Source organism: Nicotiana tabacum, chromosome 5, assembly GCF_000715075.1.
Source record: "Nicotiana tabacum cultivar K326 chromosome 5, ASM71507v2, whole genome shotgun sequence".
NCBI classification, from domain to species: Eukaryota; Viridiplantae; Streptophyta; class Magnoliopsida; order Solanales; family Solanaceae; genus Nicotiana; species Nicotiana tabacum.
The window spans coordinates 23847549-23919637 of NC_134084.1; the positions used below are offsets into that span (position 1 = coordinate 23847549).

Sequence of the window (72089 nt, forward strand, 5' to 3'; positions counted from 1 at the left end):
AATACACCCTTCGGGTTAACTACCGTATCACTTGATAGAGCCCCCTTAGGGCGAGTATTCAAGGATTGTGAGATTTGGCCTAATTGAACCTCCAAGTTTCTGATTGAAGTATTGTGGGAAGCCAACTGAGCATCAGAGCCCACATTCTTTTTCATCATATGTTCAAACATCATTTCAATTCTCCCCATTTCATTATTGGAAGAACTAGGGCCTTAGGATGGAAATGGGGATGGATTGTTCGGTTTTTGATACATTGGGGTACTTTGAAAGCCTTGCCCCCGATTCCCTTGATTGCCATTGTTCAAACCACCCTAATTGTCGTTACCACCCCAGTTGTTGTTGTTGTTACCATTCCAATTACCCTGATTGTTCTTATTATTGTTCTGATTGCCCCAATTGGAATTTTGGTTGTTGTTCCCCCAATTACTATTACCTTGTTGTTGTTGATTGCCCCAATTGACTTGGGGTCTCCATTGTTGTTGGTTGGAAGAATTGCCCTGTTGGCCTTGATAGTTGTTCACGTATTGCACCTCTTCATTCTGCCCATTATAACCATCATCTTGGAATCCACCACAATCATTGTCATATTGATCCGAACTACCTTAGTTCTGTTGACCTCTTTGTCTTTTTTTGTTCACTAGCATGTTGACACCCTCCATAGCATTTACTTGGTGCGGATTTTGAACCTGCTGTAACTGTGCCTTTGATAGCTGGTTCATTATTGTTGTGAGCTCTGCTATTGCCTGCCCATGATTATGTAGCTCTTTGTGCAAGTGAGTGTTCGTGGGGTCACCCTATGGAACATTGGCTCTACTTTTCCAAGCGGAGGATGTGTCAGCCATCTCATCAAGAATGTCACAAGCCACATCATAAGACAGCTTCATGAAATTACCCCCGACAAGTTGGTTCACTATGCACTGATTTGTTGTGTTAATGCCCCGGTAGAATGTCTGTTGTATTATTGCCTCAGTCATATCATTGTTGGGACATTCCTTTACCATGGTTCTATATCTCTCCCATATCTGATATGGTTCGGTGGGTTCCTGCTTGAAATCTAAGATCTTATCCCTCAATGTTGCCATGTGCCCCGGCGAGAAAAAATTTGCAATGAATTTATCCGCCAACTCATCCCAGTAGTGATGGAATGGTTGGAAAGTCGCTCAAGCCAATCCAATGCCTTCCCTCTAAGTGAGAAAGGGAATAATCTCAACCGAAGTGCATCCTCTGACACATTAGTTTGCTTGCTCCCCCAACAGGTATCCACGAAACTCTTGAGATGTTTGTAAGCATTCTGATGGGGAGCACCCGTGAAATACCCTCGCTACTCCATCAACGTCAGCATCACATTTGTAATTTGAAAATTCCCCGCCCGAATTCGGCGTGGGACAATTGCACTAGCATATCCTTGGTTGGGAAGCACTCAAGGAGCCACTCTTGGAGGTGGCGGGGGAGGCTCTGGAACATTATCATTGGCCTGGCGGCCTCTTTTTGTCCTTGAGGTACAATAGGAACCTCATCATCAATATTGTCATCTACCTCCTCCCCCGACGGAAGATCTCCAAGAGGTGCGTAGTTTGCTGCCATTTTGTACCTGAAGTTGCGACACACACAAATTAGTAATGCGGAAGGAAAGAAGAACAAAACACAAAACTATTTAAATAGATAGCTAAAACTGTTAGCTCCCCGGGAATGGTGCCAAAAAGTGATCAAAGCCAACCCTATACCATTACAAAGTGGCGAGAGCGGTTGAAAGCTTTTACCTGAGATGGTCGGGATCGAATCCACAGGGAGCTAGAAGTGAGAATTGGATTCCTATCTAAACAAGTAGTGCGTAGTACGCTTAATTACTCTTCCAATCATCTTTTGGTTGGTTATTACTTCTAATATTTATGCTAATGATAAGCTAAATTAAACTAAGAATGATTGTTTGTAAGGTTTTCTAAATAGTTAAAGAGGCACTAGGGAAGTGACTTTCTCCTAGGTGAATACTTGATGGGATCTAAAGCCTAAGGCAAAGACGTTATGTTGGAGATTGTGATATAGTCAATGCACAAAATTACTCACTCTATACCTCTCGGTAGCTTGAGTGACTTTGCCCTAATTGACTTTCTCAAGACCAATTGGGTGTCAAAATTATGCAAGCAATGTAGGCTCAAGTCGGGTATTACTATCTCTAGATTTAACCCTTTAATTAGGGCTATCAATCTCTTGATTACACCTCAATTCCTTGTTTGACTGATTTTTCTAGAATCAAGCTCTCTTTCTCAAGAAGAACCCAAGTCAAATAGGCACAAATTAGTGTTTGCAACCACTAATTCAACATGGAAAACACAAATCAGTCCAAATATCAACTACCCATAAATATCTAAGCCTTAAATCAAAAGACCCATCAAATACCCACACTAGGGTTGAGCCACAACCCTAGCTAATGGGTCTAGCTACTAATAATAATGAAAGAAAACTGATAAATAGATGAAGAATAACCCATATGATTTAATTACAAGCTAATAATTGAAGATTCAATGATAAACCCGCTATAAAATTACTCAAAATAGTCAATAACCATTGTTCACGTGCTCAGCTGAAAGTTAGATTACAAAAGATACCCTAAAAATGTGAAAAGAAAGTATTTATACTAGGACGAATTTTCTGGACAAAAATACCCTTGACGAGGTACTGCGGACCGCATAAAATGCACTGCGGACCGCAATGAGGCTTATTGGCTTGATTAATCATTCTCTAAATCTGGCCACCACCGGCCGCATAAAATGCACGGCGGCTGCGATGGCTTCAATTGCGGTCCGCACAAAAAGGACCGCGGACCGCATTGGACTTGATCTCCAAACTCCCAACTCTCTGAACCCCTATCTTTGCGGACCGCACAAAATGGGTTGTGGCCGCAAAGAGGCCACTGCGACCGCACAAACTCCTTCGCGGTCTGCATTACCTTAGACTCTAAAAGTGCACCTCTCTGAATCTCCTCACTACGGACCGCATTAAATGGCTTGCGGCCGCGGTGGGCCTGTTGCAGCAGTGCTTTGACTTGTTCTTGGTACTTATGCATGTTTCACTCCTTTTTGAGCTGGTTTTGACTAATTGTCACCTTTTTGACCAAACCCTGCAAACAAATACAACATGTAAGCCTTTGGGACTATTTTGTATACATTTTTAATCAAAACTCAAGTAAAAAGGAGTGTAAAATGAACTAGAATCCCTAGTTATCAGGAAGGACCTTCGATTTCTAAGAGAAAGAGAGATAATAAAAGAAAAAGGTCCTCGGAGGACGAGGATCCCCACAACAAAGCAGGATCCACCCGGAGGCGCGAGGAGGATGTTGCCGCTGACGAAGGCTTCATTTTTATTGGTCACTCTGTGGATATCAATGCACCCAGAGAGGATGACTCTATATTGAAGGCCCAAACTAGGAGGCCTCTCGAAACTGTTGAGCCAGTTGGGCTCGAGGCCCCTAGTCTCGAGGGAGAGATTCCACAAGCGAAGAAGGGTGGAGGTCCTTCATTACCTGATTTGCCAACTGGTTCTCAGACATCGGGAAGTACTTCGAGAGGAATGGGCTTTGGCGTGTATCTGCCTAGTCAGAGCACCTCGGGTTACTCTATCGGGGCCTATGAGACCGAGCCGGTAGTGCGAAGTCGATCTTTGAGGAAGTTTAGCGGCTCTGCTCTATGGTGAGTTTTGAAGTTATTATAACTTTTTCAATCTTCATATTTTATCCTCTTTAACTAAACTTTTCTTTCTCATAGGCCTTCGATAAGCTCAATTCTAAGCTTCTTCGCTGTGAGACTAAGTTGCGTAAAGCCTTGAATGGGGAGAGATCTCTCAGGCTTCTTTGTGAAAAGAAAATAAGAGAGCTGATACATCTTTGATCGGAGTTGGACCGAAGCCGAGATTATGAAAGCAACCTCGAGAAATAGGTAGCTTCTATTTTGAGGGAATATAGGCTTCTTCTCCCATTTTCGGAAACTAATATTTCGGTATCCCAGTTGTAGAAAAGACGGAGACGATAGAATGCCTTCGAGGCGAAGTCAACCATGTCAATTTTGAATGCAATGATTTGAAGGCACATGTAGATGTTCATGTTACGACCAAAAAGAACGCTTTAGATAAGGCCTCCACCCTCGAGATACAACTTCGTAATGATCGAGAAGGTGACTCAGTCCAAACGAGCAAAATTGCTAAGCTTGAAATAGATCTTTTGAAGATGAAAGTTAAAGTCATTGACGCTCGAGCCGAAGCCGAGGAGGTCCAAGCAAAGGCTGATAAGAAGGTGGCCATCTACCTGAAAGATACTGCTGAAACTCGTATGAAGTTGAGGAGGGATTCCGATCGAGAGAGGAGAAGCAATAAATATGCTCGATGCAAATCTTGGAGGGAAACTCTCAAGGAGATTCATGGCAAGGGCTTCGATCTCTCGAAGGAGATAGAGCAGGCCAAGGCAGATGAGTTCGATGCCCAGTTCCTCATTTCCGATGCTGAAGACAATGAGGAGGGGCCGGTGAGGGAGCTGGTCCCGATGGAGCCGATGGTGACATAGTCCCCGAGGGGGAAAAGCTAAGTTCCCGAGGGTAGACTAGGTTTTTCTTTCTTGTTCTTTGTATAGCGCTCCCTGCGGGGTTGTTTGTAAATGTATCTTTGTATCATTATTCATAATAATAATAAAGGAAACCTTTGGTTTTCCCTTCATATGAATTTCCACTAGCTTGTGCCTTTGTTTATGCTTCGAGCGTTGATGCTTGTCGGTAATTAGTCCGATATGTTGGACTTTTAAGATAGGAACCCTTAGGTTATGCTTGATGAGTAATTGATAATAGTTGACCGTTTAGGGCTCGGTCCTCCAATCAAGTTTTGACTCAAGCTTATTGACCCTTAGGTTTTCAAAATATTGGCCCTTAGGCTCTTACGTATTGGCCCTTAGGCTCTTTTAGGCTGGCCCTTAGGCTCTTACGTATTGGACCTTAGGCTCTTTAGGCTAGCCCTTAGGCACTTTTTAGATTGGGTCGATGCGACCTTTAATATGGTTGTAGTTTTTCCTATTTCGGCTGAAAACTTTGAAGTTTTGATTATGCCTTAATATGTTTTGTGTTCGTCCGACTCTTCGACGGCTCCAATAAGAACCTCAATTATGAGTCAATATGTGACGATAATTGAGTACCTCATGAGGTTCTCTTGAAGGTTGATTCTTTGAAGCCTTTTGTTGAAGGCTGATTGTCTCGAAGCCTTGTCATTGTTTGGAGCTGATATGATCGAAGCTCCTTTGCTTATGCCGGGGGTAGCCTGATTAACCGGTTCTGTTCGAAGTGTTTTCGAAGTATTTGGAGGCCTTTAGTTTTATGGTGGTAGTCGGACATCTCCAAGCTACATTAATTTGGCCAGAGCCTTTTGATATGACCGTAGTCGATAGTACCGTGAGATGACCTCGGCGTCTATATCGAGGGTATGCCTTTTTAGTGGTCTTACAATTTCGATATATAGCCTTGGTCTTAATATTGGGGTTATGCCTTTTTAAGGTCTTATAATTTTGGCATGCCTTGTTGAGGTCTTACAGATTTGGTGTTTCCTCACTAAGGGCTTACGAGCTCAAAGTTGCATGATCGAGGTCTTACAAATTCGAGTTTTCGATGGCTCGATGAGCTGACTGTGGATGACAGTCCTCGAGTGTTCCAGAGTTCTCTTTTGGCCCTCGAGCCGTCTTATGAGAAAGTAGTGGGCTTCTTCGAGGCACAAAGTGTTTTGGTAAGCAAAAGGGCTTCCTCAATTACTTGATATATACGTGCATATTTTTCGCTTTTGGAGATTCGATTATTATACATAGACACGGTTCATTTGACCATTTGGCCCAATACAACATTCTCCTATCGAGGTTCTCCTAGGCATAGTTCGATTTCTATGAAGAGGTGACCCCTCGGGGTGATGCCCCCCCAGTATTTGAGGTTGATCGAAGAAAAGCTTCGAATATTTGATAAGTTCTCCTTAGGTAGCATATGGATGTTACCTCGTTAAAAAACCTCACTGGAAAAACCTGTTTGGGATAAAACCCGATCTGAGGGAAAAAGAGCGCAACGCATGCTTTAAAACCCAAGGTCTTTGACCTGGAGGGTGCTTTGATTCCTCGTAATCGGACACCTGCAATAAGTTAGTACAAAACATAAATGAAAAGGGAGAAGGTTGTACCTTAACATTGATAGTGTTAGATCCTCTATTCGTTTTAATTATTTGCCCCGAGGACGTGGTACGGTCCTTTATTCACTCATTCGGGTGGAGCCAAGAATGTAGGTTGTGGTTGCTATTTGGCTGTTTTCTTATCTTTTGGCTTCTTCGATGTAGAGGGCATAGATGGCGGCATTACGTTATGCACCGCGAACATCTCTCTTGCTGCGTGCTGCTCCCCGTATACTGCTTTTACTCCATCCTTGGTTGGAAACTTTATCATTTGATAAAGGGTTGATGGCACTGCCCTCATACTGTGTATCCACGGCCTTCCAAGTAAGGCATTGTATCTCATGTCACCTTTGATGACATGAAACTTGGTATCTTGGATTGCACCGGCCACGTTAACCTGGAGGATGACCTCTCCTTTTGTTGTCTCGCTTGCCATGTTGAATCCATTGAGGACTCGAGAGGTGGGTACGACCTGGTCGAGCAATCCGAGCTGCTCCACCACTCTTGACCTGACTATGTTGGTCGAGCTACCTGGATTTATGAGCACACGTTTAATTTGAGACTTATTCAAAAGAAAAGAAATTACCAGTGCATCATTATGAGGCAGAGACAAGATCTCGATATCCTCTTCGCTGAATGTGAGAGTGTCCTCTGGTACGTGAATGTGAGTTCGCTTTTCCCTGGTGATTTATATTTTCGTTCGCTTGACAACTGATCCCTGTAGGGCGTCGGCCCCCAACGATCATGTGGATGACATGTTGTGGTTCTTCCGGTTCGCTCTTCATGTTAGCCTCTCTTTCCCGAAATTGATTTTTAGCTCGGTCGCTGAGGAACTCTCGAAGGTGCCCTTTGCTGATCAGTCGGTCTACCTCTTCTCGAAGCTATCTGCAATCCTCGGTTCTATGATCGTGAGTGCCATGATATTTTCATACCAAGTTAGGGTTTCTCTTTGAAGGGTCTGGCAATATAGGTTTTGACCACCTAGTATCTTTGATTTTACCTATGGCTGATACGATGTCCGAGGCATCGACGTTGAAGTTATACTCGGACAGCCGGGGTGCCTCTACAGGCCTAGTGTGCCTATCAAACCCGAATTTACTCATGATTCCTCGGGAGCTTTGACCTCAATCTGTCCTTCGATCACCTCGAGGTATATTACGCCTTGGGGCGTTTTTTCGATCTTCCATATATGGCTTGTATCTTTCCTTGCTTAGCCTCGACTCCCTTTCTGTAGGCCTTTGTTCCTTCGTTAAGAGCCTGCTAGGATATACTAAGCCCTAGGGGGCGCCTAATTGATCGTCTTCGACCCTGATCTTTGATTGATACTTGTTGTGCACACCCGCCCAGGTTGCTGCAGGATATTCGATCAAATTTTGCTTTAGTTGTTTCAAGGCAACCGAGCTTCGTTCATTCAAGCCTTAAGTGAAGTCCTGGACTGCCCAGTCATCAGAGACCGGTGGTAATTCCATTCGCTCCCTTCGAAAGTGAGATACAAATTCCCTTAGCATCTCATTTTCTCTTTGTTTGATTTTGAAGACATCGGACTTCCTGGTGGAGACCTTGATGGCACCAGCGTGCGCCCTCACAAAAGAGTCTGCCAACATGACGAATAAATCAATTGAATTTGGGGTTAGGTTATGATACCACATCATAGCCCCCTTTGACAGTGTTTTCCCAAATTTCTTCAACAAGACGGACTCAATTTCGTCGTCCTTCAAGTCGTTCCCTTTTACAACACAAGTATAAGCGGTAAAGTGATCATTAGGGTCTGTGGTCCCATTATACTTCAGGACATCGGGCATTCTGGATTTCTTCGGGATGAGCTTCAGAGCCGCACTTGATGGGAGTGGCCTCTGCACGAACTTCTTTGAATCTATACCCTTCAAAATCGGGGGTGCTGTTGATACCCAATTTTTCCCTATATATTTTATATGCAAATTACCTTTCAAATAGCATATGTATGCATATATAAGTATGTCCAACGGTTTTCTTATTTTTTAAAGATATTTTAGATCAATTTATTGCTCTATTTTATCAAGAAAAAACCAATAATTATTCCCAAAATTGTTATATTGGAAATTCACTTATTAGATTCTCATATTTATACTAATATATAGCTAACACAATTTTTGCATAATTTTACAAATTTATTTCGTATTTTTAAAAGCTAAATTGCATATAATTGCAATATTAGCCTATTTTAAGATTTAATTGTGTTTATAATTATAAAATTGATTCCAGTATTTTTATTTTTATAATTATATATTATTAATCATTTTATTACCTTTAAATTATTTTCAAAAATTATTTTACTATTTTTTATAAAATAAATAAGGGAAAATGTCTATTTAAATGTTAGCCCATTTGTATTTCAATTTTGGCCAGATTGGGCACCCCTAATTGAACCCAATTTTAGATCCCATTACCCGGCCCAAATCTTAAATTTACCCGACCCACAACCCTCTTAATAACCCGCCGGATCCCCCTTTCAATCCCATCCATTGATCATTTAGATCAATGGCTCATACTCACCCTTTCCTTTTTAATTTTCCAATACCCCCCAAAACCTAATCATTTATCACCGGTAGCCGCCCCCGGATTCACCCTCTCCCAAATTCTCTCTCAGAAACCCTAGCTGCCTCCCTCCACTTCCACCCTAAAACCACCGGAATCCATGGCTTCCAAGGCCATAGAAGTCCTATATCGGCCTCTTATTACTCCTACACGTTTGGTTACCGAAGTCTCATGACCTGACCATAAAGAAGTTGGGTCCAGACCTTGCTTGATTCAAGTTCCATGGCCATCTCCAGCCTTGCTCTGGCAAGCCATGTTTGTTCGAGCCTGGCCTCGACTCCTCCTACTTAGATCAACGACTATCCAAGCCTTTCTCACCATTTAGGTTCCTCTGAAAACCTAGCTTTTGAGGTTCTTCTGATTTCTTTAGATCTGTTCTAGATCCATGTTTTCCCTAAACTTTTAAACGATTTCTTGATATTTCTTTCAAAACTATGCCTTCAAAACCTTTATCTTTCCGATTTAGGGTTTTTGTTAAGTTATTTAGATGCTTCTCTGATTTTCTTTTTCTCTTGTGGGTTTATTCTACTATGTTTCTTATTAGTTTCTTCTACTGTGATTTATGTGTCTCTCCTAGTGTGTTCTTACGAGTTCTTCTAATGTGTCTTCCTATGTGTTTCTTCTACTATGTTCTTATGAGTTCTTCTACTATGTCTCGCATATTGTTCTTTTACTATGTTTCTCATGAGTTTCTTCTACTAAAAGATGCATGTTAAAGGTCTCAGTTCCTTTCTGAGACCTCTGAACCCGTCTCGATTAGTATCTTTTTCTTGATTACTTGTCCTCTCATCTCTGCACTCGATTGATGGCAAAAACCCTAGAATTTGGGGTTCATCCGAGTTTTGAGACCATTGGCTATATGATTTGCTTGAACTTGTTTGATTCCAGAAACCCTAACTCTTTTAGACCTATTTCGAGTCTCTGAACTGAGTCTTGAAATCTCTGTTTTTTTAAGCGATTCTGATTTTCTACTAAACTCTTCTAAGGTCCTTATACTGGACCCTTTGTATGTTATTTGATATTATCTCTTCTACATTGCTGACCTATATGACTACCATGATCTTACAGTCTATTACATACTGATTTTGCAATGGCGTGACATTTTTTTTTCTTTGCCCTAAATTCAGCCTAGCATATTTGTGTGCTCTTTATATGTGCTGAACTTCCCTCTAAAAATGGCTTTCAATTTTGATTGATTTCAGACTTCCTTTGTATAAGTTTGATTGATTTCTTTCCTTGTCTGCTGACTTCCCTATTACTCGATTTGAGTCAAAAACTTTCCTTAGCTTTTCTGACTTGGTTCATTCATGGACCAATGATTACAAAAATCTCTGACCCATTGATTTACTGTATGCTGATTGATCCTTACCTTATTTATTTTAACCGTGTATTTCAAAATTCTTCCCTTAATTAAACCCTTATGTATTTACCCTTAATTGCCTACTTTGCACAAGATGCTTATTTGATTTCTTTCCTTAAATAACTTTTACCGTTTAAGTCTGAATTCCTTAATTAAAGGAAGCCTTGTATTGATTGATTTTTAATTGATATCCAGTTCCTTAATTGTTTTCTTACCCTATTTCTGCCTATTTTTTCACACTATAAATACACGACTCTTTCATTAGCAAAAACATCCATCACTCGTAGTCTTTCTGAACTTACACTTACACTCAAAAGTATTCTCTCTTGTTGTTTGTATTGTGGCCTGTTCACAAGACCTACTGCCTGCCTTTCTTTATTTGCTTCTTTGAAACTGCAAAAACATCCATCACTCGTAGTCTTTTTGAACTTACACTTGCAATCAAAAGTATTCTCTCTTGTTGCTTGTACTGTGGCCTGTTCACAAGACCTACTGCCTGCCTTTCTTTATTTGCTTCTTTCAAACTGCAAAAACATCCATCACTCGTAGTCTTTCTGAACTTACACTTACACTCAAAAGTATTCTCTCTTGTTGCTTGTACTATGGCATGTTCACAAGACCTACTGCCTGCCTTTCTTTATTTGCTTCTTTAAAACCGGTATGTCCTGATTTAAGCTTTTTTAGCACCATAACAATGTATTTATTTACTGCTTCTGTATCCCTGTCTGCTTACTGCTTCTGTATGGTTCAACACTACTGATTTCTTTATGTCTGTCTGTTATGAATCCCAAACCCCTACCCCTATGTGTTCATGTTATGGTTTGAGGCACGGCAATACTGCAAATTATTGTCCATGAATCAAACTTGATCCCCTGGGATCCTAGCCTCTAATAATGTGTGTTCTAGCAGGCTTATAGGTATGTTAGCATTCTCCATTGCTGGGCATGCCTAAAGCCTGCCCTTGCTTAAGCAATAGGCTCTTCACAATTTCCCGTTCCCATGAACCCCCCTATGTGTGTTTATTAGTAATTGCCTCCCTCTCCTTTTCCCCTTTAGCACTCTATTCTGCATTTGCACACTTTCTTAGTCTTTAAGATCTGCCCCCCTCTTGTGAGCCTTGCCTTGGGACCCTTTGAGTTCCCTCTGAACTTGGACACTTGAGGTTTGGCCCTTCCACACTACACTTGTCCTAATCTGATTATACATTTGGGTGTGAGCATTGCTCGGAGTCCTTTGAGGCTCTTAGGAAACTTTGACACACTCAAATGGGAGAAAGGCTTTGGATCATGATCTCATGGAGTTGGTTTACCTCATATTTCAGACATGAAGTCTGAATCAGGCTCTCCTTTGGTTGTACTTTTATTTATATTTTCTGATGTATTTTCTTACTTTATTCTGGGCTGTAATAATTTGTAATAAACTCTTGGAAATGGTTAGTGAAAAAGGTGCAGGCAACTATGTATGCAAAAGGGTAGATACCATGTCTATAGGAATTTTGAATCTACATAAAGAAATCATGCCTATAGGTGTTTGGAAATCTGCATATGTGAATAGAAATCATGCCTACAGGATTGTCTAAATTTGCACGATCAATTGTACCTAGATATCATGTCTATAGGTCTTAAACAAATTTCTGCACCTAGATATCATGTTCATAGGACTTAAACATCCAATTGCACATGGATATCATGTTCATTCAGCATCTAGATATCATGTTCATAGGTTTAAAAACGAGTCTTCTGCATTTTTATACCATGTCTACAAGGTTCAAAAATCAACTACGCGAGAAAGCATGTCTATAGGAATTCATAATCGAATCTGAATCACTTCATTCACGTATAGAGCTAAAACCAGTAATAACAGGTACCATCAGTTGCAGAACTTATAACCTTCGTTAAAACATGCCTTTCTTTTGATAATCTGACTACCACTTTTAACCAGTACGTATTCAGTTTATTTTGCTTTCTGAATTCAGTAGATACCATGCCTATAGGATCTTTGTCCAACACTTAGGCAAGTCTTAGGGTAAAGTTATAAACTGAATCTGTTCTATTAACTACAACCAACAGATCTGATTCGGGTTTCTTATCTGAACTATGTAATAAATCAGTCTGCCTCAACCTTTAAAGTTCTTTCAAGTCTAGTATTTAATCAGACCCTAAACAGTATATGTAAGTCATGCTAATTACATGCTTCTTTGTGTAAGGAGGTATATCTGAGTCTCTGCTTGTTATGTGCTTTCCTTAACTTGCAATACGTGTTTTGTATGTTGCCTTAGAATTTTTGCCTTTGAAACTACAAATAAGCCTAATATCCCTCCCCTTTAGGATTAGTAGTCCTAAATGCCTCCGGAACTGATTGGATTGAGATGGGTAATAGCATGCAATAAGTAATCGAGATCATCTCGCGCTTTAAATACCTTAATAGGGTGGGAATGGTAGATATGGATATGATGACCACGCGATAATGTCACGTGTAGCCCCTCATTGAAGAGTGATTACCGGATGTTGCATGGGGTGATCCATATTTTTAGTAAACCTAGGATCCCCCCCCCCCCCTTTCCTTTACTCTTATTTCTTTAACATTTTCCTAGAATCCGCTTCCTCAAATTGCTCTTTTAAACTTTGTCTATTTTCAAACCTTTATATGTGAATCCCCTCCTATTTGAGCTTTATTTATCCACATGTTAATTGTACCCTAAACTCACAATAATTGTCTGGCCGGGAACCACACTAGTGGATTCTGAGGGGTGCCTAACACCTTCCCCTTGGAATAATTTCAAGCCCTTACCTAATCTCTGGTTACCCAAATCAAACCCCTTTGGTGTCCTAATGCACCCTAATCATTAGGTGGCGACTCTTCAAATCAAACCCAATTACCAAAAGGAATGAGTTGTCCCTCCAAATGTCATAAACCCGTTTCTACGAGGAAAAAGGGGACGTGATAGGTGCTCCGGGGATCTGATCGACCCTCGAGTTATAAGTCTCTACTCTTTTATCGTTATCTTCTATATTTTTTCTCATGATTCAATTCTTTTGGTGAGATCCTCGAGTATCTTCATAATAGCGGGGTCTATTGCTGACTCGTTGTTGCTCGATCTCTTTGGTACCTGCTCGACTTGAGGAGCTGTTTCCGGTGCTACTTTGCTTGGGGTTTTTTGTTGACTTTGTAGCTGAGCAATAGCCACTTGTTGTGCTTGCAACATTTTAAAAATGACTTGGAGGCTGACTCCTCTTTGTTCCATTCCTCATGCTTCTTGGCCTCCAGCCTGGTCTTCCCTGCATCCGTTCCTTACGGGGTCTGTGCTTGCTTCTGTGTTTAGAACGTTGCTCAACTGGCTCCATATTTGGCACTCCCTCAGGGTTTACGGGTGGTACACCCAGCCCTATGCCGCTATTTTCTCCAAGTTCTTCACTGTTGTGAAGAGGTGCATTTTGTGTGCTAGACATGATTAAGCCTGAAATCAAAGAATCTTTGACAAGTATGAAGAGTAACATGTATTATTAGAAAACTAGCACCAAAACAATCACTATTATTTTTAACCCCATGGTGGGCGCCAAATTGTTTACCTTGAAAATGGTAACTACAATTATATTTGATTTTATGGTTCTAAAAATACGTGATTTATTTCAATGATAGCCGTTAGGCAGTAGATTCTAAGTGTAAGTAAAGAAAATGAGAAATACAAATCAATAGGGTCACATGGCTGAGCCTCGAGCTGGCTGGAGCAGAGCCTCGAGGTCTAGATGGGGCTAATAGCAATGAACAATTGATAAAGAATCAATGACAATGAGGGCCTCAAAGATGGCCTTTTGCGGTTAATAATGAGCAATAAATGAAGAACAATAAATGAATAATGAATGAGTAATCAATAAATGTGTAGAGCAATTGTTTAAGCAAAGAGCAGAGAATGTTGTCTTGTATTCAATATGTTATGTAATAATCTGAATCCCTTACAAAATGACAAAGGTCTCCTTTATATAGGAGGGGGAATCCCAACATAGTACATGTCTAATAATAACGAGGAAATGCTATTGGTACAGCTGTATAATGACTTGGTACAGATTCGTATTATTCTTGCAGACCTGGTCAGCTCTAAATACGTATATTTGGGAGTTTTCCCGCCTTCCCATGACGAACATCGATTGTACTGCCTCGAGATCGACCATAGTGGGCCCTCGATGTGCTCCCTCGAGGGACACATCTCGGGGCCATACCTCACGTTCTGCTTCGGGCTTCTCGAGGTTGGGCGTGGGGCGGCATAATAGCCCCAAAGTCGAACTCCCCAATTTTAACCGTATACAAATATCTTTTTCTTAAAGGTTGTTTTTAAGAAGCTTCCAATTTTTGTTCTAAAAACTGATTTGAGAAAAATGATTTTTCTAAACAAAAAAAAATGAAGAAGAAGGGAAAAAAAAAAAAAAGGAGATTATGTGGTCGTAAAAGTTGTCCCTTTCAGACGGGCGTGCATTAGCGGCATAAAGCTTCTGGAAAAGTTCTCCAACCCCATCCACAACCAGTTTTTGCAATTTACACCCCCAATATATGTGTTATTTGACATTTTGCCCGTTCTTTAATTTTTTTCCAATTAACCTTTACCTCTTTATATTGTTAATAAATATTTAAAATGTTAAGTTTTTCACTAGTATAATTCTCTTGACAAGAGGTCAAAATAAATTATCATCTCTTAGACAAAATCGATCAGTAATGACGTTACTATCTTTCTTTGCAAGTGAAGAGAAAAATATAAAGAGTGTATCTCGATTCATGATAAATTCATAAAGAAGTAATATCTAAACCTTTAGGATATATTCCATCATTCAGAAATTGATTGACCAGTAAATAAATATATACTTGATGTCTCGCCCAAGAAAGAGACCAGAATCTTAATATCCCTGCCAAATGTATATTTGAGAAATCATTTGGTTCGTGGGATAAAAAAATGTAATCCTCAAATAAAATATTTGTTACTTAAAAAATTAAGAAGACATCAATTACTCCATCTGATTCTGTTTACTTATATATTAGCCCTTTTCACATCTTAATAAATTTTTAATGATAACGTTATTTGGTTAATTTATGCTTATATATTTTTTGAGCTTTCACTATATTAATCTCTCTCCAATAAATGCTCACTCTACTAATTATAAGGGTAAAACGAAAAAAAAATCACTAATTCATTAAATTTTTATTAATTTTTTAAAATAACAAGTAATCGAACAATTATTTCTGGTAAACATAACTAGTAAATAGGAACAGAGGGATTTTTTTTTTTTTTATATTCCAACTTACTATTCTAAGAAGATATATAATTATTAGTTACTCATTTAAGAAAGTGATAAAATTAATTATATCCAATACCACTTACAATTATTATTAAAAAATTTCCTTAAGAGTACGTTAAAACTCAACCCCATACGAAAATGACACGACGAGTCAATAACATGCTCTCCTATAATAGAGGGAGTATGGACGCATGAAAATACGAATTAGTAGATCTAGTGAACTTCCGATATTGAATGACTAAAAGAAAATTAAAATCAAAACTTATGAAGGAGGAGTTTTGGCGTAACATTAAGTTATTGCTGTTTTATCTGAAAATCAAGATTCTAGTCACAAAATCAGCCTCTTAAAAGAATATAAGGTAAAACAACCTTCACATGATTCAATATGATATTATCAGGAGCGGATTTATGAGGGCGCAAGGGTGTTCATCTGAATCCCTTCGCCTGAAAATTATATTGTATATATAAAGCAATTTTTTTTTATCTCTATATATTATATTTTAAATTTCCTTGATACAATCCAAAAGCATAGCTTAGTAGTTAAGGGGTTCAAAATATTTAGTAATTTTTTCCTTGTTTGAAATCGTGTCTCCACCACTGGTATGGTCTGTTTGAACCCCTCTTATTTGAAATCCTGTCTCCGTCACTAGTACCATTTATTTAACTCGCACTCATAATAATATATCGAACGGCATTTTATATAAGAAGGTTTCCTTGTTAAAAAATAAAAAATAAAAAAATTTCCTTTATTACCACACCATTCTCCTCACCCCTCTCCCCAACCAGGCTGGTTTCTGTCGAACACAGTCCCCTACTACTAATCTACAAACAAAGACACTTCTACTTTCTTTCTTCTGACACTTTTCTCTCTCATATTATCTCTTTTTTCCTGCAAACATTTCAAAGATTGGACGACAACTTCATCAGTGTATTCAGTATATACATACACACTACCTCCCCCCCCCCCCCAAGTATATATCTATATACAGAGAGAGAAAAAGCTGCAGAAGTCTTTGAGATTTGTGTCTATGGTTATAGAGTTACTCAGTGAGTAACTAAGAGGCTAGCATAGGGCCGAAGTTAATTCAAAGGCGGCTACAAATTTAAGACTCAACTAATTTTCTCTGCATGTGGGGTTGGTTTAATTTTTAGTTTTATTTTTTGCATAAAATGGTAGAGTATCAAAATTATGAATGTGATTATTATGGGAATTGAAATTGTGTTTATTGTTTTGGCTCAAGAGTCGAGGTAGTTGTGGGAACAAAATCAAGATTATGCTCTGTTAGTGATCAGTTTGTTTTTTTCTGCTTGTTTTGGTGTTTAGAATATGCTTCTTCTCTGCAAATATTCTTCTTCTTGAGTCATAAAAATGAAAGTTTTAGAATTTCTTGGATTAGTTAGTTGTGTCTAAAGTTGGAGTCTTTTAGCAGAGATTTTTGGTTTTATTTATTGAGGAGAAAAAAATATGAAGTTCATGAAGTTGGGATCAAAACCCGATACATTTCAAGATCAAGGAAAAGGTGTAAGGTACGTAAATTGTTTATTATTTTCTTGTTTTATTTTGTATATGCACTTGAATTTATGTTCCCTTCTACTGATCTACTGGTTAGGTTTTTTTTTTCTTGATAAATTCTTGTTGTATATCTATTCTTCTTCTCCATACAATTGCAGGGCTTTACTGACTTTTTTTTTCTCTTTTTTGCGTCTCTCTCTATGTATTTTCTCTCTCTAGTTGAACTTCTATATTCTAAGGGCTCGTCTGGTTTAATGGATAAGTGATAATTAATCTCGGAATTAAATTTGAGACGAGTTTATATAAAATAGTTGTATAACTAATTCTCGAATCATTAATCCTGGGATATCTTGTTTTTACACTATCGTCAAGTAAACTAAATACATTTAACTAACCATAAAAGTCTGATTAGTAACTTGGAAAATGAGAAAGATTACCTGTTACAAAACGTTAAAATATACACTACACAGTAATTTTTTACACTAACAGTGTATATAAGTTATAAACATAAATACGTACATTATTATGCATGACAGGAAGGTAACTCCTTTGGATTTCCGTACTCTTTTTTTGGAATTTCCTTAGGTTAATTTTTTTTATAGAAAACAAAAATAGTATTATTTGGGTTTATCTTTCATCTGTTATTTGGATATGAGCACCACATCTTATGCAGTGTGTCTTCCACTTCTTGCACATGTTACAGACCAATTTTTGATATTGCTTTGCAAAAAAATAGAGACATCTATTAAAAATACTGGATTCTTTTTTCTAATAAATATTTTAGAAGTTGTGGGTACAAGAATCTAATTTAATACTCCTACTATTGTTGCTAACCTTGAAAGCAGGCTTTTTTTTATTTATTTTATATATATATATATACATATACGGTGCCCCATTTGAAAGAAGTCTTGGCTTAACCGGTAAGGTTGCTGCCAGAAGGTCACGGATTGGAGCCGTGGAAACAGCCTCTTGCAGAAATGCAAGGTAAAGCTGCATACAATAAACTTTTATTGTCCTACCCTTTTTCGGACCCTGTATATAACGGGAGCTTAGTGCATCGGGCTGCCTTTACTGGTGCCCTATTTATTTGCCTATTTTAGAGTTTATTACTTATTACAGCTTTTTAAAAATTTTGATGGTGGCTTGCATGAGCACATTCAAAAAGGTGGTCTTAAATCTACTTTCTGCGTTTGATTATTAGGTGGTCCAATATTTACTACTCATATAGTAATGGACTTGGTGGGGTCAATAATCTTCAATTATTTGAATTCATCTAAGTTTTGTTTACATTTTGTAACATTAATTAATCTACCTACTATTTGACATACATTGCCTGGACTATAGTCTGTTAGAAAATGTTGGAACCAAAATGGAAAAGGATTTAAGTTATATTCACGGGTACAAATGAGTTTTACTGTATCAATGCATTTTAGCTAAGTTATAATAAGTTATTGAGTTGATCCTTTTTGTTGACTAAATTAGTAATTATGATTACTAGACACACTTACCTGTTGTTATAAGTCTACTCGACTTAATCTGATGGTGTAAAAAGATTATATACTGTCGTTGCACAAAGTTAAAATGCAGTGAAGAAAACTGTTAGGGGTTGTTTGGTTTGAAAACAAGTTATGTTATGATTAGTTATACTGGGGTTAGTTATATAGGGAAGTTATGATGAGATTAGTTATGATGGTATTATTTCTTGTTGACTCTTTGGTATGTTATATTAATCCCGGGATTATCAATTTTACTGTTTTATCCTAGAATAACTTGTCCTGGGATTACTATTCTATCCTTTGGTTGGTATATTTCTAATTCAGGGATAATTTATCCCAGGATTTATAACCACACAACGAATAAGGCGGTACTAAATATTTATCCCAGGATTAATAACCACACAAGGAATAAGGCAGTACTAAATATTTATCCCAGGATTATATTTGCTTATTCATCATACCAAATGACCCATCACAACTAGAATTTGGATTCTGTGATTATGTTTTACAAGAAACTTTTTTAGTTAACACAAAGCTAAAATTAGATTGTTGAACTGCAGTTAGGTAATATACATTGTTCTTGTATTTGCAAAGGATTATGAGAATATTTTCTATTGATATTCAAGGAACTTCAGTTGTACATTACTTATAAAGTTTAAGGAAAAGCTGTCTATCACATGGATCTCTGATATCTTTTCCTTAAAAAAAGAAGATTTTAATTTAACTTTCTGTGCACTTAACTACTGGCAGAAAATTCTTGTTTTGTTCTTTACTTTTGCCATTTAGATAACTTAAGTAGCAGAAATTTAACTACAAAAACAGATAAATGAGATACAATTAGTTACTGGCTGAGTAAAGCTTAGTTAAAATTCTTAATCTTATGTTGATAAGCCACAACTTCTTTTATGTTCTCCCTTTAAAAATCATTGTGTTGTTTCTTTCAGTTACTTGCTGTACTCTGATCACATTTCTTATGTAGCATATGAATTTTGATTAACTGATGTAGGTACGTGTCATCGGAACTGGCATCAGATGTTACCATCATTATTGGTGAAGTGAAGTTTTATCTTCACAAGGTAACTTGATTTTTCATGCCAAAGGGAATATTGCTACAATGTCCATTAAATTATACTATGTATGTAACATGTCCATCAGTTGGGAGATGCAAATTTGTTATCCTCTGTAATATAATCCAGATATGGAAAAAACATTTGGAATCAATTTGTCTGTAGAGTGCCTATCCTGTCTATGTTCTTCTTGGATTCAAGTTTCATCGTGGTCTGTACTTTAATCTAAATATGCATAAAGCATTTTGAATCGATTTAGTTGTCAAATAGTTATCCTATCTAGCCTATTTGTTGAGAGAGAATACTTATCCTCTCTATGTTTCTTCGTGTTGTTGGTAGTCAGGAGCGGAGCTAGTATGTATTTTATGGATTCAGCCGAATCCAGTAACTTTGGTCTAAACTTTATATTTATCTTAAGAAATTCATTAAATATATACAAATTCTTAGCTTAGAACCTAGTGACTCAAAAGGACTGAATCCCGAAGGACCAAAACCTAGACCTAGTAACTTCAAATCCTGGCTCCGCCTCTGTTTGTAGTGCATTACCTGTGCCCATCAAGTATTATAATTATAAGACTGTAGTTCATAAAAACACTTAAAATGCAGCTGTGCCGAACGGCTCTTTCCCCAGTCCAGAGCTTAGAGACATAAGGGACTGTGTGATGTCGAGAAGAGCTTAATGGGAATGAAACGGAGGGAGAAGGACCGAACTTGCATAAAATTTAGGAGTAAGTTTGTGAACAAGTGAGCTGTGTTCTTAAATTAATTCCGGTGGTACGTTTGGTCGAGCCAAGCTACACGTCCACCTTAAGTTCAAAGAAGCTTGGTGCTTGTACTTGAAAGTGAACCTACATGTGATGTTCCAGGAGAGCCTAAAGGGAATGAAACAGGAGGAAAGGGACTCAACTTGCCTAAAATTTGTAGAAGCAATCGTGATTTCATCAATAAAGAGGGTAAAAAGGGCAGCCCGGTGCACTAAGCTCCCGCTATGCGCGGCGTCCGGGGAAGGGCCATATCGCAAAGGTCTATAGTAAGCAGCCTTACCCTGCATTTTTACAAGAGGTTGTTTCCACGGCTCGAACCCGTGACCTCCCGGTCACATGCCAACAACTTTACCAGTTACGTCAAGGCTCTCCTTCCATCAATTAAAAGGGTACTTGATTGTGATTCTTCAAATAAATTCTATTGAACTGAGAGAAGGTAACAAGCAGAACTTGTTTGCTGCTGTTCCTCAATGATCTTGAGCTAGGGATACTGAACATATTTGCATGTAGAACTAAATTATTTGTATAGAAGAGAAAAAATTCTGGTTTGATGAATGTGCCATGTGATCTGGTTTCATCTCGTTTCTTTGTGTACTGCAATTGTTTATGGAAGAGCTTTAGACTAAATTAACACCGTGAGGTTACCAAATCTTTCCTCGCACATCCGTTTATAGAACTTATTTGCTAGGCTGTTCTTGACATATCAATATAAGCTATCTCCAAACCTTTACAGTTTATACTGATTTTGTCATCTGAGTCTGAGTCTATTTGATTTACACTTTACACTGATTTTGTTTTGCCAGTTTCCTCTGTTGTCCAAGAGCAACAGGCTGCAAAGGCTTGTTTCAAAAGCAAATGAAGAGGATTCTGGTGAAATGCAGTTAGTTGATTTTCCTGGTGGACCTAAAGCTTTTGAGATTTGCGCCAAATTTTGCTACGGAATGACAGTGACTCTCAATCCTTACAATGTTGTTGCTGCACGTTGTGCGGCTGAGTACCTTGAGATGACTGAAGATGCTGACCGTGGAAATCTTATCTTCAAAATCGAGGTATTCCTTAATTCTAGCGTTTTCCGCAGCTGGAAAGATTCGATCATTGTTTTACAAACCACCAAATCTCTTCTGCCGTGGTCTGAAGATCTGAAGGTGGTCGGGAGATGTATAGATTCTATTGCATCCAAAACTTCAATGGATCCGTCGACTATTACATGGTCCTACACTTATAACAGAAAAGTGGCAGTCTCAGATAGGATCACAGAAGTTGGGGTAAAATTCCCTGTAAACCTTGAATCTGTGCCTAAGGATTGGTGGGCTGAAGATATATGTGAACTTGAGATAGATCTTTACAAGCGAGTTATGATCGCGGTTAAAGCTAAGGGAAGAATGGATGGCAATGTTATTGGCGAGGCACTAAGAACTTATGCAATGAGATGGTTGCCTGATTCTATTGAAGCTTTGGTATCTGAAGCCCACAGTAGGAGGAACAAGTCCTTGTTAGAGACAATAATCTGCTTATTGCCTTCTGACAAGGGCGTTACTTGTTCGTGTGGCTTCTTGCTTAAGTTATTGAAAGTCGCTATTCTTGTGGGAGCGGATGATTCATCACGGGAAGATCTTATAAGAAGTATCAGCTTAAAGCTGGACGAGGCTTCCGTCAATGATCTTTTGATTCCATCAAGGTCTCCTCAAACTACTGTTTACGATGTTGAACTAGTGAAGTGCCTAGTGGACCGATTCATGGCTCGTGAAAGAAGCCGGGATAAGAACATTTCTGCAAAGAGCACCAATGATTTCGTCTTGGGGCATGGGTCATGGTTGAAAGTTGGTAAATTAGTTGATGGCTATCTTACAGAAATTGCACGTGATCCAAACGTCAGTCTATCGAGTTTCATTGAACTGTTGCAATCCGTTCCAGACTCAGCAAGACCGATCCATGATGCATTATATGGGGCAATTGATATCTATTTGCAGGTTATTTATTTATTTATTTATTTATTTATTTTCCATCATAAGTTCTCCAAGTCCTTAATGTGGTCCAAAGTTTTCGGAAGTCTCTCATTCAGTTGAACCTAAACCTATGTTGCTCGGATCCTCCAAAATGTGGCTGCACCCGAGTTGGATCCTCCAAAAATGCAATCACTTTGGCACGCACCCGGCAACATATTTCGAGGATCCGAGCAATATAGACCTAAACAACACAGCGGCGGAGCTAGGGACTACAATACATTGTCATTTAATAGTACAAATTATTAATTTAGAACCATTAGTTTAAAATGGCTAGGATCCTGAACCAATAAACTTCAAACCTTTAACTCCGCGTATGAAACAATACTTCTTCACAGTGATCTAATATAAGCAAGTACTGGCCTTTGCCAATGTATACATTATATGTATACATACAAGGATAAATTATATCCTTGTATATAATGTTTTGGACGCTATTTTTGAAGCTTATGGTTTTATAATGTACTAACGGCCTCTCTTCACTGCAGGAGCACTCAAGCTTGACAAAAGCTGAGAAAAAGCATTTATGTGGCCTAATGGATGTGAGGAAATTAACAATGGATGCATCTATGCATGCAGCACAAAATGAACGGCTGCCTCTCCGAACTGTTGTTCAAGTCCTTTTCTTTGAGCAAATTAGAGCAGCTGCTGGAGTTCAAGCCTTAAACAACAGAAACAGTAATGCCTTAGATTCCACTAGGAAGACTGAAGAATATTGGCAGAAAACATTGCCAGAAAAGCACAATGTGTCGAAACCATCGAGTGTAATGAAGGTAAAAGATGAAAATCCACAAAAGAACATGAAGTTGGTAAAAAAGGGTAGTAAAAACAGAAGTAGTGGTGCACAGTTGCTGCCTTCAAGATCAAGAAGAATATTTGACAAGCTGTTTGTTGTTGGTAAGGTGTCTGGTAACGTCGAAAACCGGAGCTCTGAGACATCTGGTAGTTCTCATAGTCCAACTTCAATGATTATTAAAGGAGAAATTAAGTCTTCTGGTTCATCTTCAAGAAACAGGAGGCATTCAATTTCATAAGAAATCCTTGTAGATTATGTAGTCTTAGATCCTTTGTGTAAGAATCCAATTTGTGTAAAAAGTGGTAAGCTTCTAGTTGCTTTAGTTAAGGTGTTTAATCATCATAATAGAAGTGAAGAGCTTTGCAAAATAACATATATTTCTTGGATGCTCTCTCTTCTTGTGGTATCTTATACTTATTGTACTCTTAGTTTCACCCATTATGTAAGTTCATTTTAATTTCTTGAGATTTCTTTTAATAACCATATGAGATTTCTTGAATTTAATTGTCTGGCATATCCAAATTCGTGTAAACCGACTAAAGAGGAATCGCTCCCTATTAGAGGTTTCTCCAATTTCAGTGGTTGAACTTGACCTTTAGTTAAGGATCCCATTCATCCAACTACATCCTTTGGTGATTTGAAGAACCTTAAATTTCAGCTTCTCTTTTTACCTTTACTAAATGTTGCTTGACTAGTGACATTGTCTAGTTTTAAACCTATCACTTAAAAGGAAAAATACCTAGCTCTATTTTAAAGGAAGTACTCTACTTAAGAATATTTTTTCTCTAACAAGTATGGTGCGATTAAATAATATTGAAGTGTGTGATCATCTCATCTAAAAACTTAGGCTATTAGAGAGAGCACGCTTTCATTTACAAACTCTCCTCGACATGTCCCCCCTCAGGTGCAGGTTTCATTCATTTCATTTTTCATTGGCCAAGCAGGTGACACAAGGCATAGCTAATACCATATTAACGCGTGCCTCACTTAAAAGTTTAAACTATTACAGAGCACACTTTGATTTACTCAGTCTCTTCAACAAACAATACTAAGGGAAACAAGGTATAAAAAGTCAAGAATATAAACCACCCTTGGCTTGTATCATTTCTCGATTTGTTCGTGCCACCTTAGCGCAAAACTATCACTAGCTTGTAGAAAGAGATTACCAACGCTACTATCAGTGGTGCATGGATGTGTGTGTGTAGATAGAAGCTGGATAATAATATATGATAGGATCCAAAAATAAGTTGTTTTAGCCATGCAGCACAGAACTCGGAGATCTCTTATAATAATAAGCCACTCTAATGCCAGTTCCCTGTATCTGTGGTAGTTGCACTCAAAATAACATTTCTCCTTAATTTTACAAGAAACCTCATCATCATCTTCAGAAGAGGCACAGCAAAACTTTCTCACGGGATAAAAAATCAATGTCACAACTAGTGTTAAGGGGTAGACAAAAAATCTGTAAAATCTAATAAAATAAGTTTTAAAAAAGTCCCATTCCATAATCTGCTGCAGACTGGAAGACTTCTACATCTCAGCGCGATCCCAGTTAATTGCTTTTTCTTCAACCTCAAGTTCTGCTTGATGAAGTCTATTGCGCGCCAGCTTACTCATCATCGCGAGACCTGAAAAGTGTAAAAAGCCCAGAACCATAAATAAAACCAATATTTGATCAACAAATAATGCAAGATGAGAACATTATACTAACAGCACTGCTTCCTTAAAGAGAAACAATTGGAGACCAAGTAAAGGCCTCAAAGACCACACAAAGACATACTCACCCAGATAACAAAATGCCTAAACCAAAAAATGAAACCAAGGAGTGTGGTGGGATGGTTGGAATCCCTCTACCCTTAACCAAAAGTCTCAGGCTCGAGCACCGGAAATAGAGGAACTCCTAGTTGGGAGCACATTATCCCCTCTACTGAGCCCTACCCCGCGCGAATCCAGATTAGTGATCCAGTGGATTTCAAACACCAGATGCCTAAAGCATAAAAAATGGTGGCAAAGGGAAGTGGGTGAAGTTATAGATTTTATCCATGTACATCCTATTCCTTTGTTCGGGCGCGGGTGTCTGTCAACCTGTCTATGTCTAAATCTTGTTCCTCATCAATACTGACTATAATGGTGACCATGAAAAATAACGGTTCTCAAAGAAGATGACCATGAAAGTAATTGTTTGCTTTTGAAAAGTTTAATTTGCAGAAGTCTTTACCTTCAACCATCTTGTATAAAGAAGACCACCATCTGTCTCTGGAAACCTGGTACTGATCCAGGGTATCTTCGATTTCTTTGTCGTGCTTACCCTCTAATACTCCCTGCAGAGTGATTACGGCATTCTTTGTTTTCTTCAGGATATTATCCTCATCCTCAATTTCTAACTGCACAAGGTCATTTTGGGATGAGGTAAGGGTAACAGCTAGTGCAAACTGTGCTGCAGCAGTCCAACGTGAAGAGGCAAGCCATCTCCTTTGCCCATCTAGCTGTTTATCCCTCCCTATACTGTTACCCTCTTCCCCTCCTAATACTAAGCTTCGTAAGTATTGAGCATTTGCAGCTCCTGTACTCTGAACCATCCTAGAAAAAGCAGTTTCTTCCTTTTGTAACAATACTTCTGGAGTATCATATTCCAGTACCTGAAAAGAGACAGACAACAGGTAAATTGAAATAACCCATAGAGAAAAGATGGTTAAAGAAAAAATAAAGACGCAATCCCTCTTTTGTATTAGAACCCCAAGTAGACCCTCAAACCTGCAATCAGGCATGACCTGTTATCAGAGTGAGTTCACAAGACTAAGATTGAAGGGTGAGCACTCTACCTGACCAGCATCAAGCAGAAGAATTCTGTCACAGTCGATGATAGTGTTCAAACGGTGAGCAATGATGAGCATGGTGCATGACTTAAATTCTTCACGTATAGTTTTTTGAATAAGAGCATCAGTTCTGACATCAACAGCAGCAGTTGCTTCATCAAGAACAAGAATCTTTGACCGGCGAAGCAATGCTCGAGCAAGACTTAAAAGCTGTCTTTGTCCAACACTGAAATTTTCTCCAGCTTCCGACACCTTAATACATCAAAGTAATGTTTTGTTAGCTACAGCTGAAATTTGTTTGACTAGGATAGCATAGATAGAAAAGTCAAGAGAATAGAAGTAACGGAATTTTCATTTTTTTAATTTATACTAACACAAAGGCTTGAGCCTCTAAGCTATCTAGTTAATTCAACAAGTCGGAGTTAGTTAATAGTGCAGCATGCTACTTTAACTAAAAATAGGTGTTTAGGGTTTTCTTTCTACCAAAAACAGTTACTATTTGAAACGTGCTTTGTAACTTGTAATATGGTGCATTTGGATAAAGCATAACCATTATACAACAAAAACAAAGCATAACAAATATATGTCCAATTTTTCCTCTTTGATAAGTAATAATCCCAGCCAATCAGTATTATCAAAGGCGAAAAGTGCAAAAAGCTCTAAGGTCCGTTGGGGCTTTAAGCACAAAGCGCAAATAAAGCGTGGGCTTTAATAAAAAATGCGCAACTGAAGAAAAAGTAAAACTATGTATATGTAGTCTAAGACTAATAATTATAAGCATGAATAACAAATACATGAACAAAGAAATTGGAAAAAATTTACGATAAAGTGAAATATTAATTGTTTAATGTTGCCTTTTCAGGATTACACTTACTGGCAAGTAAAAGTATGCCTAAGAGCCTTGATGCAATACTAAAGCGCCCACAAAGTGAGGCGAAGCGCTCAACATGTTTTGAGCCTCGCTTCAGGGCTTAAGCACGCTTTAAGCGCGCCTTTGACAACACTGCAACCAATAACATAGAAACTGACTCTACCATAAAAATGAAAAGTCTGTGCTTTTCCATGTGTTTTACAAGTTGTTCCCTTTAGTTGTAGTCCTCATGCTTATTAGTGATACTGCCCCTGTATTACATTTTATTCAACAAAGTTCACTTTACAGAGTTTAAATAGACTTTATATTGCCAAAATATTTTAAAGACACTTTGTACTAATGTTTCACATTTTTAGAATCATATATTCCATTGTTTCACTTTATCACATGGCATGAAGTTCAAATTTTATATTGACTTATCTATTATGCTAGTAGTATAGAAAGAAAATATTAAAGTAGTCGATGAAATGTTAGTTTGATAGAGAAAACATCATATCAAAGTTTAAATTAAAATAACTAAATGAATTTGAATTCTTGAAAGTTGTGAAAGTCGTAAAGAGTAATATTATTAGCGGAACAATGGCAAACAATTTGAAACAAGTCAAAACACAAAGAACAAACCTCGGCGTCGAGACCCAAAGAGTTCCTCCTGATAACTTCCTTAAGGTGCGCCCTTTCCAAAGATTCCCAGAGGTCAGCATCATTGTGCTCATGGAATGGATCAAGGTTAAATCTCACGGTCCCTGGCCAAAAAACATGAGGACTATTGAGATAAACTCTTTTTAATGGTAGGTTGGTGAGTTGTTTTTTTAGTTCAGGTCAACACCAAAAATGCAGGACATATTTAATATGACATAAAATGCAGGCCAAAGATTTTGATAATATCATATGTTCCTATATTTATTCTTTTAGCATTTACCCTCTACAACTTCTTAAAGATTGTCCTGGAGATCTTTCATTTAACGTTCTCTGTTAACTGTCTGAAGGAGCGAAGGAGATAACGCAAGAAAAGAAAAGCTACAAGCGACTGTTAAGATAATAACAGATCACCCAAGGCCCATCAGAAGTATCTTCCATTCTTTTCCCCCTACTTCTTACTTCTCTCCCCTCCCGATTCCGCAGCTCCTTCTTCTCCCATGTCCATCATGTTGATTACAACCCATAAGCAAAGTTTATGCTAGGTACTAAACACTTCTACAATAGGACTAGATTTGTGCAATATACACAAATATTATGAGTAACCATGGTCTTTTTGTTTATAAATTATACATCTCTTGTATGACCATCTGCACCATCAAATAAAAGACTGGTAAAAGAGCAGACTGATTTGTCAGCAAAAGTCGAAAGAAAGAGAACAACTCAGATTATATGAAGTTGCTTGTGGCTAAGCTAGAAATGTGAGATCAGAACCAGTAGCAAATGAAGTAGGCAAGAGAGAAATGAATTAGCATGTTATAGCAACTCTTTGCAGAATTCTCAAAGCTTTTTGCGAGAGGGACAAATGAGGAGGCGAGGGGTCTGATAGAGCTCTCTGTCTATTATTTTACCATTAGCCATTTAACAGAATTTACAGAAGAGTTTTTCCAAAAAAATGTTAAAAAGTTCTCAAAGCTTTTTGCGAGGAAGAAGAACAAGAGGTTGCGAGGGGTCTGATGGACTCTCTATCTCTTTGTTCTCTTCTATTGTTCTACCATTAGCCATTTAACAGAATTTACTAAAGAGTTTTTCCAGGGAAAATGTTAAAAGAGTTTGAAGGGGAGATTCATTTGGTAAATGTACATAGTAGCAAAAAGCTATTTAGGGCTCGCAGTGCACTTTACCCCCCTCATCAAAAAAGAAATATTATTTTCAACAAGAATCTTACTTTGGCATGAATTTCACACCCTGCTCTCTGCTACAGAGAAAACATCAGACATAATCTAAGTCCATCCCAATATATACACTAATTGTTAAGTACAGTCAACCTTCAGTTAACCTCAAAGTCATCAAAGCGTATCCACTAACTAAAATTATTTGACAATGTCCATGGACTTTGTGGAGCAAGATAGATTCCAAAGTCAGATGGGCAACAGACAGAATGTTCGGGCATGTTACTCTCCGAACATCTGTTCACAGTTACAGTAACAAGTGCCTCCACCACTATAGCAGAATCACATGTGCATGATTATCTCGATGCACATCTATAAAGACAAACCTCCATCCCAAAAAATGGAGATCAAAAACAAATTCAAAAAATACCTGAGAACAAAACTGGTGCTTGCGGTATAATACCAAGAACCTTCCGAAGATCTGTCAGTCCAAACTTTGAAACATCGCAATCATCAATTAATATCCTTCCTCTTTCAGGTTCCACAAGTCGGAATAAAGCATTAAACATGCTAGATTTTCCAGCTCCAGTCCTGCCAACTACTCCGACTTTGTCACTCGGAGGAATTGTGAAGGATATACCATGCAGAACAGGAGGAAGTTCGGGCCTGTAACGTAAGACAACGTTCTCAAATCGAATGGATCCTGCTGAAGGCCATCCAGGAGGAGGACGGCTGCCCTCAATTATGGCGGGACCTTCTGATGGTAAGTCTATATACGTTCCAACTCTCTCGACAGCATTTAAACTATTCTCAGCCAAACTTGCAAGTCTCAGTACAGCAGTTAACAAGCTTGTGATATTTAGGGCGTAACTGAGAAGCAAACCCATTGTTGAGGCAAAGGCCTGTTGGTTTTCTGCCCTTCCATTCTGCACCACAGCAAATGTTGCCGTAAGCCAAATCATAAGACCCCCTACAGTCTCGAGACGGATCCCAAGCCATCGATTTCCACCCATGTTCACAAGTGTAAACCTAATATTGTTATCCACTGACTTCCCATTGATGTTGGCCATTCGATCATAAGCTTTATATGCACGAATAGTTGCAAGACCATTTAGCGCTTCACCAAACTGTGCATAGACAGGAGATCTGGAGATGGAATCCAAGCGCTTCACCTCACGAGCAGTGCTCTGCAAGAAGCAGGTTGTTTTGAGCAAACAATAAGTAGAACTAAAATAGAAAAGGGACAAAATCAAAGAGAAAAATCCAAAGGGGAGGCTTAATTGAAGTTAATCAATTCACCAAATGAAATCAGCCAGACACAGGTTAAGGTAACAGATCCATTTTCGTGAGCCAAAATTATTTTCATTCTCCTCCACTAGAGGACTCGAATATGGCACATAACATGACTTGGACATGCCAGGTGCATTTTTTACAAATAATATGCGCAAAGAATTAAATACGTTATGGATAAAGTATGTACTATGCATCCTAAGGAATGACAATAGCTTGTTTTGTTTCAGAAAGAGGTGGACCACTCGACCCCATGCTTAGACCTCAATACAATTAGTGCAGGGGCATATCAGATACATTATTGATAGAGCAGTTCAGATTATATCTAAGAAACATGAATTACACAAAACAAAATAAAATAATAGTTTTCCACATACCTGATAATATAAATAGGCTCCATAAAACAAGACCAACAACGGCATTATTGCCCATAAAGACATGGTACTCACTATACCAATCAGGACAAATGTTGAGATAAGCTGAAACACCTGGCCCAGGAACATGCTTACAAAGGGTGCAACAGTTCTATCTATGTCCCCTAGATCCTTGGCAAACCTATTGATAATCCTCCCCAGTGGATTTGTGTGAAAGAAGACCATTGGAGCTCTTAAAATAGAATTAAGCATAGCATCATGCAACCTCCTGGCAGCATAAAGGCTTGACGTGATCAACCAAAATGAATTTGTCAGAGTTACCATAACCTGATATGCAGATAATATAGACAGTAATTAGAAGTCTCCTTTTCTTTCCCCTTCATCAGATGAAGAGTTCCACCGTCTTATTCAGCATACAAGGATATCAAATATCTTGGATCAGTAGGGAGAAAGCAGCAAGCAACAAAAGCTAAGAGAGATAATAATTACATACTTGACCAAGAGATAAAAGCGAATAAATCAGATTGTAGAAGCCAGCACTATATCTCGTCGAACTGCTTTGATCAGTCCAAAAACTTAACCATGTGCTACTTCCAACACGGAGAGCTTCTATCAAGAAATAGCACAAAAATAGTATCACAACCACCCAAGAACCTCCCAAAGCATTTTTATACCTGCAACGTATGAGTTAAAAACAAGTTAAATCAGTAAACAAAAGCATGTGACAAATAATAGGCTTGGAAAATGCTTTCATATAAAGCATTTCAGTTCAAGGAATGCCCAAATTCTCTTTACTTCCCAGCATGCTGTAGAAGGCTAGCATTCATGAGAAACGAAAAGGAGAAAGTTGCATCAGCTAAAGGAAATCCCAATTGGATGAACACAAGTGGACACTAAATGTATCTTATCGATTTAGACCTACAACTTGATCAAGAGCATACTCTCCTGTAAAAGAAGCTATCCACCCTACAGAAAGAGTAGGGGGAAGGAAAGAGTAAAGGTTGCAAACTCATTTATCCTTATTTAAACTAGAATGATTTGATGTCAAACATGTTGCGGAAGCCAAATGTATATAGTGTGAATAAGTCACAACTACTATACCAAAAATTATGACAGCCACCAAATAATAAATAAGACAATAAAGCAACAATAAAGGGAACACCAGAATTTACGAGGTTCGGCTAATTTTGCCTATTCCTCGGACACAACCAATATTTTATTCCACTCCAAAAATACAAGTGAAATAATACTAAAGAGAGAAGATACAAATGCCTTAAACAGATGAGAAGGCAAATGAGAGGTGTTTTTAAATCCTAAACATTAGGCCTTCTTTTATAGGGGGAAAATCCCCCCAAACTCAACTCCCAACCGATGTGGGACTTTGGCATTTTGCCAAACATCAACAAATCTCCACCTTGGCAAAATTCCACATCTTCAATTCTCTCTCAATAACAAATTTTTGTTGTGTCTTCATCTTCAATCTTCAGTGTTCAACAATGTTGATCAAATCCAAACAATGTTGAAACTTGATCGCAGTCACCACCTTTGTCAGCATATCAGCAGGATTCTCCGTAGTATGAATTTTCTTCACCGTGACTCCTCCTTCTTCTATGATTTCTCGTATGAAATGATACCGAACATCAATGTGTTTCGTCCTTGCATGATAAACTTGGTTCTTCGCTAATTGAATAACACTTTGACTATCACAAAAAATTGTGATACCTTTTTGTTCAACACCAAGCTCCTTTAGCAATCCTTGAAGCCAAATTGCCTCCTTTACAGCCTCTGTAATAGCCATGTACTCTGCCTCTGTTGTAGACAAAGCAACTGTTGACTGCAAAGTAGACTTCCAACTAACTGGTGCCTTTGCAAAAGTAAACACATAACCAGTAGTTGATTTTCATTTGTCCAGATCACCCGCAAAATCTGAGTCACAATATCCAACGACAGACTGATTGTCTTCCTGCTCAAAAACTAACCCGACATCTACAGTATTATGAATATACCGTAGAATCCACTTCACAGCTTGTCAATGCTCCTTCCTGGATTGTGCATATATCTGCTAATAACTCCAACAGCTTGTGAAATGTCAGGCCTTGTGCAAACCATTGCATACATCAAGCTACCAACAGCATTTGCGTATGGTACCTTTGACATATACTCTCGTTCAGCTTCATCCATTGGCGACATAATAGTACTTAGCTTAAAATGGGAAGACAAGTGGAGTACTAACTGGCTTAGTCTTGTCATCTATGCCAAAACGTTGAAGTACTCTCTTCAAATATTCCTTTTGAGATAATCAGAGTTTCTTTGAACGTCTATCTCTAATTATCTCCATGCCAAGAATTTTCTTTGCCACACCCAAATCCTTCATCTCGAACTCCTTCTTCAGTTGAATCTTCAACTTATCAATTTCTTCCGAATTCTTGGAAGCTATCAACATATCATCAACATATAGGAGAAGATATACAAAGGAACCATCTTTAAGCTTGTGCAAATACACACAATGATCGTATTTGCTTCTCTTGTACCCTTGCCGCAACATAAACTCGTCAAATCGCTTGTACCATTGTCTAGAAGATTGTTTCAATCCGTACAACGATTTTTCAAGTTTGCACACCATATTTTCTTTTCCAGCAACTTTGAATCCTTCTGGCTGAGTCATGTAGATTTCCTCCTCCAAGTTTCCATGTAAAAACGCAGTTTTTACATCCATCTGAACTAGTTCCAAATCCAATTGTGCTACCAAAGCCAACATAATTTTAATGGAGGAACGTTTTACAACTGGAGAAAACACTTCATTGTAATCAATTCCCTCCTTTTGAGCATATCCTTTGGCCACCAATCTTGCTTTGTAGCGAACATCTACTTGGTTAGGAAATCCTTCTTTCTTTGCAAGTACCCATTTGCACCCAATTGCTTTCTTTCCCTTCGGGAGATTGGCCAATCTCCATGTATGATTCTGATGAAGGGACTGTATTTCATCATTCATGGCAATCCTCCACTTTTCTTCTTCTGAACTTTGGGCAGCATCTTTATAAGTGGTAGGAACATCATCAGCTACAATTGAGGTTGCACAAGCAACCGTCTCTATGAGACGAACAGGTTTCGTTATTGTTCTTTTTGGCCTGCTGGTTGCTATTGATTCAAGTTGTTGTTGAGGTTCCTGAGTTGGAATCTCCTCTACTGGCTCTCCTTCCAGAGGGTAATCTTCATTTGTTTCCTCCTCTGCTTCTTGTGTAGGAAAAATAAATTTTCCCTCAAACTCCACCTGCTTAGAAGCACCTTTATTTTGTTTGGTATCTTCTGTTACCTTATTTACCATAGCAGATTTATCAAAGGTAACATCCCTGCTGAATATTACTTTCTTTGTCATAGGACACCATAAGCGATATCCTTTGACTCCAGAAGTAATTCCCATAAAAATAGCCTTCTTTGCCCTTGGATCCAATTTTGACTCTGTCACATGATAATATGCAGTTGAGTCAAACACGTGCAAAGAGTCATAATCTACAGCAGGCTTTCCATACCATTTTTCAAATGGTGTCTTGCCATCAACAGCAGTAGATGGTAAGCGATTAATGAGGTGGCATGCATATGTAACTGCCTCAGCCCAAAATTCTTTGCCCAAGCCAGCATTGGACAACATACACCGTACCTTCTCCAGCAAGGTCCGGTTCATACGTTCTACCACTCCATTCTGTTGTGGTGTATGTCTGACAGTGAAGTGTCGAACGATGCCATCATTTTGACAGACCTTATTAAAATGATCATTTTTGTATTCACCTCCATTGTCTGTGCGAATACACTTGATCCTCTTGCCTGTTTGATTCTCCACCATCGTCTTCCATTTGAGAAAAATTCCCAACATTTCATCTTTGCTCTTCATTGTATACACCCATACTCTTCGGGAAAAATCATCAACAAAAGTTACAAAATAGTGCTTCCCACCCAATGAAGGTGTTTTGGAAGGACCCCAAACATCAGAGTGTACATAATCCAAAATGCCTTTAGTATTATGGATCGCTGTACCAAATTTAACCCTTGTCTGTTTCCCTTTGACACAATGCTCACAAAACTCCAAGTTGCAAGCCTTTACTCCTTTTAACAATCCTTGATTTGATAGAGTTTTCAAGGATTTTCCTCCAGCATGTCCCAAGCGCATGTGCCATAGCTTGGTTGCTTCTGCCTCTTTGTCGTCACTGGATGTCACTGTCGCTGTCCCAATAACTGTACTGCCACGATAGCGGTACATATTATTATTCTTCCGATTAGCCTTCATTACCACTAGTGCACCTGAGCATACTCTCATCACTCCATTTTCTGCAATGATTTTGAACCCTTTTGATTCTAGGGCTCCCACAGAGATGAGATTCTTCTTCAAGTCTGGTACATATCGAACATCTGTTAATGTTCTGATCATTCCATCGTGGTTCCTTAATCGTATTGAACCAATCCCATATGAGGTAAGAGGGCTGTTATCCGCTGTGTGAATGATTCCATATTCTCCTTCTTGAAAATCCACGAACCAGTCCCTATTGGGACACATATGATAGCTACAAGCCGAGTCCATCAACCATATGTCTGATGATGTTGATGACTCTGTTGTAACTAATGAGAAGTCTGAATCATCACAATCAGCTACATTTGAATTCATAATGGCCTTTCCATTATTATATTTGGCCTTATTCTTCAACTTCGGACAGTCTTTCTTCCAGTGCCCTTTTTCTCGACAAAAGGCACATTCATCTTTGCTGGGTCTGGATCTTGACTTGGATCTTCCTTTCTTTGTCCTCGTTTGATTTTGAGGACGACCCCTCACAAATAGTGTTTCTCCTTCTCCGCCCTTCTGTTTTTCTCGCTTTCTTTGTTCATAGTTGTATAAAGCTGAACAAACTTCTCTGAGAGAAACTTCGTCATTTCCATGGAGTAGAGTAGTTTCAAGGTGCTCGTACTCATCAGGAAGTGACGCCAACAACATCAAGGCCAAGTCACCATCATCATAAATTGTATCCATATTTTGCAAATCTGTGACCAACTTATTGAAACTGGTGATATGTTCATTCATCGTGGTACCAGGAACATAGGTGAAGTGAAACAGTCTCTTCTTCATGTACAATTTATTTTGACTGTTTTTCTTCAAAAATTTATCCTCCAGTGCTTTCCATAATTTACTTGCAGAAGTTTCCTTTGTGTATGGATATTTCTGCTCTCTAGCAAGGTAGGATCGAATGGTACCGCAAATAACACGGTTGATAATTCTCCAATCTTCTTCTCCAATAACATCTGGTCTTTTTTCTTCAATGGCAAGATCTAGCCCTTGTTGAAAAAGGACATCTAGAACCTCGCCTTGCCACATCCCAAAATGCCTGGACCCGTCAAAAATTTCTACCGCAAATTTCGCATTTGACACAATTCTTGTCATAAGCGAAGATGTCAATGATCACGTATTGTTGACACTTGATGTAGATTCTTCTTGTTTATTGTCTCCCATATTTGACACAAATATTATTTAATAGCTGACGACACAAATCAAGATTATTTCCTTTCTGATGTAGAAGATCAGACTAAGCTGCAACCACAGAGCATACTCAGACAGAACCTTGACTCAGTTACCAAGATAAATCTTTTTTGATGTGGAAGATCAGACTATGCTGCAACCACAGAGCATACTTAGACAATACCTTGGCTCTGATACCAATTGTTGCGGAAGCCAAATGTATATAGTGTGAATAAGTCACAACTACTATACCAAAAATTATGACAGCCACCAAATAATAAATAAGACAATAAAGCAACAATAAAGGGAACACCAGAATTTACGAGGTTCGGCTAATTTTGCCTACTCCTCGGACACAACCAATATTTTATTCCATTCCAAAAATACAAGTGAAATAATACTAAAGAGAGAAGATACAAATGCCTTAAACAGATGAGAAGGCAAATGAGAGGTGTTTTTAAATCCTAAACATTAGGCCTTCTTTTATAGGGGGAAAATCCCCCCCAAACTCAACTCCCAACCGATGTGGGACTTTGGCATTTTGCCAAACTTCAACAAAACATACATTTAAACTGTAGTGTACTAAACTAAAGGCATTTTCTACTTGCGAAAGGCAGCTGCATCTAAAACATCAATCGACTTGGAGATTCTTCAAGATGTTTGCCTCGTTAATACTAATACTAGATTAACTAAATTTCGATCTTGACATAAAGCAAGCTCAATTAGAAGAATTGGATTTTCACTAATATTGCAGAGCAGATGAATTCAAACTTTCACCAATTCCGACCTACCTTTATTTACAGGATATTTGAAGGAGAGAATGTAAGTTTTATGAAATTCTCTCTAGCTTGAAGAATTTGTTAGTTTCTCCCTATAAAAATAGTTAAGCAAAAAGGGGTGCTTTTGCTAGCCAATAGCTTCAATCTATTGCGAACTATTGCGGAGAAGATCTCCTTGTCTCACGATAAGGCTATGAAGATAAATTAAGTCTTCTTACTAGCCAATAGCTTCAATCTGCAGTTCTCATTCTTGATATAAAGCAGGTTAGGCTAGAAAAGCATGATAGCTCTTTGTGTTAAGCCTAACTACAACTACTTTATACAAAACAAACTCCACCACTTTCAGGTAAACTAGTTTCACACTGAAAGATTGGATATGGAACTCATTCATAATTAAGCAAATTTATCAGTCAAAATACTAAATCTGGGAGATAATTGACTGTGAAACCTTTCCTACAGGAGTATCTCAGTATGGAAAGGTGTTAGCTACCTCACCACACAAATTGAAACCTCTATATATGAATACACATACATACAATGCGTGTGTGTATATACATATATAATAATTTAGAATACACATACATACAATGTGTGTGTGTATACATATATAATAATTTAGAAAACGGAAAAGCTTGTTTAAACTTTAGCCAGATCATAGTATTAATCTTACCTCGCCAAAACATTCCAGCTCACTACACCAGTTTCCCGTTCCTCCTGCTTAATAAGAACAGATTTTCCTCCTTTCTTACTATCTTTTCCAACTTTCTTAGATACCCCATTGGTCTCACCATTAGCAACAGGTTTTGAAGATTTGTCATTGTCATTGTCATTGTCATTGTCATTGTCATTGTTTTCCTTTTCTTCTGTATACTCTTCCATTTTCCCCGCATTTTCCATCAGCTTCTGAAATAGTACCCCATTATTTGAGAGATATTCAAAGGTTCCTTCCTCTTTAACCATACCATCATGCACCAGTATGATTCTGTCTACTTGTGACAGGAAGTGTAGCTGGTTTGTGACTAAAACTCTGGTCTTTCCTTTCAGTTCTCCCTTGATGCACCTTTCAAAAACCTGGTAATAATACATTACAACGAATGTTATACAAAAATTTTATTTTCCACAAAATTATGCGAGTCAGAACATTTCGGTAACATATTGCATCATGAAAATGTAACAAAACCAACAAGTGAAAGAAGCTTGCGCTGGATGGAACTAAAAAGACACATTTCATCAAAGTAAAATGTTTACCTGGCGGCCTACATCAGCATCCAAAGCACTTAATGGGTCGTCAAATATGCAAACATCTGAACTGGAATAAACAGCCCGAGCCATGGATACTCGTTGCTTCTGCCCTCCACTAATATTCACACCCCGTTCACCAATTTCAGTGAGATCACCACCCTAGAACAAAGGCAATTAAAAATTGAGCTACACTTTAAAGAAAGATCATAAAGCAGAATAAACTGTCTAAAATATATTGATTAGACAACTTTTGCAGCTATGCTTACCGGAAGCAATTCAAGGTCATGCCGTAATGCGGTCACATCGATGGCCCTATCATACCTTGCAGCATCAAATGCAGAACCAAACAGTATATTTTCACGTACCTGTAGAACATAATTATGCACTTCCAAGTCATCCATGATACCAAATATCTTTAATCAAAGGCAGCCACATGATCAACCTCAATGCTTATGTATGTAACGAATAAACATGGTTACTTACTGTTGCATTAAAAATCCATGAAACTTGCGGTACATAAGCAACTGTTCCCCTTATGACAACCATTGAATCCGAAACGGAAGGAACCTCTCCAAGCATTGCTGAGATTAGCGATGTCTTTCCTTCTCCAGTGCCCCCTACAACAGCTACTAAACTACCAATTGGGATATCCAAGTTGATATTTGACAATGTTGGTTTCTCTACCTGCACATCAAGATAAAAGCTGAGTTTCCCAGCTCCTGTATGCCTTGAAAAGAATTGACAAGCCCATTAATTTCCAAAATTAGCAACTGCATAGAAGATTAAACAGGAACAAGGTATTTAAGAGCCGCCTTCTTTATTAAAAGTGTATCTGTTTTTCTTTATTTGATTATTTTTTCTTTTTTCTTCATAAATAGAAACTTCTACACTTTTTGATTGATAAAGATAGAAGCAGAAGAGAACTCCAGAAGAAATCCTAAAAGGAACTTAGCAACTCAATCCAATAAGCTGCTCAACACTTTTGTAGGTCAGGACAGCTGGAGATTGTGTTCTAAACCATACACTCCATAGCAAGTTATACAAAATAAATCAGCACTTCAATGGCTGTGGAAGATTATAGAATGTTTTTTCAAGCCAAAAGTACACTTAGAGCACTTCCAAGGGATCATGATAGTTATTCCCAGAACCAAAATATTACAAGAACTGATTCCTCAGAGCTGCTGCAAATATGTATTGTTCCTCGATTTAGGAATATTCTCCACCATACATCTCTTGCAAAGAGGCATTTTTGGATCAGCTGGGAGTAAGTGACATTGTTCTGTCTACACACACTACATCAATCAAGTGACAAATGAACCCAAAAGAAATGCTCTAGATACAAAAGAGAGACCAGCTAAAAAGATTTATAAATTAATAAACCAAGTAGTCCAAAGTCCAACCTAATAACCAGATGATGACAAATAGAAGCTCGAAAAAGAACCAACAAAAATGCAAGTTCTTCAGCTTCTATGTCTTTCAGATTCCTCAAAAATGAAAATACTCTTAACATAGAAATTCCTTCAGACATAAGTTGAAGTAGGAGCATGACAACCTTCTGAGAAACGATATAGACATAAGAGAAGAATTGAAAGATGACTATGGTGGATTCAGAGATTTTCCAAGAACCTAGCAGAGGTACCATTAGCTGCCAACACAACCCCTCATACTAGGCTAAAATATTTCTAAGCCTGTCGGCGCAAATTATTCATTCCACTAGCCGCATCCTAGTTTGTCAAATAATTATGCAACAAATTGTACATAAATCGTACAGTTACATAATTCAAATTTCCTATGCTTAGCAGATGTGAGATAAGACCACACTAAACTGGGGCCATCCAAATATCCTGCACCCAACTAATGTGGTAAAATATAGCATCACTGTCCTTTCTCTTAGGAAACTATGGTTTAATCACAAAGCAACAAGCTATCTGCTCAAGCATACTCCATTTGCATCACTACCCAAGCATACCAGATCCCTTTCAAGGGACTACAGTACCAAGTTTTAGACCACAGATTACTTTCACAGTTATTTGTGCCCCAAATAATGACAGAAACCAAATTCATCATTAATATGTAACGTGCTACCAAGTAATCAAAATTGTGGCAGTAAAAAGTTGAGGTCCGAGTACACTTTTAAAGAGAAGAAAGAATTAAACTACCTGGAGAAGAATCTTTCTGGAAAGCAATAATAAATATGCAAGATATATAAGGTTTCCTGAAAAGGATGGGATTTCTCATTTATGAACAGATTCTTTAACGAGTGAAATGAAACAAGAAAAAAGGAAAAGAGGGAGGTTTACCTATTAATGACAAATGCATATCTACATAAACTTTAACTGTTCTTTTTTCCCTTCTGATAAGTATATGTTATGCCTTTACCCACTTCTGTTTATATAAAAACGTAAGAGGAGGCTAAAGGCTACCGCATTTATGTTTGCATGGCTAAGTGTACTTATTCTGGCAAAAGAAGATATCGACTAATGTGCAAACCTTTGATTCCCATGAAAAGCATCCATTCTTGATTGAAATGGCTGGAAGTCCAGGCTCAAGAGGTGGATTGGGTAGAAGTATTCTTTCTTCTGCTAAGAGAAGCTCTTCTAGACGTTTCAACGATACGTTTGCGTTAACAACCTGCAACAGCAGAAAATAGGTGCAACCATGTAAGTTAAGCAAAACAGCAGAATGAAAGAAGATCCCATAGATAGATTATGTTCTCTTGCTCACATAGAAATTTTAAAAAAAAAAAGGAGGAAAAGGGAAAAAAGATGCTAGTCTCTTTTTTCTCAAAATGCATGGAATGTTTTACTTTAACGGTAAAACTCCGGACCTGAGACTTAATGACGTGCTTATAACTTTTTCCTTTTTGAGGTACAAAGTGCATACCATATATTATCCACCACAATGCTTCTTGAGTAAAATAGAAAATAATTGACATTGTCAAAAAATTAAAATCAAGAAATTTTACAGAATAAAAAGTTAAAAGTCAAGAAATAGGAGGTGGCATATTTAACAAGCCAACTTTGGGTGATAAGGAAGAATAAATATAGACAAATTGGCCATTCTAGCGAGTTTTCAAAATGACATATTTGTTGCATCTGGGGGATGCTGATGTGATTAAAAATAATCACTTTAACTGGAGAAATATATTACTTTAGAAAGTAATTTTCTCACATGATAACCAGATTAACAACATTGATTTAATCAGAAACGAAATAATAATCAAAGAGAACAGGCCCTAAGATTCTGCTTAGGATGTGCTAATATTGAAATGCTGAATCCACCTGTCCAGAAACTGAATGTCACATGCTCCGGCAATGAAATAGACTTAAGGATATTGTGACAGTTATACAAGAATGAACACACTTAAATGTTATTCACCTCACCACAAAATTTTAGTATCTGATAATGTCATCACTGCTGACTAATTCTAGCTATTACCTTCAACTCAGATGGTTAGAAATGATAATGAATTTGTTTCCTTTTCCTCATTTTCTTTATTTTTCCTGGGGAGAGTGGTTAGGTGAGACATTTGACTGTCAAGTGTCAATTAGAAAATGAAACAATACTCAAGCAAGACTAATGAACTTCCGAGGAAGTAATCTTTCTTCTCTCTAACAGCCTAGAATAAATGCTACAACACCGATTCTTCAAAGACAGATATCAGCAAATTGAGGGTTCTTCAACAATTGAAATAGGCAGTAAAGCTATTTATTATCAGCATATGAGATTGTGAAGAAACATTTGAAACCTGTGTTATTATATTAGGAAGCATGAAAAGCGGAAAACGCAACACCGCGAACAAGGATAAAGATGTAAATGCCCTTGCTGGTGTTAGATCTCCTCCAAGTAACGAGAATACCCCAAATGAGATGACAATCACCACAACAGGAATACTGTTCAGAATGAAGCTATTCAACTGAAACAGATAAAAATGAAGAGGATATCAAAGTCAGGCCAAGAGGAAAAAATGAAGGAAAAAACAAGAACGACAAGTAAATTTTATATTGCAGCATTGGTGTCCTTTCTTTCTGCCCGCGGTCCCGCATAAGACAAGGTGAAGCAAACTGTTTTCATTCATGCAGTCTTGTCCATATATATAAATGTGTATGTGTATGGTCTTAGGTTAGGGGCATGAGAGTTAGTAAAATTGATTCAAGCTTTATTCTTGCGCCAATACAATATAATGCAACTTTGTTTTGACATCCACGGAAGGAACAATAACATTTCCTTCCAGAAAAACACAATTCATGCTTCTGGTAACATAACATACCGCTGCTAGTAATTGTGCTTTCCTATACCAAGTCAGCTCGTCATTCCGAACACCCTGAACCTTAGATTGGAAACTATTCTCCCATGCATAAGATCTGAAAAATACATATCACTAGAGTCACAAATCATTAAGCTGGGTAGTATATTTAGGGGTTACAAGCATGCTTCTGCGAATGAACTATACTTTACTGTGTCCATCGCAGCCAATACTTCATTCATGAGACCAATTCTCTTGTCTGTTCGCTGTAATCCTTCTTTTGTCAGTTTCTGCATCTTGCTTATAACATATGTCTGCATAACCCAAATATTTTTTCATTAAGACAATAGCAACAGTAACTTATTTAAGCAAGAGACTCCTGTGACATGAGAATGGAAGATATTAAGAATAGCTGTGCACACTCTAAGCAGACAAAAAAATGAAACAAGTAGAAAAAGAAAACAGTGTCAACACAACCACATGGGGAAAATGGACACTGACTTCACAGAATAAATAGTTTGATACCCAAACTCTATGCAGTCTCCCCTGAAGCGACATTAGGCAGGTGAATCCTTTACCAGTGAAATTATGGGTAAAAGTTTCCAAAGTCCAGGTAATGGATATACTAGTGCACAGGTTATGCTAATGGATGTTCTATATCTGCATAACAACACCCCCCTCCCTCCCCCCCCCCCAAAAAAAAAAAAAGAAATAAAGAAAAGGAAATTCTTCACTTCTTGAATACTCCAAAACAAAAAATCCATCAAAACCAAACAGCACCTTTGATTCCAGTCAAAATGGAACATATAATGGTTATTTGTGGCTATCGCTATCCCTCAATAATTTACTTTTTTGGGATTATTGAGGGATAATGATAACCACAAGTAATTACCCTCAACATCAAGTACTCATATGAGAACCTTCTTTTTATACTGCATAGGGTTGCATCAGACCAGTTTTCTGGAGCACATGTGATACTCCAGCTGTTACAAACATGTGTGTGCCTTAAAAGTAACTACCATTACTTAAATGATTTTACTCATGTACTTTAGGAGCACATGTCATACTCCAGTCATGATTTCATAACGACCCATGTTGTTTAAGATTCTCTATCATCTTTATACAACTTGTATTAGCAGTCTTCCATATTATATAATTATATTTATTAACCTCATCAAGAAAAATCTTGTATTTGTTAATTGAATTAAAACCATTTTGGATAATTCTATTAGCATAACCACTAGCTCCAAAAGAACTTGGCGTAAAAGCATTTGCCTTTAATTACAGAAACAACTCCCTTTCTTCTTGTTGCTCGAAAGTGCTCTTCCTCAAGCAAGCAGTAGATTCCATTATCAGGTATATAACAAAAAAGAGGAAATATATTCAAGAAAATTGTATAAAAGTTTTAAAGTGAGAAGAGGAAGAGAAAAGCTTCTTACCTGTACTGGAAACATAAGAACCAACATAAGTGCACCAAGAAGTGCTGCTACCCCCAATTGCTGGTAAAGAAGAACCAATGCAACGGTAATTCGAAGAGGAGCTGACCAAATAGTATGAAGTGACTGACATATTTGCTGGAGAAATAAAAAAAGGCACCAACGTCAACACAGCAAAAATTACATCTAAAAAAGATTTTTTAAACAGGATTTTAATTAATCTAGGCACTGAGAAATTCATAGAATAATGCTTCCGTTTTGTAAAAAGGTCGTTCAATGCCATCTCTGGTACTCTTCGAGATTCAGAAGCTTCCAATTGCAGAGAATTAGTGGTTGATCAAAATGTTAGGTCGTGGGAAGGGGGGGAAGGATTTCAAAGGAAGGAGCAAAACGATATTGTAAGGTCCTCCATGATAACATTCAAGCTATCACAAAGGCGGCCATTAGGCATTTGGTTCGTAGAGGAGTGAACCGTATCAGTGGGCTTATCTATGAGGATACACGTGTGTTTTCTAGAGAATGTGATTCATAATGCTGTTACCTATATCGAGCATGCTCGTAGGAAGATGGTGACTTCTATGGATTGTTGTGTATGCGATCAAGAGACAGTAGGACTTTCTATGGTTTTGGGGGTTAAGGGGATAATTGGTTCCGGCTTTTGTTTCCGCTGCAAAAGTCTTGCTGTCAAGATAAGGACAAGAATGATTACTATGGTTGATAAGGGATATGGGTTTTTCTTTAGCTTTTTTTTTTTTGGTGTGTGGGGGCTCTACTTTGGTGTAATTAGTGTGGTCTCCTATAGAGGACAGAGTTTATACTACTATTGGTTGTTCTGTAAGTTGGAATTGGTGAAAGTTGTTTTAGAATTTCCAATATTTGCTCTATTTCAATGAACATCACTGACTGATTCAGTTTTTCTTCTTCTTTCTGAAAAAAAAAAAAGTCATTCACTGGTGCTACGAAAATGCATCAAATAGTAATAATACTATGTTCTGTAGAATGGTGGGTACCATTTCATCTCAAGATGTTAACTTTTCATGAAGGGAATTTTATAAATTTATATATCCTAATATGGCCCCGACATATGGATCTGATTCTTTTATCTTAAGCACAGTATTTTCACCAATGTATTCGGTCAACCTTTTATGCTCCCGAAGGAGAGTTATCATCAAGTCTGCAATCTAGAAAATTACATACCAGATAGCCCAACCAAAGTAGTCAGTATCTTAAGATACAATTCGATGCAAGTCTTCGGTGCCATATATCTTATGACCTTATGTATTTAGTGCGTAAATTCAATTGTATCTTGTGATACAAATAACTATTCTGCGACCCTTGTATAATACGTTCAGGATTCTGAATTTTGTTGGATAGCATCTGATTCAGGTTGGTTCATGCAGGATATGACGGTGATATTGATAGTGAGATGAAAACAAAATTACTTTAAAGTCTTTAGTTTAATTGTCATTATCCTTTTGTTGCACTGTTGTAACTCGAATTTTCTACATTATCTTATTAAAATTGGGGCTTCTAGCATGTGTTTGGTCTCTCATTAATAAGCAATGATTGTCCATTCCTAAGCATTTTTTCCACGCATCCTTTTTAATGATGTTATGTATCTTATGATACAAGTATGGTTCAGAAATGGGCATATCAATAGGAGGAATCCATTCCTTAAATCAGCAAAATCTCTTCATCAAGCGAAGAAAGTAATGCTATAGAATATTCAACTTGTAGAAGATTGCAGAACTAAATAATATCAGCAGTAATGCAACCGACATGCCTGAAGTGCTTCCGAATCTGTTGTCATCAAATTGGTTATCTTTCCTGATGCAAACTTTTTACGACTTTCATGGGTTAACCTCAAAGACTTCCGGAAAACTGCTGCAACCTACAAAAGCAATTGGGGTTAAAACATAACATAATCGTACCATCAGTGAATCAACAATGATTTATAAAGTTAAATAGTTGATGAGCTTTATATACCAGCAAGGACAGAGACTGATGGAGCTGAACATATACAGAGCCTACAAGAAGCTACGAGCAGCTAAACTAACTCCACAGAATAACTTAAAAACAATAAACACGACAATGCACAAATACAAGTCAAATTACGAAATCACTTTGACTCATATCAATAGTCACTCAAAAGAGAGTTTTAACAGACAACCTAACAAAGTATTTCCAATATGAATCAAATTTAATGGTTAGTGTAATAATTGATCTCCGGCCCTTCTGCAATGCAAGTGTAGAACTAGCAAAATTGAGCATACATAATTTGGTTTTAACGGGTAAAAGAAATTCCCGGCTGCTAACATATACCTATATATATTTTGTGTTAGGTGATCGTAAAATATTCTATCCAGCAGGATGATTATTGTCATGAAAATTAATGCAAAAAAACAAGGACTATGGCCAAAACATAATTACAAGTACAGGAGCCAGCGATTCAAACGACTCCTGATAGCTATTAAAAATAAGACAAACCTGAGATCCAAGTCATGCATGTTAGGATAAAACAGAAAGGGAGAAGAATAAACCTCATAGAGAAATATCAGCTATCAATAGAAATTGTAGTTCATACATAAGCGAACACAGAAAAAGGAAAAAAAGAGGATGAAGAAGGTTGGTGATATATACCCATTGTATTACATAATCCCAACATTACAGAAATTTATGTCACCTCTAAATGTAATCTAGGAGGCTTGGACAAACACTAGAAAGAAGAGAGGACGATAGAATATAGAAAGAATCTGAATTACCAAAGTAGATCTGAGGCGAAATCCAACACGCATGACATTCTGAAAATACTGAGCTTCACACAGAACTCCAAACACCTAGAAGAGAATTTGTGCTTAAATAATGTCAGTTTCACAGTTGCATATCAAACAGAGCCAGCCAGAGGCCAATGGTGGAAGAAAGTTAATTAAAGTTTATTGAAAAGAAAAAACTATAAGGTTCTAATCACACTCTCAGTAGGTGTCACAGGAATAGGCGAAAAGAACACTAATGTTAAATTAGAAAAAGGGAAGAAAAGGCAGATTTTATATATGTCAAAAAGAATATTTCTTTTGTGTGTGTGGGGGGGGGGGTGTTGAGAGAGAGAGAGATTAAATATATGGCCTCCAGCTAATTGCATAAATTTTCTTCAGTCAGACCAAAAAGGCCTCAAACATATAGCAGCTACATATCAATGTCCACTATAGGTTCACCAAACATAGGTACTAGGACCTTTATGCATGCCAATTCAATTTGACGTAACCACTGCGTAAGATTTGGTTTTTCAGAGTTAGTCCAATATGCAAGCAGGCTGAAGACATTTTCTGAAATAGTCAAATACAGAGAGACCAGACTATAGTATCTTGGTATTCACAGGTTGGCATAGAATTCATACCACTCCAACAAAAATCGTGAATGCATAGATGTAGCCTATCCATGCTGGATCACCTCGTTGCATAGACTGTTGGATGGAGATAAAAGAGATAATGATCAGATGTCAGAAAATTTTAAAAGATAAAAGAACAAGAGTGAAATCAAATGGAAGGAATTCTAACAAGCCATTATCAGATCATCTCCAAACATTATGATGTCAAGCATGGACATTATTTGTATTGAAAACTACCACTTTTAAAGGGTAATTTTCACATCACGATCACAATTGACTTTGTTAACCTAATTATGCACATCAGAGAAATGTAAACAATGAATAAGAAATATCACTACTTTTGGATAAATATTAATTCATCTTGGTGTGGCACCAAGGATGCAACGATGCATATCAAATACAAACCAGATGACTTGCAATTCAGAGAGTATAAATTAAGATTTTTTTATAAGCATATAAAATAAGATTTGTACTCAACCAAAGCAAAAGAGAAGCTAATGGCAATGATGGTTACCAAAATAACAATAACCAAATGGTAGTCTTAGGCTTCAGGAAAGTTGCTAATCCCTTCAAAACTTTTCCAAACTCCTCCATATAAAGTTCCAAATAAAAACCAATATGGAACCACACCTCACAACAGGCCTGCTGCATGATCAGAAAAAGATAAGGATATCCTTATTCCTTACCACATCCCTACTTGCCTCAAATACATGAAGCACCAACTAAAAACTATAATTGTGCTCCTTTCGTATCCTATCATCTAGGTTGCAACCTTTATCCCACTTTTCTTGTCAAAAAGAAAAACTATGTACTTACTGCTGCATTCCAAAGGCCAATAAATGATAATTTTGGTGGAGATCATTTTAAGAAGTTTACAGGTGCAGGTATAAAAGGACAAAAGGAAGAAGGTACCTAAAACTAGTTGGGAGTTACAAAAACCTCATCACCGATCCACAACTACTCTAGCCATCAAAGCAAGTATAAAATAAATTAAGATGCCAGAAGATATTGGTAAACCATCATTTTTTCAGGACACAAATGCGGTCTGAATAAAAGTCCTTACAAGCATCAATTTACAGAATGTGCAATACTGCAATTGCTTTTTACCTGTAAGAGTTGGTTTAGAATAAGTGGTCCAATGAACTGGGAAGCATCATTTCCAATCTACATGTTGGAAAAGAAACATAGAGAAGTTACAAATTTGTTATTTCAACTAAATACTCATGATATAAGAAAACAAATGTTACTTCAAAAACATGTCTTCAGTATGCCTTATAGTACTTCCGGTAGATAAAACATAAAATTTGTAAGACAACACATGCCTAAACTTTGGTGTTTACAAAGTCAAATTAACTAAAACACATTTATCTTATACACGTATTTCAGAAAGTAAAAAGTTATGTAAGGTAGAAGAGAGAAGGGAAAAAAGAAATGTACAGATATAGAACTATGAATGTGTGCTGCATACATAAATTTATACATGTGCGCACGTGAATACATCTCCATATTATTGATGCAAGCAATGCAAACTTCTACATACATCTAAATAGCAATAAGAGCTTATCCTCCAAACTAGTTCAGAGTTGGCTATAGAATCCTCTATATCCATTTGGCCCCATTCAGCCTGTTTCATTTTACTACTTAAAACTTGCATAAATTCATTATGGATACAGATATGTCAACTTCCCATCTGAAGCAGAACTTTCAGAAAGAAGGTTTTTTGACAAACAGACCACTCTTAAGAGGTGGTAAAAGTCCAAAACTCTCGTAAACATCTACAAGTGCTCCCATGTAAAGCCGAGCAATCATGATATATAAGAACCCCTCTCTCTATCTAACTATATCTCCCCCTCTCCCTCTACATCTTTAACTCTCTTTCTTCCTTTCTCTCTCTCTAAGACCTGCAACTTCTGCGGGTAGTTTCAGAAAGCATACCTAATGACACTATGCTTCACATATAGTGTACTTCTGGACATCAGTTTCCATTGACGATGAAAGGAACAGTTACTAGTATATACGCATATGCCAATATTCAATCATGCAACATATTCTAGACTTCAATCTAATAACGAGAAGATACGAATATGGTTCCAGAAGTGAGCCTTCTAAGTACAAAGAGCAAGCTTGTCCACTTCCTTAAACTTGTAACATAAATTAAAGATCAAGCATAAAGCTTTTACGTGATGCATTCTGATTATGATCTGATTAATTCAAGAACTATTAATAACCAGCTAAGATGTAACAGGTGAAATCAACTACCTTCCAGAAGCCTCCCCACCAAAACCTGCAAACATAGAAAGATGGAAAAATGTTTAGTAACAACAAATATCAACTGATCGAGCAATGTATATCTTTGGTATGAAAAATCAGCAAAACAGAAGTATGAAACATAGGCAAACATTTTTACCTTCCACCAAGACTACGGTTTAAAGCTCTTAAAAGCCATGGTTTAGGTCTTTGAGCCTCCTCTGCCCAACTCTTTTGAAACCTAAATAGTTTATCAGAATGTTAATATATCTGCTTCACCAAATTCGGTTTTGACTTTCTTTTCCCCAATAAGGTAGTCACTTTCTGGGATTTAAACTAAATCTTAAATGATGAAAAGAAGAAGGAAGGGAGCACACTTACGAGTTGTTCAGAGTTTCAGTGCGATCCCAAGTATCCAGTTTCCACACATCCTTTTCTGTTAATGGTCTTTTATAACCAAGTTGCATAAGAGGATTCATCCATGAAAAAGTAATTTCTGCATAAGAAAGTGAGTGGCAAATATCAGGTCCCTTGCAGCTGGATGCTGATCAAAAGGAAAATAATTGATTACAGATATGCTATTAATTTCTCCTCTCCTGAACAAGTTATTTCGCGAATACTTTTCTTTCTTAAAAAAGTTAAGGTAATTTCATCAATAGGCACACCAAGATGGAATCAAAAGCTTTATACTACATTGATTTAGCTGAGAGCTTCAGAAGAATCTAACTATTAAAATACAAAGTAACTCTTCACACTCTATGGAGAAACTGTCGACAGCTTTAGAACCTCGTTGCTCTTCCCTTTCCGAACTAACCATTAAGCGCAAAGGGTAGGCCTACTTTCCATGCTTCCTTACTTCTATCTTCTATCTTCTATCTTCTATCTTCTATCTTCTATCTTCTATCTTCTTCAACCTCCACTCACCAGAGTAAGAAGAATACAATACCCTGCTATACTGAATAAGAAAAAGAAAAATCTACAATTCATTTGTACATCTGCAGAGTACCAAAGCAAATACTCTATATCTTCATAGTGAATTTACACATAAAGCGCCAGCTCACGACAGTCCTCTTCTTACTTAGATATTTGCTACAACCATTTCTGGTAGCCCATTACAAAAAGAAACATCCATTGGCCCCTGTTTCCAGATGGAATTCCATATACATCTTGGGTGACCTGCTTTGAAAATGCATGCATAAAAAAGATTTGGCTTCGAGCATCTTCCTCTTAGACCTTTTCCATAGCATACTCTTCTTTCCAATAACGCAAGGAATAACAGATGCATGATCACAGAGATCCAAGGGCACGAATCTTCAAAGTTGCCAAACCACATACATCGAACCAAGTGTGAATGCGGTTACCCCCCCCCCCCCCCCACTTCAAAGTTACTGAATTTGAGAAGATGAACTTCCCTTACATTATCCCCTTCCACAAACCCATCCAAAGCAAGCTTGTAGCTTCCTTCAGCAATACACAAATTAAAGCCAACCTTTGATTTTATTACCTGTACAAGCATATTTGTGTCTAACTCTTTAAAAAAATTAAAGCCAACCTTTGAACCTGGATGGCATCGACTCCACCAAATTCAAAATTTTTATGGATTTTCGGCCATCTCTGACTAACTACGTTACCATCAGGTACACCAATTGTATTACCAGGAAGGACATACTAAAAAAAGAGTTCCCCATATAAGTGGAACTTTGATGCCCCAGGAACCATCTTTGGAGAAAAGTAATACTTAAACTTTTGAAAGACACGGCTTGTTGGCACCACAGTCCACAGGCATGGATTTACACACCAGCTTTTCCTTCTGCAAGAACTGTTATGTAAAGTTCTTTCCTTAATCAATCTGGGATTGTAGAAGTCCTAGAATTCTCCATATTTACTTTGCTTACCCTTTTAAGTGTCTCCTTCCTCCAACTTGTTCACCGTCCCTTTGTCTGTGCCAATCTTATATCCAACTCTTTCTACACTTGGAAGCTAATGTTTGCCCATATGAATAGACATCTGTGCATGATGAAACTACCAATTTGGGAGCTAATAACATATTTGTAGTCTCCCATCAGACCAAACACTAATTTAAAACTCCCCATACCCCCTCTCACCAAAGAAATAAGAAATGAAGAGGTCAAAGTAGAATTTATCAACGAGACGCAAGTGTGCTGAAGTTCATAGGTGGACATATACATCCATAGATAGATATCACATTACTAGACGGATGTTATTTTTCATAAATATGATGCATCAGTGATTTGGTCAAGTACTCAAGTTACCAGGATCTGGCCCCAGTTGGGAAGTAACTGAATTCCATATCAGCCGAAATCTGTGCTCATGTCATAATTAAACTTATGAAGGACGTTAAAACCTAAATTATTAAGTGCTTAAAAAAATTATCTAGTCACATACTTGCAAATATGTTGACATGCCTCTCCGGACAAATCTGCTCTGCTCCAGGAAGTTCTTCATATGCAGTGTCATCAAAAGATTCACTTCGAAGTGGGGAGTAGCCGGGATAAGGATCCATATTAGGAATATAAAACAGCAGCAACAATCCAAACAATACCTACACATAAGAAACAATAAGACTGGACTCCGCTTAATCCTTTACTTAAAAGTTAAAACCATGCGATCCAATAATTCCCTCATAAGAATGTGCCCTTAACTTCAAGAGTGCAAATTGGCAATCAAATATTGAGTCAATCCCATGCTTAAAAAATGACTACACTATCTTACTAATGAAAAGTTGAATTATCTATTTAGCCTCAGGGATAGACACAGCGCACTCCAAACATAGAGTGCCTACATGGAATGATGGATTTGTCTCCTCTAGTTTTCAACTAAGTTGCTCCAACACGGGTGAGGGTGTTCGACACGGGTGCATATCTAGAGGTCGGATCCTTCTAGATGTAAATCCTAAGATTCGGAGATACGGATCGTAGCACGGATACGGGTGCGGGGATCCAGCTAAAAATAATTTAAAAACATAAAAATATCTCTAAATTATGAGAAGTTTTGTGTAAATGATTGATTTCTTAGATAAAATATGCTATTTCCTTCAAATTTACTCTAGTTTTGGTTCTGATTTCGGGAATCAAATTGTATCTCGTCTCGAATTTTTCTGTATGTAGTGGTCAAAGTACCCAAAATTGTTTAACCAGATCCGGTATGGATCCCATACCCACACCCATACTAGTATCGTGTCGACACGGGTGCGGCACCTAAACTGCCATGTCGGAGCAACTTAGGTTTCAAGCTTCATTCAATTCAATCTTCATAATATTTTGATCCAGGTTTGTGTAAAGAGAATTCATAAATTGGGCTTCAATTCAATGGCATCATTCTGTGAAGTCTTGGTAATTTCAAGCATAAATTCAAATTAATCGAGAACAATTTTTTATTATTTAATAGTTTAGAATGACAACAAGTGTCAATTTATATCAAAAGTAGGGAACGAGACCTAAAACAGTCTCACAAGAATTGGTAACTAAACAGTCACTGCATGGTTTGGGACAATATATTGGCAATGCTGATAAGGAATATCAAGGAACACCGATTAGTCAACATATACCCCACATCCAATATACCATCCATTTCATTTTATGTGTCTTAGTTTGACTAGGCACGAAATTTAAGAATGCAAAGAATATTTTTGAAACTTGTGGTCTTAACGAAAAGTGTGTTTAACATACCAAAATTATCCTTTGAATCTTGGTCCTAGACATGTCATGTCATTCCTATAAATCATTAAGGGTAAAATGGGAATGTTGGAATAAAAAGTTAACAAATATAAAAATGTGGCGTTCTTTTTGAAACAAATCAAAAAGAAAAGACTCAAAAATTGTAAGCGATAACAATTTTAAATTTGGCACATCAAACTTCAGAATTTGACTATGTAAAAAGATGTATAGTTTGTGAAATTACACACAATTGTAGCATGAGTAGAATGTCTGCTACTCATTGCTTATAACCAACTTCAAGGGGGAAAAAACTTTACTTTGATAGTATTGGGACCTTCTGGTGACACCATAAAGGAGTTGTATTGCAAGTCACATATTTTATTCTCTCATGCTCTTGGTCCTATTTGATGAACTTGTGTTTTATTTCCCTTTTAAGTAAATTTATCACAACACACCAAGAAAAGCTTTAATTCTGAGGGAAAAATAACTGCTAATGTACTCACAGATTCCAAATTTTCCTATTTCACCAGTAATACCAAAACCATTCACAAAAATGGAGTTTCTTCACTATGCAACTATTTACTTTTAACACAAAGACCAGAAAAGGACTAACCCTACCATCTTTTCGAATTCAGGAATATTTCATGAACTATAAACACAGGAAGTAATAAAAATTTCTCTGTTCTGGGAAAATTCCAGAAGCATGAAATACAAAGAAAATTGTGAAATGAAAGAAGATAAAAGTAAGTTAGATTAAGACTCCAATAAGGTAAAGCAACTTTTGCTCCACGGTGAGTTCCAAACTCCAGTCCAATCATTAAGCTTACTTTCCCTTGTTTTTATTCCAAGGTCGGATTCGGGTAGGTAGCTCGAACATAAAGTTATTGTCGGAATGGTGGGAATTATTGTAGAACCAGGACTTAAAGATAAAGTTATAAGAGGTAAAACGAGTTGGGAATATGACTATTGCATTATGGCTTGTACGAGAAAGGAGACAATCAATGTAATTAGTGCATATGCTCCACAAATACGCTCAAGTAACATTTCTTGACTATTCACATGATATGAACTCTAGAGCACATGAAAGATGAGAAAGCAACAAACCTGGACAGCAACCTCACTGATGTACAAATACAGTACTGATCTGCAGATAAAGATAACAGCTTTGATTAGCAAGAAAAGAGAAAGATGTGAATGAGATTGTTCAAACGGGTGAGTATATCTGTTCATATCAGAATTTTAAGAGCTTTAAAACTCAAATCTACAAAGAAAATAATGACCCCTGATATGCCACCTAAACATCAACCGGAAACAGCAGGCATTGAGCCATTGACTAGTGATATTGCTCAGCTCCCACTATTTTTTAGCTTGTACCCATAAAGACCTTCATCAGAACTAGAGCAGCAGCTTATATTCAGGACTTGTTCTTTTTTATTTTCCTTTTCCGTGAAGGAATTATTGTTGACAAGCAGGGACCATCCTCAACTCACAATGAGATTTTACTTATACTTTTAATTATTTCCCCTATTCTTCTTTTTTTTCTTTTTTCTTTTTTCTTTTTGGTGTTAGGGGTTTCTGTGTGGGGGGTTGGGGATAAAATCATAGCCCATGAATGAGAAAATATACTCATGGGTGACTCAGAAGATTTTGCTAAGGATGCAGTTATAACTCTAATACAAAGCACGCTCACTAAGAACCGTAACTGGGGGCGGGCGTGGCGGGGAAGGGGAGGGTCAGAATAAGAAACCCCCCCCCCCCAACACACACACACACACAAACGCAAAAACCTTCATAAATTGTATCAGTTCAAGAACTATCCAAGTGGGGGAACAACATACCCATTATAGTACTCTTTCACAGTCAGGATAAGATTAAGCATCACCACGTCCCCTACCAAACTGTATATTACTCCAAACCGAACAGACCACCTGGCCTCACGGATATATACCTTCGTCTCGAGAACAATCATCACCAGCATAGAGCACCAAGCAAGAGCCTCGATAGTCAAAGAAATTATCTGAAGAATGATAATATGGCAAGAAGTTAGAAGTGGCAAAATTCACACATAGATATCTGTATACGTCCCCTCTGATAGAAAATCTATTTATCTAGGTACTAGCATACCGGACTCATACCCTTAAAGGAATTTTAAAATTCATAATATTAGCTTCACAAGCCGCATATTTAATCTAAGCACACACTATATCATAGAAAGAGACCTACCTCATATGGGGCAAGACCAGGTTGTCCATCTACATTCAAGGCTGACATTCCCATGACCAATCTAAACAAAGGTTCAGCAGTGCAATAAGCAGCTAACAGACCCAGCATGTAGTTATAGTAATTTGACCTCAAGCGGAACCTTTGGACTGAGAGGTCTTTTGTCATTTTCCATAGTCGGTATAAGCACAAGGCTAAAAGGACTAGATGACAAACAGAGATAACCAGAGTGTTTGTTCCGCATGGGGTATAAGCACCAAAGGCATTTTCGACAGCCTTTGACCACACACCGTTTGCCACTGGTTGGCAGTACCAATCCAATGGCTTGAAAACCATTGTTAATGATACCCCGTGTAACCCTCTACAAGCCCAATACTTTCTCGTACTCTGCCTCTCCTTCAAATGAAAATCATGTACCTCTGCATCACCTCTGTATTTGGCCTGCAAGAATATAAGCTTATTGCTCTCAGCGTATCAAGCACATTTCCCCTATTCAGAGTCATGAAATAATTTGACAATGATAAGTGCAGTATAAATTTTTCAGCTTTATTTGCAAGATATAGGTCAACTCATTAACATGAGCGAATGCAGAGTTCAGGCAGCAGGTAGGTTCACGCCCAGTCCACTGCATTCGGCTATAATTACGCATATGCAGTTGAAAATTTTTTGTACAACTTATATACTTAAACTGGATTTGTACCAATTGCTAGAGAGTTGTGATGGGTATCATGTACTCCGCACCCACCTAGTTAAAATCTTGAATACACCTCTAGTCATTAATTAGTTGCTCCCTGAGTATATCTTTCAACGAAGATCAACCTTTCCCAATACAAACCTAACATGAGAAGTTAATTCATGAATTATATTTGTCTATATCTTTTCGTTTTCCACACAAATAGGAATCTCACAACATCAATTTATTTTCAGCATTTAACATCACTTGGGGAAAAAAAAAATAGGCTAGATTGAAATGTACAGACTTAAAAAGAAAATGCAGAAGTCAACTGATTCGTAATTGTAACCTCAAAGCAACACAAATAAAAGTTCAAAGGATCCGTAAATGCAAATAAATAAAAAATCCTCCCAGTAGTGTAGTTACCTACTAGCTTCTAAGCAATAGAAAACAGTTTACAGTACAATTAGCATAATCACACATGTGTGGCCGAGTGGTCAATAGAAAACAGTTTCCCGTCAAAGGCAAAAAACAGGGAGTAATTTCTTTCCATTTGCCTTGGTAGAGAGTTACCCGGTACCTATGCGGGTGGGAGGTGGCAGGTACCGGGTGAAATAGTGGAGGTGCGCACAAGCTGGCTCGAACACCATCATCGTTAAAAACAAAACTAAAAGGCATAATCACGCATACCGTAAATCACCTTAAAATATGAATCCAGCAAAAGGACAATTTCTGAAATGGGAACTACATAAGTCATAACATCTATATTTCTAGAAAAAAGGTAAAAGATTAAGCTAGATTTGAAGTCTTGGGAAGGAAATGTAGAAGTCAACCTCTTCAGAAATATCAATCACAAAAAAGCACAGCAAATTTCTATATTATTCAAGTCCAAAAGATCAACCAAAATCATCCCAGAAGCGGCTACTCAGCCATAGTTAATAATACAATTAACATAAGTAATAAACTGATATTAGATTACCTCAAAAAATGAACCAAACAAAAGTATACTTTTTGAAACTTCTTCACAGAGAAATCAGTTAAAAAAAAAAACTTACCAAAGAAATAGGAAAAATAAAGTAACCAGATTTGTAGGAAAAGATAGCGTCAAACAAAACGGCGAGTGGAAGAGAAAAAGAGATACCTTTTGGATGCTTTCTGCGGAGAGGACGAGAGCGAAAAAGTGTTTAGATTCTATGCAAACTTTATATATTATTCGGTGTTCAGTGTTGTCTCATGATAGAATAATGATTTGTGGATCCAAATAAATTTTGGAATTTAAAAAATAAAATTAATAAATAAAAAAATACTCCACTAGTTGTAGCAGTAGTAGTATAATTTTGAAAGTGGAAAAATGGAGCTTCGTCAGCGATGACGATAATTTTCTGAAAAATTGGAGGAGAAAAGTCAAAATTACTTTATAGGAGGCTAATTCAGCGAAATTGTTTGGTGAAGGCTGAAGAATATAAAAAGGAAATATTTAAAGGATAATTTAGAGGGTGTTTTGGGTAAGCAGTGAGGTCTTGTTAGATTTATAAGTAGGCGTTTGGACATTAATATTATAATTTTTGAGAAAAAAATTAGTATTTGAAGTTAAATAAAAAAATAATATTTAAAATTTAAAATTATGTTTATACATGCATTTCACTTGAAAAAATGTTACAGTTTTGTGAGTGGGGCAAAAAATTCTAGAAATTTAGAAAAAGTGGTCAAAACTACTTTTTCGTCCTTGAAAAACTCATTTTCCAAAAATTTCTAAGAACTTGCAACACAAACATATTTTTTAAGAAAAATTTAAAAAAATATGGACAAACGGAGTCTAAGTACTTTTCTGGTTTAATTATGGGTTTGCTAAACACTAAAAGCTTTTAATAAGAAAATCAGTTGAAAGTAATAAGTTGACCATTTTTAATTAACTTATATTTTTTTTAGTATATAAGCACATTTGTCCTTTCCCGGCAAGGATATTTTTAAACGTATACCTTATCTAAATAGTTTTAAGAATATTCAATCATTTTAGTAATACTAGTCTTACGATACGCGCGTTACGCGTGTACCTTATCTAAATAAATAATATATCTTTAAATAATTATGCAAATATTTTATTAAAATTATGTCTGAGTTATCATAAATAAAAGTGTAAGTTTGTAAAATTGAGAAATATTAATTCTGTGTACCTAACTGAATAAAGGGAAGAAATTACTATATAAAAATTATCAATCATCGGCATATTAAAAGTATAAGCCAATATATAAATACTGAAAATGTTTAAAAGAAATCAAGCGATCATCATTTATAAAAATAATATTTTTTTCAAAAAATTTTGTTGTTGATGGAGGGGGGTGTAATTCCTAGTTTTTTATTTTCTTAAATCTTATATTTTCTATCATGAAGTTTTATCTCTAGATTATTCATCAAAAGTTTTTCAATTTTAGTGAACATGTTCATATGATAAATATGGAAAATTATTTAAATCTTATATTTTCTATCATGAAGTTTTATCTCTAGATTACCCATCAATAGTTTTTCAATTTTAGTGAACATCTTCATATGATAAATATGAAAAATTATTTTTTCATAAAATATATTTTTAAATATATCTAATTGAGTGGATAAAAGCTTAAATTTTTGTATATCTGTAAATTTATAGGCTTTCAATATTATTTATTTAGCCTCCTTTCTATCTCTTTATTTTAAAAAAATGGGTCAAAATTGTAATCCATAGACGTGTCTATGGATCCACGCAAGATAATATATTATTTTTTCCGACATTTTTACATTCCTATATACTATATCAAACTATATTACCCTCTCTACTCAAGTTTTACTATAATTGCATTTTATATATCCAATTATAATTTATGTACATTTTAAGAGAATTAATAATAATAATAATAATTAGTGTCCTAAAATTACTCTAACATATATTCCCTCCCCCACGTTTTTCTCTTCACATCCCATCTCCCTCTCCCAGGTATCTTGCACCCACCCACGATACCACCATTGACAACCATTAAAAAGCTTTGAAGCTTTGAATTCCAATTTGGATTTTCAAAAAATACTATTTCCGAATCCGTTATTGCTCACCGTGAAGTTTTGCGGTATATTCTATGCAGTCAAGGAATTAGAAAAACAAAAATTATAAAAAAAAAAAAAAAAGAGAGAGAGAGATTTAAAAAAAAATGTGTAATAGAATTGCATTGAAGAACACATATTCCGATGAAATGGAGATAAGAGAAAAAGTAGAACGGGAAAAGAAAAAGAAAACAAAAAAAAATGAAAAGAAATTAGCAAATGCTTTCGTTAATCTAAATCCTGAAACATTGGCCATGGGTATACATTAGCAAAAGCTCTATAATATTATTGAACTGCAAACAACAATTGTTGGTTTTTCCTTATAGTTAGATTAAAAAGATTAAAGAGATAAATAAAAGTAATTCCTATAGGATGTAGAGCAAAATTGACGACTTGAATTAGTGAAGTGCATACAACTGCGGTATTAAGAAATTGTATGTTTAAATTCACTTCTATGCAAGATCTATAGCTTCGATATGGAGAGAAAGAGAAAAGAGGGGAGAGAGAAGAGGAAAAAAGAAAAAGGGTGTAACTAAATCCCTTGATTGAAGACACAAATAATGAATTGGGAGTATTTTAAGGTGGATTGTATATATTTTATAAACAAAACTTGTTTATGCCGAGTAATTAACTAAACATGGACATTTGTATATGATTGAAAAATCCTTTTTTCATTGATTTCAATTGACCTAACACGTGATATTTAAATAACTTTGTTTAACTTCAAAATATGTGTGGAGAAAAGGGACTCATGAATCGAAAAGGACTCAAATTTGGGCGAAGGTTATAATGTAATTTTCAGGTGTTATTATCTTTCCTTTATAAATTTATTATATTACATAGTTCAAATAAAAAAAAGATTTATAATACAAAAGTTAGTTGATTTTGAATTCCTAAATATTCGGAAAATAATGAACTGTTCTTTCCTAAATATTAGGAGATTAATTAAATTACTATTTTGTCTGGTGTGAATGTAATTAAGACGAACGACATTTCGATAAGGACTTCGTGCTTTTAATATAGTATAGGTTAAAAAAAGTACTTATTAGTGTTTTTTCTTGTAAGAGGGGAAATTCACAGCCGTTATAACCTTTGCCACAGCCTCTGCCCTTCAGGTGAGCACTTTATGCGCACTAGGTAAACCTCTCCTTGTGTAATAGCCTGCAAACTACACAAAAAATGTAGACCGCACTAGGCAAGCTCTGTGCGACAGGCTCAACCCAGAAAATATTGGGGGGGGGGGGGGGGATTCGATAAACCAACTGGACAACCCCGAAGGGTTGTACTTACCAGTGTTGTTAGACCAAACAAACCAACTATTTACTATACTAGTCTTAAGGTACGTGCGTTGCACGTGTTCCCCGTGTCAATAAGTAAATAATTTTTAAAAACTCACATATGTATTATATTAAATAATATCTTATTTATAATAAAAATAAAATGTATAACTTTCTAAAAATATATATAGGTTGATCTCAAATCCAACCCAATAAAAGTCCTTAAGTTTTGTAAGAATATCTTACGAAAATTATTGCTATTTTTATGCCTTAATACAGAACAAACAAGTAAAGAATATTACTTTTATCACAATGACGTTGCCATGTAACTCCTATAAAATTTAATAAGTAAATATATAAGTTTTAAAAATGACTAATGTTGAGTCAATGATTTGTAATAAAAAAATAATATATAAAAAATATAAGGAGTTATCATCTGTTCGAATATTTCTAAAAAAAAAAATAATTAAAAATAACTCATTACAATATATTTTATCTTCTATTATTTCATCCTTATTGTTTCAAGTTTACATACGTTAATAGAAAAATAATTATTGATTGTATGTTATTTTATAATTATTGAGAAAATTCTGTACATTTAAAAATATTTTTCAAGTCAAAATAATTATTGAGTGTAGCCTTATATATTATATAAAATTTTAATTAATTTTAAAATTCTAAATATTAAAAAAAAAATTAACATGGAAGGTATTACAATTATGGTACAAACTTCATATAAGTAAATAATACATTCAAACTAATTTCTTCATTGATTTAAAGTTTAATATATTAGAATTTTCTATATAATTCAAATAAAGAGTTATTTAATATTAAAATTTTAGTTTATGTAAAAAGTTTTAATATTAAAAAAATAATTAAATATAGTGAACAAAAATTTTATCCAAAAAATATAAAATAATTAATAAAGGAGATAAATAAATATTAAACTAACGTTGATATACGTAGAATGGATTTTGATGCCCTAATATATTAACATTTCCCGTGTAATCATGCAAATAAAAAAGTTTTAATAAGTAAAGTTTTAGTTGACTTCAAAGTACTAAATATTAGGGAAATAATTAAATAACTATTTTATCTAGTGTAAGTTTTATTTTAAAAGGGTAAAAAAAATTAACGGTATTTCGTTTAGGGCCTTCGTGTTTTTAATATAGACGAACGATATTTTGTCTAGTGTAAACTTTAGTCTTATCATACACGCTTTGTTCATGTACCCAATATTAATATGTACATAACTTTTATGAATTACAAGAATTTTTTTACATGACGTATTTTGGCTATAAAATTAAAATTAAATTTTTTTATGTAATGATGAATGTTGATCTCATTTAGTTAGCTCATTATGAAAAAACCATGCCATATAAGTCCTCAAATGCCTTATTATGATTTCTGAGGAATTCTTTAGTTATATCTTATAAAAATTATTGCTAGTTTGTAACTTAATACTCGAAACAGACAAGTGACACAAAAATAATTTATTGCAATTCTCCAAAAATTTGTCAAATAAAGTAAATTAAAAAATTAAAGAAAAGTGACAATGTAAAGTTTAAAATGACCAATATTAAGTTAATATTTTATAATAAATAACTTAATAAATAAAAAGTATAGGAATTTATTATTTGTTGGACAAATGCAAAGGAAAGAAATCAATAATCACTCATTTAGAATATATTTTGTCTTCTACTATTTCATCTTTATTACTTTAAATTTATATTTTTATCAATTTAACTCTGTATTGTAACTACTTTTATTTTCTTATTATTTCTGTTACCATCAATACTATTATGTACTCTACAAGTTTTGCAATACTTATATTACGAATTTGTAAAATAATTGAATTGGATTTTCTACTAATTTGTTGATTCAAAACTTATTTTGTCAAATTAATTAAAAAACTTAATTATTCATTTTGAAAATTAGAGGGAATAATTTTTCTTCATTCAAATTCTTATTATTAGCTCATCCCAAGTTTAATAGTTAACTATAATTATATTATTATCTAATAAGAATTCTTTGTTCAAAAGATTAAAATATCTTCACGTAGAAAATTTTAGTTATTTTTAAAACTTTAAATATTAGAAAGATAACTAAACTATAGTGAGTAAAAATATTGACCAACATATGATTATAATAAATTCTAAAATTTATATTTTTAACCACTCTATTAGAATGTAAAATTTAAACCCCACCCACTAGTTTAAGTAAAATACCCGAATAAAAAAGTGACTACAACGTCATAATGTTAACACGTTTAGGACAAAAAAGTTAGGGTGGGATTAATCTACATAATTAAAATAAGGAAAAATTTACTAAAAAATCAAGTTTTAGTTGATTTCAAAGTCTTAGATATTAGGAAGTTAATTAAATAACTATTCCTAAACAGTGGGGAATTAATTAAATGAATATTCCTAAAAATTAGAAAAATAATTAAATGACTATATTGTCTAGTGTAAACTTTAATTTTGAAGAGTAAAAAAGGCGAACGACATTTCGCTAAGAGTATTCGCGCTTTTAATATAGTACTAGTCTTTATGTACGTGTGATGCGCGAATATTCTTAGAGGCGGACCAAGGTTGAAGAATGGGGACTCAAATAAATCTCATTTCGTATAAAATTATACTGTACAAAGAGCAATTTTTTTAAAATTATATATAAGCTGTTAAATTCCGTTGACATAAGAGAAAATTCAAGTGAAGAGACAAAATGGTTTAAAATATCTTGTATCAAATATTACAAAGGACGTATCAAAAGTAATAAACTTTCAATTGAATAGATATTCTAAATTATTGCTCAAATATAAAATTTAATGATTGATTCCTCAAAATAAAAATACTGATTTTTTGGTACCAACATTGAATAATAGTCGTTAATCAGATGTACCAACACTAATAAAATACTGCATTTTTGGTACTTGCCAACAATGAATAATCATAATAAAAATCAATCAAACTACTGAAGAAGACAAACGTTGTAATGAATAAAACATAAATATCAATCAAGCCATACAAAAAGGCACGATTAAAAAAAAATATATAAAAAAAAGACAAAATATACATCAGTCGAGAAAATTATATAGAATTTAAGCACTTTATACGAGGCATAGAAGTAGTAGAGCCTCAAAGATAGAGAAGAGAGTCGTTGTATTACTCCGTTTAAGTTGTTATTTATGAACGAACTTTATATTCCTTTTACATTGGATTGAGCTTCTAGTTACCCACCTTTAGATCTTCTATTGTTATTTAAATTTGTCTTCTACTCAAGTTTTAATTAGTCGATTCTACAACTATTATACGTGATCAAGTGCACCTTTAATCATAAGTTATCCTTATGCGAATATTTCAAATTGATTAAGCAATATATTTGGATGCAAATTCCAAGTTAGTTTGACCCAAAATCAACTTTAGGCTTACCGTATGTGTAGTTCAAATGAGAAAAAAGTTCCAACCTTAGCTGATTTCTAATTATATCCTCAAATTAGTTGCTCTTGAATTTTTCTTTACCAGTTGCTCACGGATTGATAGTCAATCTAGATGAATCAACACTCTATATTGTGGCTAATTGGTGACATGGATAATCAGGAACATCTATATCAATTTATAGGCATACTTGATTTTTCACCATTCGCATAAAAAATATTATTTTCTAAAAAAAAATATTTTCTCAAAAAAGTGTAAAGGTAATGAAAGGATTGAGTTATTGTTGCAACCAATCTGAATACAAGTTAAAACGTGTGTGCTACTTAGCCTACTTTGTCTAGGTGTCTCAAACGAATACATAATATTGTTTTCTTTATTGAGATTGTACTAAATACTTTTTCATTTGTCCTGTAAACTCTCAAATTAATTAAGCGTTATATTTGGTTTCAAATTCCAAGTTAGTTTGACCCAAAATCAAATTTTGTATATGTAGTTTAAATAGGAAAAAAATTTCAGGCCTAGATAATTTATAATTATATCCTCAAATTATATAAATATTTAAGGTTAAAAATGTCTATCAATATTTTGAGGATAGTTTGATCGTTCAACATTTAGTATAAATTATTCGTGCTTTTATAATAATATAGATATAGATATAGATAAATAATATAGTATAGATAGATATAGATATATGTATATCAGCGCTTTTATATAAATACATATTCAAAAATCAATTTTAACACTTAAAAGTTCTTTCATATTTGTCGGCTACTTTTAATTAATTAAGTGAAATAATTAAAGTATTTTCAATTAAGAGTACGCTACCATAAGATAAATGGCAATCAGGTAGGAGAAATTCATGTATGGAGAATAGGAAATATTAATTCGGAAATAAAATTGCTTTAATTCATATTTCAGTACTTAGATTATCACCCACAATACATCTCCACCGAAAATAATACTCTTACCTTTTGGGCAAAACTTATTATTCCAAGTTGATGAAGGATTCAACATATTGTAATAATTAAAAAGTTTCACAAAATGGCACTCCATATCGAATGATAAAATTCAACATATTGATGTGAATGATCTTTGATAAAATAGTACGGTCATTGTCCCTTTAAGTGATTTGACTTTCCGTTGCTATTTCTTGAAATTGACCTTTCATTATTAACATTCGAATGATAGCTCTAATTTAGGTTTACTCCAAATTTGTAGAATTATATGAAATTAATGCACATTTAGTCTTGTAAATAGTTATTGATACTTCAAAATATTCTTCTCACAAACTACATTGTGTACATAATGAGTTTTGTGATGTGTCTTATTCAAATTATCATTTAAAGTGTTGTACTACAATTTACCTTCTTTTTGGCAACCATACTTGACGATTGAAAATAGTTAAAATCGCGCTTGCGCTGGAACGTGGCAGGCTAAGGTTCGATCCTATGGTATATCAGATCGTGGTGTAAAGATAGATTGCCGAGCTCGAGACCCTGAGACCGATTAAGATCGCGACCGACCAAAACCGAGATCGACCAAGATTGAGACTGAATAAGAAGGAGATCGGGGGAAGCTTACTGGGTTGAATTATAGAAAAATGAAATATTCGTAATCGGGCGAGGATCACGGTGCAAATTCCGGAACATATCAAGAAGATGCCGATTAATTAGCCAATCATGTGATTTCTTACTATATTTGAAATTGTACCAAGAGTGGGACTCCCGTACTATATAAAGGGTGTTTGAGCATTTATAAAGAATATATTCACGTTACATAAAGCAATATACTACTTTTCTCTTAAGCTCTCAATACTCTGTTACTTTATTTATATTTTTCAGGCAAATATTTGTTTGATTCGAAGGCGACTTAGCTCAAAGATCAAGGCTATACATTTCCTTTGGTTTGCTTTATTTCTATTTGCGGCTAATTTCAATATCAATTTGCGTTTTTTTCTCAGTTTGTGGCAAGTAAAATCACGTGTCCTTAAAATCACAATATAAATTCAATTGTTATCCGTTTTTAGGATAAACAGTTTGGCACCTACCATGGGGCTAAGGATAATAGTGGTTGCCTAGTACAAACTTTCATAACACACACAATTTTACACTAGTTCTTTGAAGTATCTTTGATTATAGGATTAAAAAATATCAAATTCTCAGTTAGCACCTCAACACATTGACAATGATCTCAGCCACCATGGCGAAAGTGAGAACATTGCACCAGGAAACATTGTATCCCCTGCCGGCCTCGATGGAATTCCGGCTGTAGATCCTATCGACGTCAATTCGCATGTAGCTATTAATGGAAATTTGGCAGTCGATCCCGAAAGTAGTGTTTGCGGGGGTACCCGATCAACTACTCAGAACACACATGGCAGTGAAGATGGCAGGGTCAGCCTGCAGGTGATCTTTGAAATGTTGCAGACCCAACAAGCAGCAATAACCCAGCTCCAAAACCAGAACCACACACCAGCAGGCACTACAACAAAAATGGGCTTTAGCGGCAATAGAAAAGGTCATTTGCGGCAATAACAATTGCAGCTATATCCTTTACCGGCCATTGGTCTTTAGCCGCTGAAGTCGGGGTCGGCAAAGCCTTTAGCGGCCATTCTCACAAAAGTTGGTAAAAGGTATGATTTATTCCCGCTAAAAATCATTAGCTTTAACGGCAATTGTTTGCGACAATTATGATGGCTGCTAAATCCATTTCTAGAAATGCTTAGTTTGCTCTTTTAGCGCCTATTTTTATTACCGGTAAATTAAATTAAATTGCCTCTAAAATTACATACTTTACCGACTATTATAGTGGTTGCTAAATTCATGCGAAAAGTAATTAAGTTTACACTACGTTTATTTTTATTATCTATAAATCCAATTAAATTTTTGAGAAATAATAACCCTTTTAGCGGCAGATGAAAGGTACAATTTAACAACCTTTTAATTGTCATTAAAACTATTTTTGAAATGGCAAATACTATAAAATAATTCATAAAACACATAATATTTAATTAAATCTAGACAAAAAAGTACTAATCTATATTATTACTGTATAAATGACATAAAAGATAAAATTACATTGTTTGAAGTAAATAACTAATATTATTAGAACTAATCATATTGAATGCCTACAATAACAAAATAATAGATACATAAGTCCACAATAAATATTTGCAACTCTTCATTATATTGAAATCTTCCAAATGCAAAAAGTTTGGACATCATTAATGTATGACCTAAAATAATAATAAATGTATATTAAAAGATGAAATCAAATGAAAAAAAAATTAGTAATTCTATACGTAAATATATTCTGAAAGGAGCTGCCAACTTCAACAAATTAAAATGGATCCCAACAACTGAGAAAACATTGAAAAAAATCATTTAACAAAACTCACAATTGCTCAACATTTCATTCATTATGTCGTGATCAATTAAGGGAACAAACAAATAAATGAGAATGTTCATTTAACAAAATTCACTAATCCGTAGAATTATACTACTCAGGTCAGCGGGGTATCGAAAACAGTCTCTCTATCCCATTGGAGTAGGGATAAGGTAATGCGTACGCGTACGCACTACCCTCTCCAAACTCCACTTTGTGAGATTTTACTGAGACGTTGTTTTTGTTGTTGTTGTTGTAGGCCAGAAAAGTTGGATCCTTTAGTTAGTCTAGAAATTGCTTCAAAAAGCAACTTTTTAATTCTCCTTTTCAATAACACACATAGTACCATAGACATATCAGATAACTTAATTTTATTACTATATTTATAGATCAACTTAGCATAAATTTAATCATGTAAATAAGTTGATCAGAAGCAATTGGAAAAAGCTAGCGGTATAATAGCAGATAAGCATTTTTTTTAAAAATAACAGAGAAACCTATTTGACAACACAAATTGAGATACAAACCAAACATTAAGATACAACCAAGTTTGACACTTCATGCCATAACAAAATAATTATTCTAGATAATCAAATTATCAAACATTTCCCTCATTCAATTTCAAAAAGAATGGTGTCATACCTAGAATAGAACAAGAGTTGTAATTTCCCGAATATTATTATGTTGAGCATGATAATGGTAACTACTATTCCTTAAACTTGATGAGCTGAACAACTTCAATTTTCCCTAGGCGTATTTTTTCTATAGCAAAACCTTTACCTATTTGGACAATATTCTAATTAGTAAACTGAGAAATCATAACAATATTTTTATTGCTAAGTGTGTTGTTTAGCAACATCTATCTATTCTTGTAGAAATTTATTTTAAGAATACTCAATAAAGACAAATAAGGATATTTACTTGGAAGAAATATGGTAGACACAGAACATCCTTTGATCACATAAAACATATTCCAACCCTTTCCATAGAAGCAAACCTATAACACAAGATAAAAACTTGGGTCAAATAGATAGTCAATCTCAGATATAAAATTCCTATACAGATAGGAAGCATCTAAGAATTAGTACTAAATTTGAGCAACTTTGGCTTTTACGATATGATCTGCACTATCTTTAAGGGGGGAAAAATTAATCAAACATCCGTTAAAGAATTTTAAAAAAGTATCATTTTTAAGAACAAAAAAGGGAGAAAAGAATTCAATTTCCTAGGAGTAGTTGCTTTCTTAGGCGGCAATTAAAAGTCTATGATGTCTAAACATATAACACAAGGGTGGTAGAGTATATTTCAATCACGTTCGCTTGACAACTTTCACAAACAAAATTTTCCAACCACATCATGTCTCTAAAATATGTGTTCTTTGCTAACTCGTGCATAATTAGATTAGAACCAGAATCAAATTAGCCTTGAAAAATTATGTAAAAATGAGAAATTATTTACTTTGTTGACGACTTACCCTATGCAATAAAAAGAACAATGTTTCTTAGCTGTGCAACTTTCAAGTCTTCCTCTTCACTTAAGAAATACTAGTTTTAGCATACGCGCGTTGCGCGTGTCTCTCGTGTTAATGAAAAATAAAATTTTATAAATAAAATAAATAATATTCAAAAATATGTTTATGTTATTATATAAAATTAAGAGTAGTTCTTCCTTAGGAGTTTAATCTAGTCTAATAGTTCTTCCTTCAGTTGTTTCTCTTGCTTGCTTTATTGTACAAAAAAAGTTATAGGAATAGCGTTTGATTGAAAGGTAAAAAAGTCATTCAATTTTACTTGAGGACTCGGGTACGTACATTGCATGTATATTTCATGTTACTTATTAAAAAATTTATGTAAGATAGTTTACCAACAATTAATTTTTTTTATCTTTACTTATTTTACGGTACTACTAAAGCTGTAACCTTATTCTATTGATAACTTAATAATCATATAGGCATCCGAACTCAATTATTATTAACAATTTTTATATTATTTTTTTGCTCAATTATTATCTTATTTTACCTATAATTTCTTTCTAAAGTACTTTTACTCGCGACCAATTACATATATATGTTCTTTTTCTATTCCTATTTTTGTGTACAAAATATATATTGATCAACTTATTCTACCATTTAAAATAATGTCACATTTAAAAATGATTATCATTTGATTATTTCTTAATATTTAGACAATAAAAATGGACAAAACTTGTAAGTATATTTCAAATTCTACGTCCTTATTGTTAAAAGAAAATAGAATGTCACAATTGCTTTTTAAAGTCTAAATTCATGCCACCTTAATATGAATTGTCATTAATGTTTTCATTTTTTTAAAATCAAAACTATGACTTAAATGCACTATTTCTTACGTGCCTTTTTAAATATTAGGCATAAAATTGATGGATCAGTTATTTACTTTAATTTTATTTAAAACACACGTTATTTACTTTTTTTCACAGAATATATATCCATGAAAGCAACATGTAAGAATTATAATTATGTGACATATATAATTCAAATAAGGAAAATATTTAAGTTAGGTAAAGTTTTAATTGACTTTAATGTCCTAAATTTTAGGGTCTCCTACCTAGTTCAATGGAAAATAATTTAATAACAAAAATTTTAGTCAATTTCAAAGAACAAAATATTAGGAGAATAATTAAATGACTATTTTGTTTAGTGTGAACTCCAATTAAAGGGTAAAAAAGACGAATGACATTTCGCTAAGGGCCTTCGTGCTTTTAATATAGTATAGATTATAAAAGAAAAATAGGCCATCATAACAAAGAGATAAAGGGAAAAAATATAATTCTCATATGATAAAAAATCCAAAGAGCAGATATTAGAAATTTGAGCCCTTACCTTTAGAATTGCTCACATGAATATGTTGTTGTCTTATTGAGAAAGAGCGAGAAGAGTTCATTGTTGTGAAAAAAATGAGTCACAAAATTGCTTATTACTCTATAAAATGGAAGCTAAAAGCTTTCTAAGATGATAAAGTTACAAGAAAATAACATAAAGTGATTAAATATACTGTAACTGCAAACCGCTATTATAAAAGAAGGTACTGTAGCTACAAAAATAAACCTGCATTGTGAATTTCAATTCTATTAGAGATCCTAACATCACTACATGATTTTGGGTGATATAGTATTCAAGTTATTTACCAGGTCATAGTGACTAGGGAAGTTTTAAGAACATTAGCAAAGATGTTCTAATTTGAAACAAGTGGAATGAAATATCCAACAGGCTCTGTTGAGCAAAGTCATGAAAAAACTTAAACATATGAATAGAAATTTCAATTTCCTAATTTCTTCACGGTAATAATTATGTCAATTATGTCTAAAAATCTCTTCACGTGATCAAGGGGGCTATCCGAGTGATCCACAAACGACGAAAATCTCTCCTTTTCATATATTTGTTCATACTAGACCTTCTGACTAATTCTGTCAAATCTCAATTATTTAGTAAATCTATAATCAGGTTGCCTTGCAAATAAAAATTAGACAATTTAACTTATCGTATAACCTTACAATTCACGAAACTATTGTTTCAAAAGTTCCATCTCTGAATTACCTTTTTAGTTTGATTTCTTCTTTCTAATTAACTGAAAAAATCATTTGAAACATCCTTCATAAGTCCAAATTCATCTCCATTCTCTACATTTTGGGATCCATCAAGCCTCAACAATTAGACCTTTCAAAAACTAACTTTTCTAGAAAAAAAAATATATCATTAGCACATTACAAATACAATTTTCTATATAACCCAACCATGTCACCGCCTCCGTCTCCCATTACACTAAGATTAGGTCTTAGATGATTAACCTAGAAACTTTTCCACATCTCATCAATCATGAACTCGTGTAAATTGCATTCCAATTTCCTTCTTCAAGTTTCTTTACATTCTCCGTCAAATCTTATCTAATCAAACCCATAATATAAAATCAATAGATCAAGAGAGAGAGATAGAGAGAAAATGGGCGAGTGAGACTAAGAGAGAGAGAGAGAGAGAAAGAGAGAAGGAGAGAGAGAAAGATGAGTTGGGTTACCTCGGGATGGTGGTCGGCGATGATCAGAGAAAGATGCGATTGGCAGCGGCGTGGCTGAGAGAGATGAAACCCTTTTGCTTATTTCTTTTTTGATTGAATATATTTAATTTACATGGAGACTATTTGGAGGGAATGGGTGATTATGTGTAAAAAAATGGGAGGGAAAGATGAAATAATAGAAATTGCGTTCAATTGTTGAATTTTGTGGCCGATCCGCTTAATTGCCAATAAAATAGCACCTTTTCCTGCAAATGTTGATCTACCGCTAATATATCAATTTTGGGATTACTATATTGGCAATAAGTTTATTACCGCTAAAAATTAGTCGGTAAAAGTTATTTTTGTTGCAGTGGGGTCGAACTTGAGCCATCCTAGGAAGTCATACACTGGGTCGAATCGGCCTCAAGGAAATTGAATGAGAAGGAATCAGAAACTAATCCTGCTATCATAAAGATGCTCAAAGAATTGACAAAGCGAATCCAGACAGGGGAAAAGAAGATCGAGGAAAACGATAAGAAGGTGGAAACCTATAACTCCAGGGTCGATCAAATCCCCGGGGCACCACCGATATTGAAAGGACTAGATTCCAAAAAGTTTGTACAAAAATCTTTCTCCCCAAGTGCAGCTCTAAAGCCAATCCCCAAGAAGTTCCGTATGGTCGAGATTTCTAAATATAATAGGAAGACTGATCCAAACGAACACGTCACCTCATACACGTGTGCCATCAAAGGAAATGACTTGGAAGATGGCGAGGTTGAATCCGTCTTGCTGAAGAAATTCAGGGTGACTCTATCGAAGGGTGCTATGATATAGTATCATAATTTACTGTCTAATTCTATTGGCTCGTTTGCTATGCTTGTAGATTCTTTTGTAAAGGCACATGCCGGGGCCATCAAGGTCGCAACCAGGAAGTCGGACCTTTTCAAGGTAAGGCAGAAGGACAACGAGATGCTCAGGGAATTCATATCTCGATTCTAAATGGAACATATAGATTTGTCACTGGTCACTGACGATTGGGCTGTTCAAGCTTTTACTCAAGGTCTCAACGTTCGAAGTTCGGTAGCTTCACAATAGTTGAAGATGAATTTGATCAAATACCTAGTTGTCACTTGGGATGATGTACACAATCGGTATCAATCGAAAATCAGGGTCGAGGATGATTAACTGGGGCTCCTTCTGGGTCCGTTTATCCTATCAGTCCCGTAGATAGAATCAAGAGAGATATTGACCAGGAACCAAGGTCAAATAGAGATCGATATCAACCGTATAATGGGGAC

At 35.8% G+C, this 72089-nt stretch overlaps 2 protein-coding genes and 1 long non-coding RNA gene across 8 annotated transcripts; 1 reads left to right on the forward strand and 2 right to left on the reverse strand.

Moving 5' to 3' along the window:
- Positions 1 to 16175: 16175 nt before the first annotated feature.
- On the forward strand, positions 16176 to 23517 carry LOC107793094 (phototropic-responsive NPH3 family protein NPY1). Of its 2 annotated transcripts, none has more exons than XM_075253427.1 (4): positions 16176 to 17893; positions 19412 to 19481; positions 21040 to 22206; positions 22728 to 23517. In XM_075253427.1, the coding sequence occupies exons 3-4, from the start codon at positions 21112 to 21114 to the stop codon at positions 23271 to 23273; spliced, it is 1641 nt and encodes a 546-aa protein (XP_075109528.1). In that variant the 5' UTR covers positions 16176 to 17893; positions 19412 to 19481; positions 21040 to 21111; the 3' UTR covers positions 23274 to 23517. The 2 variants fall into 2 exon arrangements, with proteins under 2 accessions (XP_075109528.1, XP_016470865.1); XM_016615379.2 differs by having other exon boundaries at positions 16177 to 16923.
- A 768-nt stretch (positions 23518 to 24285) lies between these two features.
- On the reverse strand, positions 24286 to 57026 carry LOC107803519 (ABC transporter C family member 2-like). Of its 5 annotated transcripts, none has more exons than XM_075253429.1 (29): positions 56741 to 56768; positions 55672 to 55761; positions 54930 to 55367; positions 54545 to 54723; positions 53811 to 53850; positions 51436 to 51592; positions 49411 to 49525; positions 49190 to 49270; positions 49042 to 49066; positions 47890 to 47946; positions 46792 to 46857; positions 46160 to 46234; positions 45181 to 45288; positions 43401 to 43535; positions 42169 to 42275; positions 41986 to 42079; positions 41464 to 41631; positions 40206 to 40346; positions 38199 to 38399; positions 37982 to 38080; positions 37722 to 37874; positions 37144 to 37544; positions 30688 to 30868; positions 30198 to 30521; positions 28961 to 29717; positions 27344 to 27465; positions 25858 to 26103; positions 25254 to 25674; positions 24286 to 24663 (listed from the first exon to the last, which is right to left on the reverse strand). In XM_075253429.1, the coding sequence occupies exons 3-29, from the start codon at positions 55260 to 55262 to the stop codon at positions 24566 to 24568; spliced, it is 4884 nt and encodes a 1627-aa protein (XP_075109530.1). In that variant the 5' UTR covers positions 55263 to 55367; positions 55672 to 55761; positions 56741 to 56768; the 3' UTR covers positions 24286 to 24565. The 5 variants fall into 5 exon arrangements, with proteins under 5 accessions (XP_075109530.1, XP_075109531.1, XP_075109529.1 ...); XM_075253430.1 differs by lacking the exon at positions 56741 to 56768 and adding an exon at positions 56655 to 56721; XM_075253428.1 differs by lacking the exon at positions 55672 to 55761 and having other exon boundaries at positions 56741 to 57026.
- Positions 57027 to 66397: 9371 nt separating this feature from the next.
- Positions 66398 to 71030, reverse strand: LOC107803518 (uncharacterized). Its single transcript, XR_001652035.2, has 3 exons — positions 70813 to 71030; positions 67688 to 67763; positions 66398 to 66617 (listed from the first exon to the last, which is right to left on the reverse strand). It is a non-coding gene; the product is annotated as an uncharacterized LOC107803518 (long non-coding RNA).
- Positions 71031 to 72089: the final 1059 nt, after the last annotated feature.

Excerpts from the sequence above, each read along its gene's own strand:
- LOC107793094 (XM_016615379.2), top strand. The coding sequence starts at position 16,862 with ATGAAGTTCATGAAGTTGGGATCAAAACCCGATACATTTCAAGATCAA. Across the intron at positions 16,924-19,411 it reads GATCAAGGAAAAGGTGTAAG|GTACGTGTCATCGGAACTGG; the intron begins GTACGTAAATTG and ends TAACTGATGTAG. Across the intron at positions 22,207-22,727 it reads CAATTGATATCTATTTGCAG|GAGCACTCAAGCTTGACAAA; the intron begins GTTATTTATTTA and ends TCTTCACTGCAG.
- LOC107803519 (XM_075253428.1), bottom strand. The coding sequence starts at position 55,262 with ATGGTTTTCAAGCCATTGGATTGGTACTGCCAACCAGTGGCAAACGGT. Across the intron at positions 47,947-49,041 it reads GGTGGGGAGGCTTCTGGAAG|ATTGGAAATGATGCTTCCCA; the intron begins GTAGTTGATTTC and ends TCCAACATGTAG. Across the intron at positions 40,347-41,463 it reads TTCCTAATATAATAACACAG|GTTGTTAACGCAAACGTATC; the intron begins GTTTCAAATGTT and ends CTGCTGTTGCAG.